We start from the raw sequence: 56,368 nt of genomic DNA, 5'->3' as shown, positions 1-56,368 counted from the left end.
CGTCACTTCTGTGACGTCCTGCCCACCACCCAGCCATAGGAACCTGCCTGGGCTCAAGCGGGGAGACAGCACCTCCAAATTTTGCTGGGAGGGAAATGATAGCACTCTACATAGGTCTCATCTTCAATCTCTCAAATGGCCCCATGGGTCCTTCCTCTGGGTTAGGACTCTCACCTCTTGGGGAACCAGAGGTCAGTGAGGCGAGGAACCTGCCCTGGGGCATACAGCCAGTAGGTGGGGACAGTTCATCGAGGGCAGTGCCACCTGCAGCCAGCCACCAAGACGCCCTGCATCACAGCGCCCGCCGTCTGGGCCCCCACACAGCTCCAGCGCCCTCCCGCTGCGCCCTCCGCCACTGCCCTTTGCTCCTGCCCCGGAGTTTTGCCTTTTCTCCCCAATTTCACGCTCTCTGGCTGAGTCCTGTGGACTTTCGTGTGGAACGCCCATCCTAGGAAAGTAGGACAGCGGCTTACGGACCAGGACAGTGGTGTTACCGCTGTTGACCGCTTCCCCAATGTTGAAGTATAACACCAGAGAAGCACGCCGAGGCGAGGTCAGAGTGGAAAGTAGAGGTTTATTAAAGGACAGCAGAAAAGACTTCTCCTGGAGGAAGAAGGGGACCAAGAGATGGAATCCGTGGAAGTGCGGTGGTCTCCCCACTTATAGTTCCTTCAGTGATGGAATGTAGGTGGGAAGGCCCGAGGGTGGGGCCCAGGTGGGCCAAAGAAGTCATCTGGGCAGGAAGGACTTCTGAGTCAGCATCTTCAAGTTTGCTGGGAGCTGTTCATTAACACTTCTTTGGGATGGGCTCTGGGCCTTGGGGACATTAACATTCCAGGAGTTGTCCTGCATTTCCTGGACTTCATTAACATTCCAAGAGTTGTTCTGCTTTTCCGGGAATTCATTCTCAACCTGGCCTCCATTTTGGATCTTACTCGATATTAGACCCGATTTATCTAACTACACGGACTACCTGACTTTAAATCTGGCTTCAGTGGGACCCTGGAGTAGGCGCCTTTACCCCATGGCCACCCCACACACCGGGTGCCCCAGTGTCGCCTTCTAGCCAGGTGCCTTGAGGTCCTTGAGGAAGGGCCTTGACGTGGGGGGTCATCTGCGGTGGAACATGACCAGAGCATTCACACATGCACACACAGTGTGACCAGCCCCGAGGACACGTGCAGGGGCAGAAGGCCACATGTCCGAGACCCCTCACATCCAAGACACCCAGCACCAGCAACCCCGGAGCTGGGAAGCAGACCGGCACCCCGGTGAGGGGTCCTCTGCGGTGAGAAGACCAGGATGTGGGGTCCCACACTGCACTGTTCAGGCCCGAGCAGGAAAGCGGGCCCCCACTTCAGTGTGGATGACACATGAGGACGTTAGCTCAGGGGAATCGGCCAGCACAACCGACCGAGCGCAGGCCTCCACTCAGGGAGGTACGTGGAGTGGTCACCACCAGCCAGCAAGGGGCACGGTAGACACCAGGGCTCCCTTGGGGAGCTGGTGGGTGGGATGGCGTTGGGTGTGGAGGGTGGCACAGTCCCAGAGCCCAAGATGGCTGCACAGCGGGGGACGTGCAGGTGCCCTGCTGCCTTGGTAAAAGCCGGTGGGGACCAGCGCGTCCCCGTGTTTCATCACAGTAGAGCAGTGTGAGCTTTCCACGGCCAGAGGCATGAGAAGGAGCGCTTTCCAGGGAAGTCGTGAGTCTGGGTGGAAACCTCTTGTCCCTGCTTCAGAACTAGGCAGTGGCAGCTGCCTAGAGTGGCCTGTTGGGGAAGTACCTCCCCCGACGCAGGGCGGTCGCCCCACTCCCCCGATCCAGCACTGACACCATGGCCCCCCGGTTCTTGCTCCCAGGACATGCGGGCGGCCATGGGCCCCTTCAGCCCCTCCTGTCTGCTGCCTGCCTGCCAGGATTACTGGACCTACTCGGGCTCCCTCACCACCCCGCCCATGGCAGAATCTGTCACCTGGATCATCCAGAAGCAGCCCGTCGAGGTGGCTGCAAGCCAGGTGAGTGGGCTGGGACGGGGTCGTGGCCTGTGTGGGGGTCTCCTCCTGGGGCAGCTCCACTAAACTCTGTGCAGGAGCACCCTGGAGCTCGCCCTCGGGCACCACTGATGTCCCTGCCCTGCCCTGACTGGGAGGAATCCCAGCTGTGTGGGCTGGTGGAGAAGGCGCCGGGCTCCGCCTGTCACGGGTCTCCTGACACGGAGCTGCTGGGGTTAGGGTTAGGGTTAGGGTTGGGGTTGGATTGGGGGGAGATAGCTGGACCCTCGCAGTCCCTGAGCCCAGTGTTTGCACAGGACCTGCTCACGTCCCCAATATACCCCAGGTCATCCCTCGGTTACTTCTAATACTTAACACGACGTAGGTGTCATGTAAATGGTTCTTTGTTCGGGGATAATGAACAGAGGAAATGTCTGCACATGTTCAGTACAGACAGAATTTTTTTGGGGGTAGTAGTTTTAACTTCTGCATTGGTTGAATCCGAGGATGCAGAACCCACAGATGTGGAGGAGTGGCAGTGTGCGCTAGTCACCTATGACTGTGTAACAAAGAGCTCCAAACTTAATCACTGATAGTGGGTATTTATTTTCTCTCAAAGTCTCTGTGGGCTTAGGAACTGGCTGGTCCTTGCTTGCAGTCCCTTGTGGGGTTACGGTGCCCTGCGAGCAGGAACTGCTCCCTCCTGACAGCTCGGTGGGGGCTGGAGGACTCATCCCCAGGTGCTGGCACAAGGCTGCTGGCTGTTGGATGGGGGCCTTACTTCCTGTCCTTGTGGCTGTCCCCGGGGCTTTCGAGTATTCATATGGTAGATGGTTTCCTCCAGAGAAAGTGGCCTTAAAGACCAAGCTGCCAATCGTGATGCCCTCTAAGACCTTCCCTTGGGAGCCGCCTGGCATCACGTCCAGTGTCCTCCACACAGGGCCATCCCTGATCTGGCATAGGAGGGGCCTGTGCAAGGTGTGAGGGACCCAGGGGCAGGACGGCTCCCTGCACTCTCCGTGGCTCTCTCTTCCAGGTCTCCGCCTTCCGGGAGCTCCTGTTCTCCCCGCTCGGTGAAGAGGAGGAGATCATGGTGGACAACTGTCGCCCACGCCAGCCCCTGATGGGCCGGAGGGTCCGCTCGTCCTTCAGGCCACTGAAGTGGGGATGAGGTCCTAGAACCATCATGTCCACATAGTAGGCAGCGCGGACCGTGCGAGGGCTCCCACTCTGCTGACTGTGCTTCTCGGATTAAAAGAGAGGAAGAGTGTTGTCCCCATGATGTGCTTCTAAGTTGCAAGGGAAAGAAATCACTAAGGACGCCTCAGAGCACAGGGAACAGATGCTGAATGTCCTTGTCTTGTGGGACCCAGGGCAGGCAAGTAGAAGGTGGTCCCCGGGGCCAGCAGCCACCCAGGCCAAGGCTGCCCACTCGCCTCTCTCAGCTATACTCGTCCCCCTGCGTAGGGGTGTCCTCCACTGTCCACTCTCAAGGCCACCCCAGAGTCCCCACACCACACAAGACCAGGACTAACACCCTTCTCCCCAGTTCCAAGTCCCTGGGGGTCTCAGAGTCCTTGGCCACTGGAACACAGAAGGAGGGACTGTGTGGCCTAGAACAGTGGTGAGCTCCATTTGGGAAGCCAGGGGTCTGAAGTCGGGGTGTCTCAGGGCTGCGTCCCTCCAGAGGCTTCCACCATTGCCTCTCTGGTTAAAGGACCCTTGCGATCATGTGTCCACCAGATCATCCAGGATGACCTCCCGTCTCAAGCCCCTCAGATTGATCCCCTCTGTGGGCCCCCTTTTGCACACAAGGTCTCATAGCCACAGATTCCAGGATTAGGGTGTGGACATCTCCAACTCCGAGACCCGCACTGGGGCGGGTGGGGGCTGGAAGGGGCAGGAGGAGGGGCACTCCGCATCTAGGCTGGGGGGCCCCTCCCTGCCTGCTCTTGGCCTCTGGCCCCTGCCTCAGCTCCTCTGCACTGCGGGAAGGCAGAGGCCCACTGCGCCCAGGCCTCAGAAGCCCCTGTGCTCCCCAGGCGCCGTCCTGCCGCAGCTGCCACCCTGGCTTCCTGCAGTCTCTAGGCCAGGCCCTGACCCTGTGCCTTGGGCTCCTGCAATGACTGTCCCACCTTCCTCTGCCTAGCCCCTCACCTTGCCCCATGGGGCTGGGTCCTGCTGCCTCCTGCCTCCACCTGGAGTCCCCCGGCCTCTGCACCAGCCTCCGCCGCCGTCCTGCTCCAGGCCTTACCCTGTGTCTCCCAGGACCTGCTGCCAGGTGTGCTCTGTACTTACTGCTTCTGCCTCAGGGAACTTAAGCTCCTTGGGACAAGGACAATTGAGCCATCTAGGACAGAGCCTGGCTCGCGGCCGGGGAGGGGTGCTCGGTGAATCTCTGTTAGTGAATGAAGGGCCAGCTCAGAGCTCCTGGCAGCTCCTTCCACTGAGGGGACTGGCCCACCAGGAAGCCGGCCGGCCACAGCTCCAGCCCTGGATCCAGACTGGCCGCTGCTCCACCTGGGCAAAGTGTGAGCCAACAGCTGCCCTCTGCCTCACAGCAGGAGTCTTTGTGTTTTTTCCTGATCATGTGCATAGATAAAATCCCCACCAACATAATATCTTTATTTTATAGCATTAAAATTCTTCCTTCAGGGGAGACGGGGTTCTGCAAACAACCTAATGGCCCTCTCTGAACATCAGCTCACTGTCAGATAAACAAGTAGATGCTGCTGTCTGTCCAGCCCAGTGATGACCCCTGTGGCTCTGGGGACACAGGATAAACCCTCACTGAGCTCCTCAAACAGCCTCAGGGATCAAAGTGGGCGCTGCACCTGCAGCTTCCCTTGGCAGAGGCTGGGCCTGTTCCGTCTCAGGCCTTCCTGTGGTGGCCGTGACCGGCAGCCTGGCCCCAGCCGAAAGCAGCAAGCAGCTTCCTGGAGCACATCTCTTCCTGCAGAGACCAACGCCTGCGCCCGGCGATGGCCGCCCCTGGATGTCCAACCAGGAGGCCACAGAACTCTCCTTGTTTCCCAGGGGCTGGGTGACACCTGGGTGGCCTGGAGCTGGTTCCGACCCTGGATCCTGTCTCTGGGACAGGTGGAGGTATTCTTCGGTGTACTTTGGACACCCAAGTATTTCTTGTCATTTGGGAAAGTGCAGCCATTGCTGATCCTCTGGCGACGGGGCTGCCCTCCGTGTGAATGTGAGTTCGTGGCTCCGTGGCCTCTCGTGGGCCCAGGTCGGCTCCTAGGGTTCTGGAGGTCAGAAGCCCCAAATCTTGCACTGAGTGGCGTCAGGACGTGGGTGCCTTCAGGAGGCCCCGGCCCTGCAGTTGCTCAGCCCCTGCAGACAGGACACCAGCCCTGGGATGGGACCAGAGGGCCTCTGGCACTAGTGAGTGTCAGGGTCACCAGCATCACCAGGAGGCCCGCCCCTCCCAGGCCCCAGGTGTTGGCTCAAGGCTGTGTTTAAAAAAGAAAGTGTTTTGCTTTTAGAAGATCATGTCTGTGTCCTGTTGGCCGAGAGGTCATGCTGGCCTGGGTGTCCAGACACAAGTGGGAAAGCAGAGGTCTGCTGCAGGTGCTCCTGCCCTGCTCCTGTGACCGGCTCCCCTCACTCAGGACCTTTCAGTGAGGAATGTCTGCCCGCTGCAGGCCGCGCAGGCACCAGAGGCTGGGCACACAGCTGGCTGCACTCCCGCACCAGGCTGACCTTTCCCCACACACTCGGTCCTCATCCACCGCAGGCCAGGGTCAATGGGGAGGCCGCCCTCATCCTGAAGCACACAGTGCTGTCATTTCCAAATCTCTCCAGGTGGCTGCGTGGCGTAGGAGGGACAAGAGCTGTCAGGAGTCCTGCCAGTGTCCCCTGAAGCCCTTCCTTTCCTAGTGGGGAAACCGAGTCTCACTTGCAAGGCTGAGAAGCCTGTGGGTCTCCCCTAGGCATGGGGCCGGGCAGCTCATTGCTCCTGCCCTTCAGTGTGTGCGGTTAGTAAAGGAAACGCGTGGAGTAGAGCCCAGAGGACAGCGTCCACCATGACTGCAGCCACAGGAAGGCCCATCAGAGAGGAGCGCCTGCGCCACCACGTGCCCCAGGAGGTGCCACCCTGCTGGCTCTGGAGGGGCGAGATGGAGGTCGGGTCTCGGGGTCCAGCTCTGGTGGCGACAGAATCTACAGCCAACTCTCCACAAGCTGTCCGTTCCCAGGGACCCGGGGACAGAGTGTGAAAGGCCCACCATGCAGAGGGAGGAAGGACCGGGCACCCGGGCTGGGGGTCCGTGGACTGTGCCATGCTGTCGTGCCCACCCCCTGGGGCTGGCAGTTTGCCTTCTTCATTTCAGCCGTGACAGGGACTTTCCCCCGAGAACACAGAGTCTCTGCCTCCTGAAAATGTGGTCTCGGGGGCTATTTTAAGAGCTGATGTCAGCCTAGAGAGGCGGACGCACCCGGGAAGGGACCAGGCTGCACACACAGCCCTGGAACGCAGAGGAAAGACGCAGGTCGGAGCCCTCAAAGCACCGGCACAAAAACAAACAGGGCAGCTCCAGGCCTGGCGGAGCGGAGGGGTGGCCCGGGCTGCGTTCTGAGGAGCCCCGGGGCCATTGTCCTGGGAACGGCTTCCTGCCTTTGCTTTCATGTTCTGTCTCCTTTGTAAGATCACAAAGTATGAGAACCGCGGCGGCTCCCGCCTGGGCCTCCCCTGCACGGGCTGCTGTGGGCTGGGGCCAGGCCTCGCCCAGCGGCCCCCCACCCCGGCCAGCCTCTAAGGACAGCGCCCACTGCCCACTACCCCCCCCCACCATTGCCGTCCCTGGGCCATCCAGGACCCCCGACCTCTTTGCCCAGGAACATTCCTAGGGGCCTAGGTGCCACCTCTCCCCTGCCGAGTCCCCGCATGTCCCCAGGAAGGCCCCTGAGCCCGAGGATGTGTGTGCACATGCTGACCAGGCTTCACTGACTCCCCCTCCTGCCCCCAAGTGGGCTATGGCATTTGCTGCCATGTCCCCAGCTCAGCACCCATGGCCCCCTCACAGGAAATGGTGCTTCCATCCACCCAGCACCAGAGCCAGACTCGGGGTCTCCCCCGTCAGGAGTGTGTGTCATTAACTTAGACAGACACACCCATGGCTTCCCACAGGTCAGGACTGACGCTCCCCGGCAGCAGCTCTCTGGATACTGTGGCCGCCCGCAATGGCAATGGCAGCAGCCTGGCAATGGCAGGTCCTTTATTCTGATCTTCTCTCTAACATCTGAACACTCAAGCCACACATCTGCCTCCACAGCTTTTTGTTACAGAAGGGCTAAGGAAGGGTCAAGACAGCCACAGGGTCCAGGAGGCTGAGCAACGGCAAAGGCAGAGAGCAGATGTGGACACAGAGTCGCTGCAGGTGGTCGGACAAGATTAGGAACCAGCAAAGAGCTTGTTCAGAGCCACGGTCCACATAGATGGCAGCTTCAGAGTGTCAGTGTGGAGGCAGGTTGAGATGTCGGTGTGAAGTGGGGCTTGGTGATCGTCACAATAGGTCAAGCCCAAAGACAGAGATTCAGAGGTTTGTCACTGAGATGACTATTCTGGGCAAGTCTCGTGATGAGTGACAGGTGATGCAGGCAGGGTGCCACCCTTTATGGGTGCCAGTGAGGGCGCTGCTTCATTCAGGTCTGGGTGTCTGAAAGCTCATGAGTCCAACACAAGTTGGATCACCCACCATCCATGGCTTCTGATTGATTTGGTAAGCTCACGGTGGTCATTCTCATTAACATGATGAATTTATTTTTCAATTATGGCTAATGGTTCTACCAGCGGGTGGTGGTGGTTCACATGTACAAACAAGGTGGGGTCATCCACCTCAGCACTCAAACCCAAACTGGAGTAGCCTAGGGAAAACACTGGCGTTACCAGGGCAGGTGCAGCCTCAGGATTCCTGTTCCACACACCATGGAGTCACCAGGGCAGTCGCAGCTTGACTGCTGATCCACACACCATGGAGTCACCAGGGCAGGCACAGCCTGAGGACTGCTGTCCTACACACCATGGAGTCACCAGGGCAGGCGCAGCCTGAGGACTGCTGTCCCGCACACCATGGAGTCACCAGGGCAGGCACAGCCTGAGGACTGCTGTTCTACATACCATGGTGTCACCAGGGCAGGCACAGCCTGAGGACTGCTGTTCAACACACCATGGAGGCACCAGGGCAGGCACAGCCTGAGGACTGCTGTCCTACACACCATGGAGTCACCAGGGCAGGCACAGCCTGAGGACTGCTGTCCTACACACCATGGAGTCACTAGGGCAGGCGCAGCCTGAGGACTGCTGATCCACACACCATGGAGTCACCAGGGCAGGCACAGCCTGAGGACTGCTGATCCACACACCATGGAGTCACCAGGGCAGGCACAGCCTGAGGACTGCTGTCCTACACACCATGGAGTCACCAGGGCAGGCGCAGCCTGAGGACTGCTGTCCCGCACACCATGGAGTCACCAGGGCAGGCACAGCCTGAGGACTGCTGTCCTACACACCATGGAGTCACCAGGGCAGGCGCAGCCTGAGGACTGCTGATCCGCACACCATGGAGTCACCAGGGCAGGCGCAGCCTGAGGACTGCTGTTCTACACACCATGGAGTCACCAGGGCAGGCGCAGCCTGAGGACTGCTGATCCACACACCATGGAGACACCAGGGCAGGCGCAGCCTGAGGACTGCTGATCCGCACACCATGGAGTCACCAGGGCAGGCGCAGCCTGAGGACTGCTGTCCTGCACACCATGGAGTCACCAGGGCAGGCACAGCCTGAGGACTGCTGTTCTACACCATGGAGTCACCAGGGCAGGCACAGCCTGAGGACTGCTGTTCTACACCATGGAGTCACCAGGGCAGGCACAACCTGAGGACTGCTGATCCGCACACCATGGAGTCACCAGGGCAGGCGCAGCCTGAGGACTGCTGTCCTACACACCATGGAGTCACTCAGGGCAGGCGCAGCCTGAGGACTGCTGTCCAACACACCATGGAGTCACCAGGGCAGGCGCAGCCTGAGGACTGCTGTCCTACACACCATGGAGTCACCAGGGCAGGCGCAGCCTGAGGACTGCTGTTCCACACACCATGGAGTCACCAGGGACAAGGCAAGTGCTCTCTTACCAACCTGAACTCAAGCAGGGGAGGTGGCCCTAGAATGCTCCCTCGGCAGGTCCAGGCTGCGGGATCCCCTGCAACTGTGCATACTGCTCCACCCTCAGGCACCTCAGAGGTTTGGGGGAACTTGCCAGCATCTGAAGGGGAGTGGGTGGCCTGAAGGACAGTCACAGTAGTTCCCAGGAGCAGCTGCACAGGAGAATCCGCCGCTGGTTTTTGGCCTGTGGGAAGGACACAGCGCAAGGCTGCAGCATCGCAGGTTGGGGACGGCCGCCTGGGTCTGAGGCCAGGCTTGGTCACCTACTTCTGCAGCTGTGAGCAGGGCGCATTACTGGAGACTAATCGTGATTGTCCCAGAAATTAAATGGAAAAAGGCTCCTTCAAGGCCTGGCCCCAGCTGGACGGTCAGTGTTCAGGATTCAGAAGTGGCAGGGGCCAACCTAGAGCACACAGGAAGACCTATCTGCTGTGTGTAATGAGAGCATGGCTTTCAAAAACGAAACTCCGTCCCCGTACTGAAAGTCTCACCCAGCAAGGGCAGGTAGAGCCCTCGCCCCACTGCAGAAACAGGCTCGCGTCACAGGACACACACCTGGTGGAGACCCCTCGGCAGTCGAAAAAGATGTCGAGGTCACTTCAGCAAATCCAAGGTGTTCGAGGCCACGGAGTACTCCCTGAAAAACTATCCAAATTTGTCCCTGCAGAGCTAGGGGCACAGCAGCCAAGCACCACAGTTCAGAGCCCTGCCTTCCCCAGGGCGGGAGTGTGGAGGGGACTGCAGATTGGAAAGGGGACAGACCGCCCCGCCCTCACTGGCTACATCCTCGTCCATGGCATGGACCTGTAAAATGGGACTTTGCAACAGCTCAGCAAGGTAAGGGGAAAATATGCTCATTGAAGAAAGTTTGGAAACAACCGAGAAACGCAGAGAAGAGTTGTGTGCAACAAGCCCCAGCCTGGGTGTCTGCATCCCCTCCTGGTGCACAGTTCCCCAAGTTGTTTCCTAGATAGCTGTTGCTACCATGGACACCACGGTTAGCGGGTTCCTCTAAGCACTCTGTGTGCTTTAGCTCACATGCAGTAAGTTCGGACTCCTGTGCTATAGAAGGTGAGACCACAGAAACAGAAAAGCCTTGCTTGAAGTGAGGAGCTAGGATGTACCTGGGTTCCTTCAGCAGCTCTGCCCAGAGGCCCCAGAGGCTCAAGATGGACAACCACCTGTCAAACCTGTGGCTTGTACTGTGGCATGAAATCCTCCGCCCCCCACCCTTTGCCACCCGGAGATCATTGACAATCACCATGTAGAGCTCAGGGGAGGGGGAGGAACGCTCACCTCTGTCTGTGGGTCCAGGTCCAGCCCACTTTCTGTGGCTGCAGGGCCCCCAGCCTGAGCCCCGTCCAGGTGAGAGGGGCTTCCTAAAACTGGGCTGTCACCTCAAAACACCTCTGTCTGACCCAATGAAGCAGATACATACACTGTCCTCCAGGGCTGTTAAGCTCCTGAAAGGCCATTCCTCCCTGACCCCAGAGGCCCAGGGGAATGTTTCCCCGAAAAGAGGTGATGCCCTGGGACAAGCCATACCTGCCATCTGAAGGACAGAAAAATTGCTATGAAAGAACAGCTTTTCCAGACCTCAAAAAATGCATGTGAGGAGCTGGGTTGTGGCTCAGCGGCAGAGCACTCGCCTCTCTCCTGTGAGACCCTGGGTTCGATCCTCAGCACCACATAAAAATAAATAAACAAAATAAAGATATTGTGCCCACGATTAACTAAAAAATTTAAAAAAAAAATCATGTGAGGTCCCATCTCAGCCAAAGCATCTCAATGGTCCCCAGCAGAATGACAGGATCATGGACACTGTCACTTCAGCATACACTGTCACAGCGGGAGTTTTCATGATCAGGCACTCTGTGTCGTGTGGCGTGACCAGAGCAGATCTCTGGACATGCTGTTTCAGCACTGGCTGTTATTTTTTAGAGCTGTAATAAGTAGCCGCAGACAGGACACAGCATCCCTCTGTACTCCTCAGAGACCCTCCCAGAGTGGAGTGACTGGTCAAGGGAAAGGGCAATTTCAAGGATTTTGATAGAAACCCTCAAATATCTATCTACAGACATGTCCAGCCGTTCTCTCTCCAGCCTGCACTAGGACAAATGACACAACACTTAATAAGTCAGTTCAAGAGCTGCACTTGGACCAGGGGCTGAATTGAGTCTGTTTAGAAAATACGCTGCCGGGGCTGGGGTTGTGGCTCAGCAGTAGAGCGCTCGCCTGGCATGTGCAAGGCCCTGGGTTCCATCCTCAGCACCACTAAAAAATAAAGAAATAAAATAAAGGTATTGTGTCCAACTACAACTAAAAAGTAAATCTTAAAAAAAAAAAACAAAACGCTGCCACTGCTCCGACCGTTAGATGGCACTCTTTACAAAGATTTAAGTTTTCAGTGTCTGGTAAGGAGTCAGGATTAATTCAGCTAGCAGGGGCAAAGTGTGAGTTGTCCACATACCAAAGCAAAACTCACAGGAAGGAGCCCAGGTGAAAACCCCTATGAAAAGTAACGGTGTGGGCGTGGGCAGTCCTTGTGGGGCCTTGAGGACACTCACACATGGTAGCCCTCTTCCCAAACAAGGTCTGCCACAGCTTTCCACAGCCCCACTCCCAGGCAACAACTGTTCCATCAACCGCCCCAGGGCCCTTCCACGCACCTGGGGCTCCCTTCACCTCCCTTGGTAATTCTCACGCTGGACTCATTTCTAGGACTCTCCCCAGAAAGCCCATTTGGGCATGCGTGGCTCCTTGTGACCGCTCTCTGGGTCTCTTGTAGTGTCCTTGGCTTATTCTGGGTGTGATTTTGCACTCCCCGTACCACTGCTGGCCACCTCTCTGTGGCCCAGAGCTCTGGAAGCACCTGCAGTTATGCGCCTGTACTAAGACTCTACCCTGAAGGTGACTGCAGCATGGATCTGGTGTGACAGTGCTCGGGACCTCTCCCGTGGCTTTGCCAAACAACTGCCAACTTGTGAAATCAAAATGCACACTGAGATGGTGATGTCTTACAATCTATGAATCATAGAAACAGAAACCTGACCATCTAAAGATAAAGAAACCACAGGTAAAGGGTGGAGGCAAATTGCTTAAAAGAATCCAATGGTTTGGGGGCCAAAGGATGGGGTTCTAGCCCACTCGCTGGCCAGAGAGATTACATAGCTGCAAAGCTTCAGTCTCCTCATTGATAAAATACCACCAAGAATTGGCACCTGCCTTATTAAATTAGAAGTTGTACACTGAAGTCTTAGCAAGGGCTCAGTAAGTTGGTCACATGGTTTTCTGCCTTCTGAAAGGACAGTGTGAGAAGCCAGAGTAGGGAGTGTTTTTTTTTTTTTTTTTTAATCTTTCCCTAGGCACCAACTCAGGCAACATACAGTGTCGCAAGTTCATGTGTGTGTGACCTTTTGGCTGCTCTGCTCTGGCTTCTTGTGCTGCAGAAAATTCAGGCAGTTTTATCACTCTGGAAGGATGACCAGCTCACTTGGGGGGTCTAGAAAGATATGTGTTGGCCTCCCCACGAATAACCCCTTGCTGGGGCTCTAAGGACAGCCAGCTTCCCAGCAGCAGTTAGCAGACCAAAGATGGCAGAGGTCTGACCTCCTTCCACCATGGCCACTCCTCAGGGTTCTGGGGAGCACACTGTGGCTCAGCAGACTGTCCTGCTATGACACCAGGCTTGTACGCTGGTGTTCACCCTGGTGGCTGCACTGTCCTCTGGAACAAAGGCCTCCCCCCATGCCCACTTCTCCTGCTGGCCTTTCCAGGACACCTTATGACAAGTAAAGGGGAATGACGGAGTGTGCCAAGAGCTTCTCTGCCTGGGCCTGACCCTTGACTGCGTTTTCCCTGTGCACTCAGCAGGTGCTTAGGACCCTGGATCCCAGCAGCCCCTCCTCTGACTTCTGACCACGTCACCTTGCAGCCTTCCTACCTCAGATGCCTCTGGCCTATCCCAGGAATGACAGCAGCCTGCCTGGGAAGCCCATTTAGGTTTGGGGGTGGGGGTCCTCACTCTTGCTCTTTCAGAGAAGACCTCATAATACTGATCGAGCATAAGCAGACCCTGGTTTCCCAAAGCCTGTGCCCCTGTTTCTGAGAGCGTGTGCCCCACATCACAGGTTTCTGACAAGATTCGACTTGGGATAAAATGGGATTCTCTCAGTGCAGAAATGGGCTCCTAAATGGCCGGTTTTTCCCCTGCTCTCCGGCAAGCACACCCACAGCCTTGTGACTCAGTTCCCCAGGACTGAGCTGAGCCACGTGCTGCCCCAGCTCCCAGAAGCCTGGGACCACAGACTTGGCGGGGCTGGGGAGTGTTCCATCACCTCGGGCCATGCAGAACTGGGCCCGGGTTCCCGTCAGGGGGTGGGCGAGCACACCACACCCCAACCCCACCCTTCCCGCACTTGGCCCCAGGCCACCTGCTCCCGCCTGGGCTAGGTGGGGAGGGCTGCAAGGGGGAGGGGAACGCCAAACAAAGGGCCCCTAGGCGGCCCGCACGCCCGGGGAGTAGGGATGGGGCGGCGCGCAAGCCCCGAACTTGGTCGCCCGGACTCCGCCAGCTCGGTCCGGTCTGCGACGCTCCACGTGCTCCAAGCTGCTTGCTGGGACGGTTCTCGGCAGGGCGGGGGGCGGGGCCTACTGGGGCGGACCAACCGCGGAGGGCGGTGGGCGGGGCTTGGAGGGAGGGTAGGGGCGGCGGTGGGCGGGGCCTTCCGGCGCAGGGATAAAAAGCTGCGGCCGGTAGTGCGGACGCAGACGCAGCAGGTCGGGGGCGCGCGGGCTTCTCGTTCGTCCGCGGCGCGCACCTCGTGTCCAGGCCCAGCCGGCCGGCGCAGCGAGCATGGCGGGCGCGGGCGCGAAGCGGCGCGCGGTGGCGGGCCCGGCTGTCGAGGAGGAGGAGCGGCAGGCGCGGGAGAGGATGCTGGCGGCGCGGCGCGCGGACGGCGGCGACCCGGCGGAGGAGGGCGTGACCCTACAGCGCAACATCACGCTGCTCAACGGCGTGGCCATAATCGTGGGCACAATCATCGGTTCGGGCATCTTCGTGACGCCCACGGGCGTGCTCAAGGAGGCGGGCTCGCCGGGGCTGGCGCTGGTGGTGTGGGCCGTGTGCGGCATCTTCTCCATCGTGGGCGCGCTCTGCTACGCCGAGCTGGGCACCACCATCTCCAAGTCTGGCGGCGACTACGCCTACATGCTGGAGGTGTACGGCTCCCTGCCCGCCTTCCTGAAGCTCTGGATCGAGCTGCTCATCATCCGGCCGTCCTCGCAGTACATCGTGGCGCTCGTCTTCGCCACCTACTTGCTCAAGCCGCTCTTCCCCACCTGCCCCGTGCCGGAGGAGGCCGCCAAGCTCGTGGCCTGCCTCTGCGTGCGTGAGTACGGGACCCCGGCGGGCGGGCACGAGCCGGGCCCCTGCGTCCCGGGGCCCCTGGATCGCTTCCTACAACGCTGCATCTCTGCTCCCCAGTCCCACCTCCTGGTATCCCTAACCTGGACCACCCCCCATCCCCGAAGTCGCTGGTCCGTGAACCCGCGTGCGTTTCATTCATTGGTTTACACTCTGGGGCGGCCCGGGAAGACCTCTGACAGCGAGGCCTGCGCGCTGACCCCCAGCGGGCATTCGGTCTCCCCACCTAATCCGTTAGGACTTGAGCAGTTCAAGCAGCGCCAGCCTTCCCGGGCCCCGCAGAGCGGTGCGCCCTGCCTCTTTCAGGGCACCACGTGGAGTGAGTGAACCACGGGTTTCCTTTTCAGCGTCAGTTGCTGACTGGTTGTCGAGAGGGAAATTGCAGTTAAAAGAAATCATTCATTTTTGTCCTCCAAACCAGCCTGTCAGGAATCAGTGCACAGGCTGACTCATAGAAAAGCGTAGTAATGAACTCGAGTTCTCATTAGGCTGAGCAGCAGCGTTGAGTTCCTCTGAACGTTGCCTGACACTAAATCTGTGTGTTGGGGTTGGGTGGGCTTAGAGGGTCCCAAGTTTGCCAAGAAACAGCCACTGAGCATTTTATTTATTTATTTTAAGAGAGAGAATTTTTTAATATTTATTATTTTAGTTTTCGGCGGACACAACATCTTTTTATTTGTATGTGGTGCTGAGGATCGAACCCGGGCCGCATGCATGCCAGGCGAGAGCGCTACTGCTTGAGCCACATCCCCACCCCGGGGCATTTTTATCATGTTGGTGGGCACTATACTAGTGGGCCAGAGAGGACTGCTGCTTTTCAAGACAGTATTCTTGTGGGATTTTCAGGATGAAAAAATCTTGTGTAGTAAATGCCGTATACACACACACACACATATATATGCAACTTGTGTATTTTGGCTTTGGGCCACTCTTGCTCATCCCATGGCCAGCCTTGAGCAGCCTGCATTTGCAGTTGACGCACTGCCCTGAACACCCAAGCACTTGGGCTTTCCTGCACCTCGATGGTGCATACATGGCTGGCAGGGTGATGCTGAGAGTTCTGGGTTGTATCCGTGAAGTTCTGGGGTCTGTGTGCGTCCTGGAAGTTGCCCTTGAAGGGCAGTGCTATGGGAGCTCGGGGCTGAGAGACAGTTGGAGACCATTTCCTCTCTAGTCACAAACTCAAGATGCAGAAGGCAAAAACCCAGTGGGCTGTGCGGGCTTCTAGGCTCTGAAGCCTTCCTGAGGTAAGAGAGGACCAGGCAGCGGTGTAGGGTTGTCTCCAGAATGTGGGGCTCAGCACCCAGAGCCTGGTGGGAAGGCCACAGTAGGGTGCACTGGATGGGAGCTGAGGGAGCTTGTGACTTCTGGGTGGGCCAGGAGACACTGGGGTGACTCACTGGACTGTGTGCTGTGCACGCACAGAGCAAGTCTCTAGCGTAGAATACTTTGTTTGCCTGTTTTGTCTGTAGGAGGATTTTAATTGCCCGGTTATGTCATTTCTAGGTAGTGTGTCTTGGTTAGGCCTGGTTGGTAATGTTGTTAAAGGGCCTCCTCTCTTGTCTGGGAAGATGGACCCTGGGACAAAGTCGAAGTGTTGACGGTGCTGGCAAGTTGTGGGAAAGGCTGCTTTGGCCTAGTGGGCAGTTAGAGTGGAGGTTTGCTAAAGTCTTCTTTCTAATAAAAGGTGAATATATGAATAGGTAACCATGTAAAAATTTGACCATACCAATGTGCAGCGAGTCAAACTGCTTGCTGGTCCAAATTCCTTCTCCAGCCGCCCACCACACCATGGCTAACAGTGCATATTTCTGGAGCTTTCGCTGCCATAAACATAGTCACTTACTCTTTCAATCTCAGTTGGATCATTGTGCACAACTCAGTTTGGAGTGACAGTGCAGGGTTTCCAGGTCAGTAGGCAGGGGTCAGCACCTGCTTTTCAGCTGCAGAGCAACCATAGGACTGCACCAAGTGTGCTCAGCATTTGGGGTTTCCTGGCTCTGAGCAGATGGCATGGATAGCCACAGTGCCTTCCCAGGAAGCTGCCACGCCAGGTGTTCCTGGAGGTCTTTTGTGATACAGGGCTTTGAAATAGATCCTAAATAGCTTTCACAGGTCCCTGTGGCCCCAGTAGGTGAAGCCTTAGGGTGAGCTGGTGGAAATGCCTTTGTCCTGCACCCTCTGGGGTGCAGAGGGGGCTGATGTCAGTTAGCAACGCCTCCACTCGTAGGCCCAGTCTCATGTGCCATCAGCCGTCGACACTTGACTTGCATGCCGGGTATGTGTGAGTTGCTCTGGTGTTTGACGGAAGGACGATTTTTAGTGACAAAGGGAGGGGTCTTCAGGACAGCCTTGTCTAGCACCTGCCTGACACCCCTGTGGAAGTGCGTCCTGGTGCTCCGTAAAGCAGGGTTGCAGGTTCCCCCTAGGAAGAGCAAGGGCACTCTGTGCCCCTCCTTCCTGGGGTCTCTCCACTGTGGTCACTTACCTTGGCATCTGGGTCTTCTCCTGTGCTTGCACCTCACTCTGCCTTGGCAAGGCTTCTGCTGACAACACAGGAGGCGCAGATGCTGGGGAGAAGCTTTCATTTTTGCTGTTTGATCTCTGGCTCTCCATCCTGTCCCTCAAAAGTTTCTTTCCACTTGTTAAAAGGAACAGTGTGGCCCGCATGCGCTGAGGGGTCCTGCAGATGGTGAAGTGTAGAAGCTCCTCTTGTGGCCTGGCCTGGGCCCCAGGTCATAGAACATTGAATTTGTCAGTCCTGAAGGGGGAGAGACGTCCCCTCTGCTGCTGTCTTGGTGGCATGTGGAATTGGAACAAGGGTTGGTTCTGTGGGTTCCTTACTGTGCAGTGACGACAGGCAGCGCCACTTGGAACTCAGGTGATGCTGGATTTTATCTTATCGGCTACAGTCACAGAGACAAGCTGAGATTCTCACTGGGCGGGGATTAGATCCGGCAGTTACCAGGCCTCCCAGTGGGGAGTCAGCTGTAGTTCCAGGCAGGCTCCGGGCCAGGGCAGCTGCCGCCTTCCCCCCAGGAAGCTCTTAAGGAGGCATCCAAAGGGGCTCACTGTTCCCTCTGCCACCACGGTCACCTACCTAGCCAGTGGGTGTGGGGGACCTGGTCTGGGACTGGCTCTCTAATGCTGAAGACAGTCTCCCACTCTTTCCTGGTTGGTGGGGATGGGACACTACCTGCTATGACAGCCACCCCCACTTATGCATTGCCAACCAACAGCCCCATGAATCTCTGGTCTCAGGCAGCTGAAAGGGGCAGGCTCACCTGGGATCCCAGAGCCAGGAGCCCAGAGTCTACCTAACTGCTACCCCTCACCTCATGAGCATGGGACTCTTAACCGGTGGGTGTCTAGGACTTGTGACCTGCAACGTTCTCCACCAGGTGTCAGGTCAGGAGCAACATGGGTCAGTTTTGAGAACTTTCCCCCAAGCCTCCTGTCTGTGAGGGTTCATGGCCCATCCTGCCATCAGTGAGGATGTGGGCCGTTAGGTTCTTAGTGTCTCCTGTTCTCTCCTGACCTGGAGTAGCCGCTGGGCTCACTCATGCCTTTTAGCAAAGAGAAAGGAGGAGAGGAGAGGACTGGAGCCTCTTCTCCTGGAGCTCTGGGCTCCGTGCTCAGTACAAGTGCTAGATGATCTGGCATTGGGCCATCTGGCTAGAGAAACGCCAGACCTGGCTGCTCAGCCCCTCCTAGAAAGTCCGGGTACATAAGATGGGTATTTGGAGGCTGTGGAACTAGCCACGGCCAGCTGACTTGATGCCACCAAGGCACGCGGGTGAGGACCAGAAAGGATGGAAGGAGTCAGTCTTAGAGTTGCCTGCTGGCCTCCTCCACTCTGAGGGTGTCCACCCCTGTAGACCGGGCTTCTCAATAAAGGCCTGTCCCTTGAGGCCCGCGGAACCCTCGCCAGCCATCGTAGCTGGGACCCCGCCTGAGCCAGGCAGAGGCTCTGGTGTTCCCGAGGTGCCAGTGGGCGCCAGCATCACAGCCAACAGCTCTGTGATTAGCACTGAAATCCGGCTTTCCCAGCAGACATGAAAGTGTGGCTGCCGCCTGAGCGGGTCACGCCTCATCACAGGACCTGGGGCCAAGGCCTGCTGGGGTGGCTCACAGAGCGCGTGACCCCACGGCAGGCGAGAGATGTGGCGAGCCTTCCTGACCCTTTCTTTCTGGTTCACAGACCCCTTGGGTAGTTCTGTAGAAGGTGCAGGCTCTCTGCCCAGTAAGGCCTTCCAGGCACCTTCCCGCCAGCCTGTGAGCACGGGGCTCCTCGGCCCACAGTGTTGCCCACACAGAGCTCTCCGCCCTCGCCACCCTGGTCTCTGCTCTCTGAAATCGCCCCACTTAAACCTGGAGAAGCTGAGGCCAGGGTAGGCTGGGTGCCCAGAGCTGTGGCCCCCGCCTCCACACTGACCATCCGCTGTCCTCAGGCCTGTGAGGTGCCCCCTTCCCCAGCCCCTTTCCATGAGGCCTGCCCCAGGCAGGGCGTTGCCCGGTGTGGGACCCACCCCCCTCTGGGCTGGGACTTGGGCTATGTGAAGAATTAGCTCCTGGGGCAGGATGTGAGCAACCCTATCCGCCTTGGGTCACCCTGACCTTGGGCTGGCTGACCTCTGTCACTGCTAAGACCATCTGGTGTGAGCTGCCCAAGTGTGGCCCTTGGGCTGTATCGCCAGCCGCCCAAGGCCAGTGTGGATCCGCCCTTGCTCATGCGCCCTTGCTCACGCGCCCTTGCTCATGCGCTCCTGGACGCGCCACCTGGACGCACCACCTGGCCAGGCTGCAGAGCTGGAAGGCTCCTGGACGTGCTCACTGGGTTCCCTCTTAGGAGCCTGTCAGCCTGAGTTGGCTGGGGGGACCCACGGCCACCAAGAAAGCCTGAGCAGGGCGTATCCTGCACAGCTCTGTGCTTCTCTGACACAGCCAGGGTGACCCCTATCCAGTGGCCTGGGCATAGGATTTAGGAGACTTGAGTGTAGTCATTCCTGAGGAGAAACTACTGTGTGACTTTTGGCAAATGGATAGCCTCTCTGAGTTCCATTACTTCAACCTTCAAGTGAGGGTGTTAAATGGGGTACTGCAGATGTCTTCCACGCAACCCTGCAGCTGGAGCAGGTCTGCCCTCCTTTTTCTTCGTGGTTAGCTTAACTGCTGGAGGAGCACGGTTGGGAGGGCAGGTGGGCTGTGGGCCAGGCGCTTGGCTGGTGGTGCTGAGCCCCTGTCTCAGCCGGTGGTGCTGAGCCCTCTGAAGGGGCACTGCGGTGACCAGTCAGATCTTAACAGGGCCTCACAAATGAGGCTCAAATGTTGCTTCACCATAAAGAGAGCAGGGAGTCTTCCTGTTATGGGTAGAGGCCAGGCTGAGACCTGTCAGGTAACAGGCCATAGCCACCCGGCCAGTCAGAACCAGGGACCCTCAGGAACCCTTGTCCCCCAGGACGCTTGCTTCTGAAGAACATGGTGAAAGAAGTCTCCTTTCAAGGGTCCCCTCCTTGTCTCGGGACACGTAGGATGCCTGCAGATGTTGAAGAGTTTATTTTTATTTTTTAATAAATTGGTTTATTCTAATTAGGTACGTACAGCAGCAGAATGCGCTTGATTCATTGCACACAATTGCAGCCCGACTCTTCTTTTCTGCGGTTGTACCACATGTGCAGTCACACACGTGCCTAGGGTAATGATGTCCATCGCATCCCACCATCTTTCCTGCCCCCATGCCCCGTCTCCTCTCCCCTCTTCCCAGTCACAGTTCTTCCGTCCCCACCCAGCTCCCCAATATGGCTCAGCACCCACTTTTCAGAGAGAACTTTTGGCCTTTGGTTTTTGGGGATTGGCTTACTTCACTTAGCATGATATTCCCCAGCTCCATCCATTTACTTGCAAATGCCAGGATTTCATTCTTTTTTTGTGCTGAGTAATATTCCATTGTGCATATGTACCATAGTTTCTTTATCCAAGGGCATCTAGGTTGGTTCCCCAGTTTAGCTATTGTGAATTGAGCTGCTATAGACATTGATGTGGCTGCGTTACTGTAGTAAGTCTGCTTCTTTCTGGCCTGTTTTAAAAAGAAAGTTCCTACCCCATTCTGGACAGCCGCTAACATCCCAATCCCATGCTGGTGGGACTGCAAGGTAGTGCAGGACACAGCTGGTCAGAAATGGGAAGGGCCAGGTGCGTGGGGTGGCGAGGAGCCTGCTTGGCACGCAGAAGGCCGGCTCCAAGGCAGGGAGCAACACAAAGCCCTGTGTTCACGAGCTAGTCACAGGGAGCTTGACAGTGTGCCCCAGTCCTTGTTCCACAGAAGGTTGGGTGGCCAGTGCAGGAGGTGGGCAGCCCAGGCGGGATCCCGGGAGCCTGTTGGCTGGCAGCAGGGAGGCTTCATGGGGTCCCCTCTGAGTGGCTCCCTGCTGGAACGGCTTTCCACCACCCTGAGGTTCTGTCTTTCCCAGTGGCCAGCGGTGGGAAAACAGCAGGAACAGAGCTGGTTCGTCCACGTGGGATAGGACGGGTGTCATGGGGACACAGGTGTATTCTCTGGAGTCCAGGAGAAACCACAGGCAGGCCCTCCAAGTGTGCAGGTGGGCTCCTGCCAGGTAGAGCCCCTGCCCTGGCCAGGCCCAGCCTCGTCGAAGCTGTGCTCCCAGTTCTCTCCACCGCCCTCGGGACGCTGGTCCCGTGAGCCGGGTGGTAACTGGTCATGAGGTGCCTACCCTCTGGGATGCGAGTGCCAGGCAGGAAGTGAGTCCCTGCTGGGGCCCTGGGGAATGTGTCAGGGGTGAGGATGCTCAGCCTATGGGGTCCCTGTGTATGCCAGATAGATCTGGGCCCATGCCCAGCGTCCTGTTTGGCAGGGGCTGGGCTGGGCTGGGCTGGGCTGGCAGGGAGCCCCTGCGCAGCCTGGGCCCAGGTCTTGGCCAGCTCTGGTTGCAGTGGTCAGCTGGTTCTGTTCTTGGCCTGGTGCCCTTGGACCAGGCTGGCCCTGCTTCCTGGAACCAGTGAATCCTGCTGGCTACTTCGCCTGTGCTGTCTCAGGGGCCTCCGGAGGCGTGGTGCTGTGGGCAGAGTCCTGGGCAGAACAGTCTCATTCTTCTGGCAAGTTCAGAACACAGACCACCTGCCTGAGACTGCACCGTCCCCACAGCCCCGAGTACTGACCCTTTTGATGGGTGGACCCTGACACCCACAGAGTCCCCGTGCCTTTAACTCCTGGGCCCTGGAAGACGTCACAGCAGCGCCGCTGTCTTTCTTTGTGGTGTCTGGAAGGGACAGAAGTCTGCGTCCCAGATGTCCCAGTGGGGCCTGCCACACGGCCTGGTGCAGTCAGACACCCCAGAAGTGTTCCTGCCTGCGTGGGGCAGTGTGTCCTGCTCTTTAAGAACACCCTGACGCCTATGCCCAGGTGGGCCTGGAGATGGGGGCTGTTTGGAGGGTGCAGCTGGGACCTGGAGCCGGGGAGAGAGGAGGTGGGCAGGAGCTCATCGGAGGGTGACTGCAGGGGCCTGGCCAGGGAGGGATCCCTCCAGCCTGCTGCTGCCTAGAGACCCTCTGTCACTTTTGAACCCGGGAGTCCCTGCAGCCATCTCATCACATGGGGGTTGGGAGAGGAGGACGGGCCAGAAGGGCTTGGCCTTGGGGTGAGCCCCAGAAGGGCTTGGCCTTGGGGTGAGCCCCAGAAGGGCTTGGCCTTGGGGTGAGCCTGGCTGGGTCGCCCGTGGTGGAGGGCACTGCCTTATCTCCCTGGCCCCAGCTGTTGCTGTGAGCCCACGCAGCTGCGCTTATCGGGGGCCACACAGGGTACCCCGAGGGCGCCAGCCTCCTGCCCGTGCCCCCCTCTTTGATGTGGCACAGCTGCTTTCTGTGTCACCTGCTGTAAGGTGGTGAGTTCATACGAACTGGCATCAGAGCAGCTGACCTTGGGGGAGCTGAGGTTCACGGCAGCCTCGGGGTAGTGTCCTGTGACTGTAGGACTTGGGAAGGTCCAGAAGATGCCATTTATTTACTTAAGGTTGCCTTTCGTCTTGGATCTTGAGAAAGGGCATGGGGAGCACAGCCTCACCTGCATCATGAAGTGATCTGCCCCGGGCACCCTGGCTGCCAGTGACCGGTTTTTTTAATGTCAGGAGAGGGGTCTGCATCACTGGGAGGAGGGGCTCTGCCCAGAGTGGTCGTGGTCTGGCACCTGCTGGCTCTGTCCACTTGGCCCTGGCTCAGAACAGCTGGAGCCAGGGAACAGCTGGCTTGGATCTCCAGGGCAGGGTTTTGGGGTGGCCACAAGGGCCTCTCAGGGATTGCTGTGTTGGTGTGGGGTCCAGCGTGGCCTCTGCAGGTTGCCCTCTTTCCTGGGCTCCGAGGGTGGGGGAGGTCCCCGGCTGCGACTCGGCACAATCAGCCACTGCTGGGCTCCTGGCCTCTGGAGGTGGCTCGGAGACTGCAGCCTGCTCTCCTTGGGAGGTGAGAGCTGGGGCTGGTTGCCACTCTCCTGCCCACGCGGATGGGTAAGTGATGCAATCCGCTGGCCTCTTGCCTCATCCGGAAGGCGGGGAGCCGGGAGGAGGGGCTGAGTCAGGAAATGTGAGACTCCTGCAGACACAGGACCCGCCCCCCGCCTAGCAGAGAGGTGCCAGGCTAGAAGCGTTGCTGTGTTGCTGGGAGCCCTGGAAAAAGGCCTGCCCCGCTCACCCCCTCCCCCAACGTGTACCCTCTTCGCTGTGTCAGGGAGGGGGCTCAGGGACAAACGTGTCCTTGTAGTAGCCAAAATGACCACCTTCAGCACGCGTCAGCCATGCCTTCTCAAGGCAGAGTGACCTGTCGGGCGTTGCAACAGCCCCAGTGCAGAGAAGTCAGGGAGCCAGCTAATGAGGTGCTTCCGAAGGAGACGGGGCCAGGAGGCCCCAGGGCCCGCCTGCCAGGGGGCTTGCGCTCTCCTTCCTCATGGAGTTGTTGGTTTGAAGCCTGTTTCTCAAACTTTGCAAATGTCTTTAGCAGAGAAGCCCCCAGTTGTCTGTCAGGCCCGTCTTAACCTGGCCTTCTGGCAGCTCTGCTGCGTAGGGGATCAGGAAAGGCCAGCTCAGCGCCTCTCAGACCTTCCTGCAGCCTGTGGAGTCCAGCAGGCCTTCCAAGGCCTTGTACTGCCCACCTTACAGCAGTCCCCAGGAAGGGCCTGCCTGGGTTCCCTGGTAGACACTGGGCTGGCTCCTCGTGGCCAGGAGAGCTGGCGTCTCGGGCGTGGGGACCCTTGGGAGCGCAGGAGGTCCACAGCCAGGGAGGAGGGAGGAGCCGTGGCCCTTTAGCTGACCTCATTTCAGCAGCTACGCGTAGGATGGCTGTGCCACCGGCTCTCACGGGTGGCTCCTGCACACTGAGATGCCCACCACCCACCCAGGCTCAGGGCTGCATGTCCAGTGGGGCTGCCAGGACCAGGTGCAGGCTTCAGCCCGTGACTCCTGCAGATGCTGTATGCCCGCCTGGCCCTCTAGGGCACTGGGTTTCAGGCTTTCCAGGTGCAGTTGCGCACGTCTGCAGGAGGTTCCGTGTGGACTTCTGTCTTGGTGTCCGCTAGCCGGGGAGCAGTGGAACTGGAGCATGCGTCTGTCCCCTGAGCCCACCTGAGTGCCCCGTGTGGGGAGGCCTCCTGCCTCAGGCTCCTGCTCCTCTCCTGCCACCCATGGTGGCTGCGACCACTTTGTCCTGTTTCCCTCTTGGCCTGTCAGGTGGCCCCCTGTTTCATGGGACCCCAAGGAGCTCACTTGGGGGCAGAGGTGATGCATCCCTCTTCCAGGGGCAGAGTTTCTTTGATTTGAGTCTGAAGCTGGCACTTCCCCGCAGGGGTGGGCTGGGTAGGACGCCGGTGGAGGGCACTTCTGCCCCTCAGGGCAGGTCAGCTCAGTAAAAGGAAGTCCTTTGCCCCAGCCTAGGGCACCTGGGATCCAGCTCTTTTGAGAGTTTGGTGTTTTCAACCTTTGACCTTCAACCAGGAAGTTGATCCAAACAAGTCCCAGAAAACCTGAAACTGGGGGGAGGGGGCTGGTGGGGACACTACTGTTTCTGTTGGAAATGCCCCAAGCCCAAGGCACCCTGACCTTGCCTGCCCTGTCTCCGCAGTGCTGCTCACGGCCGTGAACTGCTACAGCGTGAAAGCTGCCACCCGCGTGCAGGACGCCTTCGCGGCAGCCAAGCTCCTGGCCCTGGCCCTGATCATCCTGCTCGGCTTCATCCAGATCGGGAAGGGTGAGTGGCGCTGGCCTGAGGCGGTGCCGGCACCTGCTGCTTGGCCCCAGCCAGGTGGGCCCTGCCCTGGCACCATGCTCCCACATGGGGCGAGTCCTCTGGGAAGGTTGATGCCCTTCCAGGTGGTCAGGGAGCCCCTCCAGGTCCCCAGGAAGTGTGTGCGCAGACTGGCACCCGGCACCCTGGGAGCAGGGCGGGAGTTCAGTTCTCTGCTGTGGGTGCTCACCATCAGGGCACCTTCAGGCCACGTCTAGGGAGGGCCAGGACACTGTGTCCTGTGTGTGGCCTGCTGCCCTGTGACTGAGCTGGGTTCCTCGTCACAACGCAGGCTGTCATTGGCAGCCCTGGAAAGGGCCTCCAGGGAGCTCTTGTTGGTGTTCCTTGGTAGATGCAGCAGCCTTGTCCCTGGGCCCGCACACCTCGATCCCAGCTGCTCAGGAGGATCTTGAGTTCCCAGCCAGCCTCAGCAACTCAGTGAGGTCCTGTCTCTGAATAGAATCCAAAACAGGGCTGGGATGTGGCACAGTGGTCAGGGCCCATGAGTTCAGTCCTCAGTACTCCCCCTTCCCTCCCCCACCAAAAACCCCTGGAGGATTATTGAGAGCCCCTTGAGAGGGAGTGTCACCCAGGGGGATAGCACAAACCTTAGTGGGGACCCAGCTGGGGGCATATTCTGAGTGGTGTGGAGACCGGGCCTGCAGGTGATGAACACAGTCCTCCTGTGTTTAATGGAAATAAAAGATCAGATGTACAGACAGAGGCCTCTAACATTTGGGGCCAAGTCAGCAGCGCTGGGAGCGTCTGTGTTAAGGTACAGACCCAGGTTTGGTGGTGACCTTATGGCTCTAGGCAAGTCACTGGGTGTCAGAGTCTTTCCCTGGCCACCTTCTCGGCAGCCTGGGAGGAGTGAATGGGAGTCCTGTGCAGGTGTGCTCTGGAGGTGTTGATGGACAGGCCACCTTGCTGGGCCTCTTCCTGGGTGCTCTGACACAGACGCGCCTGCCACCTCCTGCACCTTTGCTGCGGGCCGGCCCCCTTCCTTTTCAGGCTGTGGAACCTGCATGGTCTTATCAAACAGTCCTCCTTCGGTTGGTCACAGGCCCTAGACACACACTGAGTGCTGAGGTTGGCCTCGGGCTCTTGGAGGCAGAGGGGTCCCGCTGGCCTTTTCCTGTCGCTGTTCCTGGCTCTGGGGGAAGGTCACGAACCCAGGAGTGCCTGGCCACCCCTCCTCCCCACTGGCCTCACAGGACTTCTGCAACTCATGTGCCAGCCCACGAGGACACGGCCCTGCCCCCCTGGGCTGGTGTTCCCATGACCTGTGAGCAGGAAAGCTCTGGACGGCCAGGTGGGGCGCCCAGAAACACCCTTTGGAATGTCCGTTCTCCCCAGGCGACTGGCTGCACGGCAGAATCGTCCTGACCAGTGCTGTTCTGTGGGTGTTAGGACCAGGGGTGCCCCTGGGCGGGGGCGGGGGCCGGGTGCTGCCAGGCCCCAGTTCCACATAGCCTCTGGGTCTAGTCCACTGCTTTCGGGATGCACGGGATGCACGCGTTTCGGATGCAGGCAGTCAGCATGGGGTCCGCGCATGGGGCAGGTTAGCCCAGGGCACCAGGTCGGGGAGGGGGTGGCCGACGAGTGTGTGGGGCATGGGCGCCACTTGCCTTCGGCCATCTTGTCAGATGGCCCTCACTCGTGACACAGCCCGATGGCCTTGGCCCAGGGTCAGGCTGTTCCCAGACACGAGTGGGCGGCTGGAACGTGGCTTTTGAGGCCAGAGTGGGAGTGGGAAGGAGGGCCTCTCCCCGCACTGCTGCTGGGGAGGCACAAGGCGGCCATTGTGGCTGCACCGGCCGCGACAGCCGGGGCGGGACCTGCTTATCTTTCGCTTATCCTTCAGCAGTTCGGCTGGGTGGACGGGGTGGGAGAGGCATTCCTGGAGCCTTTCTCCTCCTCCACGCGCCTCCCGGGAGCAGTCTTGGTCAGACCCCCTCGCTGCCAGGTGTCCTGGAGGTTGAGTGCTGCCCACCCAGGGCCCAGACTCCCACCCGGGTCACCTGCCAAGGGCTGGAACAAGGGTCTATGTGGCACTCCTGGTCTGTGAAGCGAGTGTTCTCACAGAGCTCTTAGGCTGGCAAGGTCCCTCAGGCTCAGAGAAGTGCAGTGGCAGTCCTGTGGCTCCCGAGCAGCCGCTGTGGCATGCAGGGTCACGAGCCCTGAGCCCTGTCCCCGGTCCTTGAGTACCGCTGGGGACGGTGCTGGGGCCTCGAGGCCTTACGGGAGAGTCCAGCTCCAGGTCTGTTCCTGAAGGACCCGAGAGATTGCCAGCAGCCAGCACCACCCTTCTACCTGACACCGAGGCTCCTGCTGGCTTCCCACCGGGGCCAGGGCACCTGGAGTCCAGCTGGGGTGGCCAGGGTGGGGACCTTACGCCCTGGATGCTGAGAGCAGCTTCTGGCAGGGCTGGTTCCAGCCAGGGGCCACCTGTGCTTGTAGAAGGTACCTGCCCACAGTCACTTCACCTGGTGGAGAGAGCGAGCCCCCTGGGGTCTCCAGATAAGGACACTTCCTGTGGGTCAGGGCCGGGCCCTTTGTCCTCTCTGCCTTCAGTCACTTCTCCCAAGCCCACTTCCAACCGCAGCTGAAGGAGTCTTAGGGCTCTATCGTCTGAGCTGGGGACACCACTCGGTCCTCCTAAGACCTGCGCTCGGGGCCACCCCTGCCAGCAGGGGTGGGATCCTCAAAGTGAATCCTAAATAGTCCAGGGGCTTCACCGAGAAGAAGCCAGCCACTGCTCAGCCTTAGGCTGCCAAAGCAAAACTTAGAGGGACCCCCCAGGCCAGCCCCCCCTTATAGGGGTCCAGGGAGCCGGTCTGACGTGGGGGCTCAGGTGGACTTGGGTCACTCCAGAACGGGGTTGGCCTGCCCCATGGCCTCCGGGCACCCTCTGGATTCATGCCAGACTCAGGGTCAGACCTCCACAGCGGGTGACCCAGGCCCTGGAGACAGGAGTGCCAGGCCATGTGGCATCCTCATGGGGCCTCTGTGGTCGAGGAAGCTACTGCCCAGGGAGGCCGCTCTCCTGCTGGTGCTCCTCGAGAGCTCTGAAGTGCGTCCTTGCATCGCAGGAATGACGGACGTGGAAGTTACCACTTGTGCCAGCAGGGTGGGATCAGAGGAAGATGGGCTTCCAGTGCCCTGGGCCAGTCAGCACAGGATGGAGGCTGGGGAGCCCGAGCAGGACGAGGGGCGGTCACTGCCATGGCCCTGGCAGGGGCCCTCTACTGCCCTTGGCTGTGGATTGGGAAGGGCCTTCCTACTCAGGGTTGCTGTGCAGAGCTGCTCTCCAGGCGAAGGGGCTGGTTCCTACGTGTGGTGCTGTGAGTCAAAGCCAGGGCCGCGGATGCCAGGCAAGGGGTGTGGCCTTGAGCCACAGTCCCCGCTCCTAGACTTCCAGAAGCCAGTGCCACTCACTGTGGTAGACACATGCCATCTGGTCCCAGCCGTAATCCCCAGAACCAGGTTTCTGCCGTGTCCACGTTCCCAGACTTAAGGCGAAGGCAGAGTGATATGGGCCTGCACTCAGGCCAGGGGACAGGCAGAGGGAGCCCTGGGGTGGCCGGCGCTGCGCCTTCTCCTGAGCCCGCTGAGCCAGCAGCCACACAGAGCAATGGAGGCCCTGAGTCTGAGGCCCCACCAGTGTCCACCTAGCACCAGCCAAGGGTCAGCCCATCTTCCAGATAGGGAAGTGCCCAGAACTAGGGTGGCATGTCCGAGACACAGTGGGGGCACCTTGGCCTGTTGGTGTGTAGGATCCCCCAGCCTGGGTGGCTGCGAAAGCCAATGTTTATCTTAAGGCAAAAGGGCTGCTTCCATGGACTGCAGATGCCCGTCTGCCTCGTCCTGGAGGTCTCAAGTCCAAAGAAAAAAAAATTGAAACCAGAGTCCTTGGGGAGGGTTAGGTTTAGGGTTCCGGCGGGGGGGGGGGGGGGGGGGGGGGGCTCCAGGCGTCCCTGAGCCGTGGCTGCTTCGGCCCAGATCTGCCTCCGTCTCTCCGTGCCAGACGTGGTGGGGACACCCGCTCAGACCATCTCTTCAGATAGGGCTCCCCCTGCCCTCAGGTGGCAAGCCTTGCGCTTCAGCGCCTTCCTCTGTCTGACCGCCGTGCTGGAGCCCAGAGGCAGAGTGAGGGACAGGATGGCAGCTGTCCCCAGTGGAAGCATGGCCTTCCTGCTGCCAGGGATCGAGGTCCCCTCCCTGCATCAAGTGTTCCTGGGCTGGGCTGGGCTGGGCTGGGCTGGGGTTCTGAGGCTCCCCCCGCCTCCGAGCACAGGGGTGAGCTCAGAGCTGGCCATCTCCAGATCACGGGTTTCCCGGGCCTGGGCCCTGGCAAGCTGTAGCCAGGGCTTTCCTCGACACTAAGGGCCAAGCAGATCTCGGGGGACACAGTGGCCATGGGGAAGCTCTGTCCTGAGTCAGGGCCACAGGGCTGGCCACGTCCCGGGTGGGAAGAGTCTGACTCTCAGTCCCATTCCCTTATGCACTTGGCCATCAGAGGACCCTCCCTTCCTGGCATCTGTCAGGGGCAGCTCCCTGTCCCCCCGGGTGGGTGGTTCCCATGGCTGCAATGTGTGACAGGGACTTGGACTCCTTCCCTGAAACCTCTCTCCTGGGTCTCTGCACACGCCCACCCTCGCCCCAGTTCTCAGGCCCCACCAGCTCCCAGGGTTTGCTGGGCTCGGCTTCCTCCAGCCCCTCAGGAAGGCGCGTTTTATGGGTGGGGATGGGGATGGGGACGCCCAGGGGAGGGACTTAAGGGGCTGCCTGGCGTGGAGTCGCTGCCCCTGGGTGGCCAGAGCAGGAGAGGAGGCAGTGAGGCCCCGGCACCTCAGCGTGGTGGGAGCTGCTTGGTGCTGGGCCCACTTTCTCCTTTCTGTCCGTTCTCTGACCTGGCAGCGCAGCCCTTTCCATCCATGGGAACTTGACCGCCGGCAGGCTGTGGGAGTCACCTCTGCCTGGCCTGGGCAGTGGGGGACAGGCCAGTGTGACCCAGCCTGGGGCTGCGCCATGCGTTTCCAGACATTGAGCAGCCACTCTTACTTGAACCCTTCTGTGTCACCCAGTTGTGGCAACCTGGAAAGTGTCCAGGCATCTCGGGTGGGACTGCCATTCTGGGGTCATCTTCTCAGGAGGGTGCATGTCTCCCATTTCTCCTTGGGGCCAGCACCAGCCTCCCACAGAACCGCTGCCACCCTGCGTGGGGGGCCTTGCCGCCTCTGGCTGCCCTGGAGAGGGCAGGAACCAGCCTCCCTGAGCAGAGCTGTGGCTGAGCGGCACAGTTGGGGCAGGTAGAGCCCTGGCTCTGTACGGTCACCCCCAAACCACATCAGGCCGTGCCAGCCCCAGCCCAGGGACAGCCCGGGGTCCAGACCAGCAGACCTAGCACCACCCCGTGGCACCTGTGGGGAGAAGGTAGCCTGTGATTGGTCAAGTGGCCAGCGGAGCTGTGGCCTCCCTCCTGGGCCAGTACCCAGTGTAGACGGAGGCTGGCCACACTCCTGGGCTCTGCTGCTTGCTGAGGTCCTTGAACACCTGTTGCACCCCACGCTCCCTTCTGTCCCTGGTCAGGCAGGGCAGCCAGCATCCAGGGCCTCAGTGTCATTGGGGGCCCACACCAACAGTCTTGGGCAGCGCTTCACCCCTCGGGGGCTTGACCCTGCCCTCCCACCGTCTCCCACCCGATGGCAGGTGGGAAGCTGGGGCTGAGCAGCTGGGCTCAAGGGTATGTGGTCTGGGGTACTGTCCCATTGCACCTGGACAGCCACACTGTCCCAGGAACAGAGCCACATGGCTGCTTGGGAGGAGCTGGTCCAGCTTCCCGCAGGAGCCAGTGAGATCTGGAGCCAGCGTGCGCTTGGCCGTCTCAGGCCACCAAGTCGAGCCGAGTCCCAGGAAGTCCTGTCCCGTAGTAGGAACTCTGTCCCTGGGGACCATCTTGAGTGATGATTGCACCCTGAGCTGGTGGCCAGAGTGGTGTGCCACATGGGCACTGGAGTCACCAAGGTCTTGGGCTGCAGGTATCTGGCTCTGACTAGGAGACCTCAGCATGTCCCCAGCCCCATGTCTTGTCCTTAGTGGGTAAGAGGCTGCTGTTGTCCAGTCTGGAGGGCAGTGGTGGTGACCCGTTGGTAAAACAGGGATCTGAAGTGTCCTGTGTGCTGGCTTGGTCCAGTGCTGCTCACCAGCCGGCAGGCATGTGTCCCTAGTCCCTGGGGCTTACTCAGGCTGGCAGATCCTCACCCCTGGCACGTGGCCCATGCCTTAGTTTCCCCACTTGTAGGACAGATGCCCTCCCTCCCAGCAGAGTGTGTGGGTCCAGGCGCTGGGAACGTGGCTGGGTCCTTAGATCTAAGGTACTCCAGAATATTCCACTGGAGAGCAGGTGGGTTAGGACCTAGAGGGGCTGTGGGCAGCTCAGCTGAGGCGCTGTTGAAAGTGCCTGTCCTGAATGCCTGGCCCCTGACCACAGTGTAACCAGGATAGCAGGAGGCTGTTGGGGGGGGGGGCGCCCTGGGTGAGGTTTTCTCAGGATGCCAGTCCTGGTGGCAGGTGGGTCCTCAGCCTCCCGGCCCAGTTACGGGAGACTCCCAGGCCCAGAGCCCTGTAAGAACATGGACCCAGAACAGGAGTGCTGTCCACCCTCCAAGGGGCCCCAGCAGTGTCAGCTGCAGGAGGTCCTGTGCTGCCTTTGAAGCACAGGCTTCAGGTGGGTGAATGACAAGTGGACCCTTCGTGGGTCCACCCAGTGTTCTCTCCTGTCAACCTACTGGGGTCCCTTGGCAAATGGGGTGGTCACCATCATTGAGCCAAGTGGTGACCTTGACCAGAATGGGCAGCAGTGGCCAAGTCTGCAGAGCTGCCTGTCCTCTCTTGGAGTGGCCCAGGCTCTGGCCAGGCCATGCCCCTCCATGTCAGGGAGGGGCTCAGCAGGCTGTTCAGGTGGTGGCAGGGAGAGGCCCCGCCCGGCCGTCGGCTTGTTCCCGTGCCCCGCTCCTCCCGGCAGGACCCTGCCTGGCATCCTTTGACCAGTGTTCCTTTGTGGTCTTTGCCAGGTGGCGTGTCTAATCTGAACCCAGAGTTCTCCTTCCAAGGCACCAACCTGGACGTGGGCAACATCGTGCTGGCCTTGTACAGTGGCCTCTTTGCCTACGGAGGATGGTAGGTTCCAGGACGTCTGGCCACTTCAGGGTCTCACAGCACTCAAGTGTGCAGCTGGGGACAGGAAGGACAGACACTGGAAGCCCTCTCAAGGGCACTCCAGGCCGCCCTAAAGGGCGTGAGAGGACTCCTGAGGCCACCGTAGCACGTGTCCCTCTCTGTGTCCTCGGAACAGGCACAAGGTAGAGAGAGGCTGGAAGCCTCCCCAACTGGGACCTGCCTGCAGCTCTGGGGCCAGCAGGTGGGAAGGTGCTAGAGGGAGGTGAGTGGTGGGCAGGGATGCGGGAGAGCAGGAGCAGGTGGGAGTGACCGCCAGGTGCGCCCAGGCCCAACTGGGCAGACGCAGAGCCATCCACCTGGAACCCAGGCACTGGCCTTCCCTGCTCACGGGGCTGGCTCTGATGGGTGAGCGAGGGGGCATGTAGGGGTTATGGGGCTCCCTGCTGGGTTTGTGTCTTTTTCCTAATGGTTGTGGGGTGACATAATGAAACCTGATTTCTAGGAATTACCTGAACTTTGTCACAGAGGAGATGATCAACCCCTACAGGTACGTGGAGGGGTGAGGGACAAGTCACAGGGACAAGCTGGTTCCATCTAAACCCTTTGGGCTCGGCTCGGCCTCTGGGGAGCTGTGCCAGGTGCTCACAATTAGGGTGACGGGGCGGGGCTGGCTTCTGGGCCCCCGTCCACCTGTGTGAACTGGAATAAGCCTTGCCCTGGGAGTGGACCACATGTGCCCCTGGGACACCTGTCCTGCATTTGATGCCCTCGGCAGCCCCAGGAACACAAAGGGTGGTCCTCTGTCCTCTGGACAACTCCAGCTTGTGTGTGAAGGTCCCCCTGCCCCCGGAGGTGGCTCTCAGCCCTGGCCTCCAGGGTCTCCTGGGTGGGGACTGGTCAGGGCTGTGGGCCTTCAGACAGGACCCCATCCTCAGGGGCAACGAGGCAGGCAGATGGAGCCCCTAGCCAGGCGGCCCAGCTCCCCAGGCCCAGGCATCTGGCCCCTCCCTGCCTGAGAAGCCAGCAGGGCTGTGCTCCAGCAACCAGTCCCTCCCTGTTGTAGGAACCTGCCCCTGGCCATCATCATCTCCCTCCCCATCGTCACCCTGGTGTACGTGCTGACGAACCTGGCCTACTTCACCACGCTGACCACTGAGCAGATGCTGACATCCGAGGCTGTGGCCGTGGTAAGACAGCCGCCCGCCTCCCCAGGGTCAAAGAGCCCGAGACCAGGCTGTCCCCGCATGTAAGCCTCTCACCTACCTGGAAGGGCCATACGGCTGTCCTCAGTCTCCATGGAAGGTGTCACAGGAGGGCTCCCCACTCTGGCCAGAGGTGTGGAGTCCTCCTCAACCTTGGCTGCGTTGAAACCACAGGGGGCTTTAAAACAGACGCCAGGCGGCCTCCACCATGATCAGCGTGTCTGGGTGCTCCTGGTCAGGTGGACAGACTGCCCCTGGGCTGTGTCCTTGGCCTCTGTGGCTCCTGCCCCTTGCCCTCCCATGCGGGGGAGCAGGGCGTCCTTGCTGTGGCTGAGTCTCACTTGATTTAGATCCCGCACTTGCAGAGACCCCGTGCCAGGCCCTGTGAGAGTCCCCAAGTGAGGCAGGCAGATCCTCGTCCCCAGGCCGGCACCTGCTCTTGGTCAGGCGACAGGCCAGCTGGGCGTGGCCAGGCAACCCAGGGAGGCCCACCAGAGGGCCTGCCCTCAGGAGCAGCCAGAGTGCCACCTTGTGAGCAGGACTGGGACAGCCAGGGAAGGGCCACTGTCCTGAGCTGTCCCCACAGTCCAGAACTGATCTCCAGGATGGCTGTGTGTGCACAAGCCAGGATTAGGCCAGGTGGGTCCTGGGTCGGCCCTGGTGAGGTCCCAGGGCTCACGTCCTTGTGTCCCTGCAGGACTTTGGGAACTACCACCTGGGAGTCATGTCCTGGATCATCCCCGTCTTTGTGGGCCTGTCCTGCTTCGGCTCTGTCAACGGGTCCCTGTTCACGTCCTCCAGGTGAGTGCCCGCCTGGGGTCGAGGGAGTCGCCCCGGCTGCCAGCCCCTCATCTTTACAGCCTGTGCTTTGAAGTCCTGTTTGTGGTGTGTAGAGGTTGGGATGGCAGGGAGACGGGAAGTGTGACCTTTGCCTTCTCCCTCCCTGGAGCTGGTGTGACTGCTGGGTCCTGCAGGCCCCTTCCTGGACTGCAGGAGTAACACCAGGAGGGCTGGAGGGAGGCCACCAGGGCTCCTGCCCCTGCCCCTGGGACCCAACTTGCTGGGTGCGGTCCACCCTTCTGCCGTCTGTAGGCACCTCCATCCGCGGGTGGGGTCGTGGGCCTGACTGCTCACTGCTTTCTGCACAGGCTGTTCTTTGTGGGGTCCAGGGAAGGCCACCTGCCCTCGATCCTGTCCATGATCCACCCACAGCTCCTGACACCCATGCCGTCCCTTGTGTTCACGGTAAGCCTGCCACACAGCCCTACACCCTCCGCCCTGCCACCCGTGTTGTCCAGGTGTACACAGTGGCGCTCTGGGCTCTGGAGCAGCCAGAGCGCCACCTTGTGAGCAGGACTGGGACAGCCAGGAAAGGGCCACTGTCCCTGAGCCGCGGACTGTGACTGGGATGCTGCAGGGGCTGGGAGCTCTAGTCAGCCAGGCCCCGGGCACCGAGAAGGCACTTTAAGTCTGCTCACGTGCTGGTGTAGACAGCCCCACTGCCGTGGCTGTCCGGGCACCTCTGGGGCTTGGGGCATGCACCCAGGACTCGTCAGTGGGTCCACCGTGCACTTTTATCTCCCCTTCTCTGAACCTGTTTGTTAGTTCTCTGCTTCTGTGTGACAGCCACCCAGTCCGGGGCCCAGAGCACAAAGCCTTTACCTTCCCACATTCCTGCAGCGGCAGCGCGGGCTGCCCACCTTGGTCTCTCAGAGCTTGATGTCTGCAATTGGCATGCTGCCCTCCAAGGGCATGGCAGGGGCTGTGGACAGGAGGCCAAAGGTTGTGGGCACACGGGCTTCTCCACAGGGAGCTTGGGGGCACCCTCGCGATGGGACGCTGGCTCCCGCTGCACAGATGATCCAGAGAGCAAGACGGCCGTGTGCTTTGTGGCCTAGCCCTGGCCGGGTCTGCTGTCCTTGCTGCCTGGGCCTGTTTGTTAAAGTGAGTCCATAAGTGCCATTCCTCGGGGAGCAGGGTTAGGCTCCACCTCTTAAAGAGAGAAGTATCACAGAAGTTCTGGACATGCTTAAAAGGGCCAGCTTGACCTTGGTTTTGAAACGGCCATCTGTGTAGTGTGGGTGCTCTGTACTTATTATGATCCCCCGTTGGTGGGTGCATAGTTTAGTTCCAGGTTGCTGCTTTGACGCAGGGTGTGCGAGAAGTGTTGGGTCCAGGCATCTGTGCCTGCTCTGTGGGCAGCACCTCCACTGTCCTGGAAGCCCATCGCTCTCCTGGCCTCTCTGCACCTCACACGACCCCAATGTGCTGGAGGCTGAGGCTGGTCACATCCTCCCTGTATCGGGCACGGCCCTGCCCAGGGCTCAGCCAGCCCCTTTCTCCTGGCAGTGCGTCATGACCCTGCTGTACGCCTTCTCCAAAGACATCTTCTCCGTCATCAACTTCTTCAGCTTCTTCAACTGGCTCTGCGTGGCCCTGGCCATCATCGGTATGGTCTGGCTCCGCTTCAAGAAGCCTCAGCTGGAGCGGCCCATCAAGGTGAGCGCCTGGCGGTGGGTCCAGCCAGCACCCCGGGCAGAGAGCAGGCAGGGCTGGAGTGTCCCGAGGAGCCTGAGGCAGGAGCAGGACCCGCAGGACCTCCCAGTCTCCACCTCCCCCCAGCACAAGGGCATTGCTACCCTCTGGAGGGTTCTGAGAACTGCAGTCAGCTTCGCGATCGTGAGCGATGGAGGGGCACGCAACTGGGAGTCCTGGGAGCAACAGGTGGCCACTGGCAGCAGCTCCTGTCACTTGGCCAGCTCCCTTTGGTACTAGGTCATTATAACTGGCCCCTGCCACAGGCCTTGCCCTGTCCCCACCCCACCCCAGCTGTCTTTAGAGACGGGAAGAGCCTGGCTCTCTGGAGGGAGCCCTGGTCTCCCCTTGCCCTGGGCCTGGGAGCTCAGGTAGCCAGTGTAGCACCTTTTAACTTGTGGTTAAGGTTCCACCACAGGAAGGCTGGCCCACAGGAAGGCTGTCGGAGGAGTGGCCAGCTAGACACCCCACCCTTCACAGGGACCAGCCCAACAGCTGGGGCAGGTGTCCACAGGAGGGCTTTCTGCAGGCCCCAGCACTAGCCACATTGGCCCTGGAGAGCAGGCACCAGGTCCTGCGGGCACGCTTTCCCAGGGGACTGGGCACTGTCGTGGAGTGGGTTCCCTTGAGCCTGGCCGCCTGTGGGTGCAGGACAGCAGAGCTCTCAGAACAGGCCTGTCGGCACCGCCCACAGACAGACGGGGAGAAGCCTGGCTCTGCTGCCCAGGCCTCTACGGCCCGCGCCTTCTCCGTGCCCCGGCTTCTGCCCCAGCCTGTCTGCAGGCCGCGGGTTTGGGGCAGGAGTGCCTGGTCTATCCACAAAGGGTCCTCTAGGCAGGCAGGACTCCGTGCTTGCTGGTGGGTGGCCAGGCCTTGCCAGAGGCTCCGCGTCTGTGATGTGGGAACCAGCAGGCCCCCCTCCGCCCCCGGAGCCTGGCTGCTTGTTTTCATTCCTCTGCTGACTTGGGGCGATTCCATGCCTGGTGCCTGTGCCAGGGCCGGGGTGAAGTGCTACGGACGTGGGCTCAGTTGGTGCCCCGGGGCCGACCCTGCGGAAGGTGCAAGTCAGCATCTGCCCTGTCAGCACAGGCACTGGCCAGGGCTGTGGGTGGGGCGGGCGCGGATCCCGGCGAGGCTCCAGGGTGGCCCGCCGCTGGCCACAGGACATGGGCTGGAGCTCTCCGTGGGCTGGTGGAGGTCACTGCGGGGTGTGGTGGTCGGGAGGAGCCCAGGCCCAGCTGCTGACGCCCTGCTGCGTGCTGTCCCCAGGTGAACCTGGCCATGCCGGTCTTCTTCATCCTGGCCTGCCTGTTCCTCATCGCCGTGTCCTTCTGGAAGACACCTGTGGAATGTGGCATTGGCTTCGCCATCATCCTCAGTGGGCTGCCTGTCTACTTCCTCGGGGTCTGGTGGCAGAACAAGCCCAAGTGGCTCCTCCAGGGCATCTGTGAGTGTCCAGGCCTTTGGCCACTGCAGGGTGTCAGTGGTGAGGACACCCACCTACTCCCAGCTCAAGAGCTGGGCAGCAGCTCATCTCAGAAAGCGGGGTTCCCGAGAACCAGGCTGCTGTTGCCAGAGAAGCGCCCACTGTCACTCACCGGCCTTGACACACTGCCTGACCTTCCTGGGCAGAGCAGGAGAAGGCGCCAGGCCCGGGTGGTCCACATCAGAGTGGGCCCTGTCCTCACCGTGTGGAAGGCCAGGCTTGAGAGAGTCCGCACAGGCGGGCCTTGCCAGCACCTTAGCGCTGGGTGATGTAAGATTCTAGGGTGGCCCCTGTGCAGGCGAGGAGACCCCACACCAAGGGCTGAGCCACCCATCATTTGAGCAGGACACTCCCTCCAGCCTGGGTCCCTGTGGAATCTCATGCAGGGTCACACCCAGAGCAGACTTAGGACAGAAACCTTGTTCTGAAACCACCAGTCTCCCTCCCCAGGCAGGCTCTGCGTAGAAAGTGCCAGGGCGGCCCTGGAGGTGGCTCTGGGGGGGCGCTGGCCGGGCTTGTGTGAGGCCCTGGGTTCAGTCCCCAGCACCAGGGGCCCCTCGCAGGCAGCCCGGTCTCAGGGCACAGTGGTGACATGGGCAGTGTGGGCCAGGCACACGCACAGTGGCGAGGCCACCAGGTTGCTCTGTAGTCACAGGGCTCTGGGGTGGGCAGCTGCACCTGCTCCCAGACTCCCCGCCCGCTGGCCCGGGCACTCTGGCATGACGGAGAGTTGCAGAATGTGCTGCTGGCCAGGAGGCCCCGGGGGAGGCGCCAGTGCTTACCACACAAAACTTGGAGTTCCTGTCCTCCTGCAGCGTGGCACGGTGTGGGGACAGGTCGGGTGGGAGCTGGGCTTGTGGGTCCTCGCCTCAGCCCGTGGCCTGGCTGCGCTCACTCTGTGTCCTCTCCCCGCAGTCTCCGTGACCGTCCTTTGCCAGAAGCTCATGCAGGTGGTCCCGCAGGAGACCTAGCTGGTGGCAGACGCTGCGGCAGGGAGCACGCGAAGGCCACCCGCAGACAACTCGCCCTCAGAAAAGCAGCTCCCGGTCTTCCTCGTCCCCTCACCGTCCCTGCCCGGGGCGGCACCCACAGCAGCTGTGAACACTCTGGTACGAATGGTGTCCTGGAAGATGGATGTCCCTGGTGGCTCCCGGGCACGGTGCCAGCAGTGAGCTGAGGCAGGCCTGGTGGCTCCCCCGTGGGGCCCACCGCCTTCTCCCTTCCCTATTCATGTGCATTCAACTTAAATTTGGGGTCAGGTCAGTGCCACCAACTGACTGCTGTTTAGAGAGGTCAGGAGGAGGTGGGAGACATCTCGACAGTGCTAGCTACCTTGTGCCTCCAAGGGACCCGACGCTGGGGCTGCACAGGAGCACTGAGGACCTGCACGGGCGTGACAGTGCCTGTCTGGCGGGCGCACCTCCAGCTGCTCCGGCCGCTCCAGCCCTCCTCCCTCCAGCGCGGGTGTAGGGCTGAGAGAGAAGAGCCCTGGCTGTGTCTTCGCCTTAAAGTCTCCATGGCTCCTGCCCTGCGAACCCTAGAGAACGAACGTTCAGCACCAAGAGCCAGCTCTGCCTGTCCCTGGGGTTGACCATGGGGCTGTGTGCATCTAGGGACAGCCAGGAAGGCAGGCAGGGCACGGCTGGGGACCCCAGCCTCTGCCTCCCACGCCTCCCACTGACCACACAGCAGCCCTTCAGCAGCCTTGGGCTGGCTTCCCCCGTGGCCAGGGTGTCGCCTTCCCCTCACGTGCCCCATCCCACTCTCAGAAGAGGAGCAAAGCCTTCCTGGGCTCTCCTCTCTCTGCCTCCGGTGGGCTTTGTCTTTGTTGTGCCCTGGGGCTCTTGAGGCCTGGCCAGCACATCTGGCCACACTGTTGTTGCTGAGCTGTCAGGAAGTCCCTGCAAGTCACCTGCAGAGAGCGGTTCCTCTCTTCAGGTCAGACTGAAGGTTCTCTGAGGCCTGTGAAGAGCTCAGCAGGCTCCTGTCTTGCACTAGGGGCTCAACCTCAGCTTCAGACCGCTGACCCCCCCAGGAGGAGGGCAGTGCCAGCCACTTGGCAGGGTGCAGCGTGTTCCTGGGGTGCGGTGTGGCTAGGTCGTGGGACCCCCACCTGCGAGGCAGGTCAGAGGGGTCCGTCTGGTTCTGGGGCCTGTGTCCACGGTGCTGACTCTGACTTGCCGCCTAGTGTCTAGGAGCATAGTAGGACCATGGCCCATCTAGGAAGTCTCTGCTGTCCAGCCAGGCATGGCCGACAGTCCCCAGGGCCTAGGATAGCAGACCCTGGCCTGACAGCCTCTGTTTGTCCCCTGTCTTTCCACCCCTCCTAACACTTACTAACGTGGAGGTACGGTTGGCACCGTGTTTATTTATTTCAGGTGGCCGGCTGGAGCCGTGGTGTATTGTCACCGCGTCTGTATCGGCCACCTTGGCCATCCACTGTGGCGTCCACAGAGCTAGTGACTCGTGGCTGGTACATCTTCTATTCTGTGTTAATGGCTAACCTGTTACACTGGGCTGGTGGGGTGGGGAGTTCTATTTGTGGGGTCTTTTTGTTTTTAAAGAAATGCGACAGATTCTAAAATTCGCTGGTGCTTCTGTGTTCTTCTTCGGGGCCACGTTGGGTATTGGGATGCTTCAGGTCCCCCCCAATCTCGCTCTCACAGTCATCAGGGTCTGGACAGGTGTGTGTGGCCCCGCACAGTGCGGGGGTGTCACGACCCTTACAAGAGTGGAACCCTGGGGTGGCCAGGCTGGAAGGCAGCCAGGGACAGGGCAGGAGAAGGGCAGGGACTCCAGCTGAGGGAGCCCTGAGGTGGGGGGACCCGCCCTGGGGGCCACAGTGCTGGTGTGGTGCACCCAGAAGGGGGAGAGAGGGGGCACACCACAGTGTCGACCCATGGGGCCAGGACCTGCTCTGGGGACCTGGGGACCTTGTCCCAGAATGGTGTGGGGAGGGTGTAGGGCTTGGGTCACGGGCCCAGTCTGCCATTAGGGTAACAGAGCTGGGTGCCTCCTCATGCAGCGGGACTTGAAAGTGCCTCCCACGCAGGGAGGACGGGCACAGAGAGGCCTTGGGCAGGTGCCCTCCCTCCACTTTGTGAAATGAAGAAGTGGGCCTGTCCACGCGGGTCCCGCCGCCCACCTCCAGGCAGTTCCTGGTCCACCTTGTGTGTGGCCCCCAGCCCTGACACAGTGAAACAGGCAGCTGGTGACACAGCAGCTCAGCACCCTGACACCAGCCCTGGCGCCACCTGGGGCAGGAGACTGGCCACGAGCCCCACTTCTCTGGGTAACAGCCCAGTGGGCGACTGGCTACCCCAGCTGCCTGTGGCCATCCTCGAGCAGCGGCCACCCCCCGTCCTGCTGGGCTGGCGCCTTGGGCACTCCTGAGGGGCTGCCAAACCCCCTGCTCTGCGGCACTTCCTGATGACGTCCACTGTGAGCCTAACACCCCGTGCACCTGGACAGTGGCCCAGGTTGAGCAATCCCCACCCATGTCCTCAGGAGCAGCTGGCTAGGAGAAAGCCCCTTTCCCAGGTGACCTAGGGGAGGGGCAGGGCCTCCCTGGGACAAGACCAGTCCTAGACCCTCAAGCGCCTTCTCTGCCGGGACCAGCTATCCCCCCAGGCACCATGTGGCAGAGTGGAGAGCCCCTGCTGCCCCACAGCCCTGCCCCTCCCCTCGTCCCGCTCCTCAGCCTGGCATCAGCCTGGTCAGCAGGTAGCCACTCACCCTGCCTGTGTTGTCCACTCGCAGGACAGGACATGGGCTCCGGCCAGCAGCCTGGCTGCTCCCTGGCACCGGTAACTGGCCCCCCCTACCCCTCAGGTGCCCCTGCGGCCCAGTGCCAACTGCTGGGGCCCAGAGCTGGGCGGCAGTGCTGGCTTCCTCTTCAAGAGCTTCACCAAGACTTGATGACCGGCCCTGGGAGACCCCCGCCCTCTCAGGACCCTGCAGGAGGGAGTAGGCTGACCTTGGAGGGGAACCTGAAGGCCAGCCTGGCTGGAGGAGCTGGGTGGGAGCTGGCCTGGTGGACTTGTCGCCCCCTCCTGGGGCAGGGCAGGCTGCTTGGGTAGGTGCGAGGCAGGGGTTTTGAGAAGGGAAACAGCAGGTTTTACGAAGGAGAGACTTCCTGCAGAACTACCGCAAGGAATGGAGATGTCTCACTGGGGCCCGCTGCTCCAGCCAAGTGTTAGCTCTCTGTGACCAAAATGCCCGGCAAGAACAATTAAAGGAGGGAAAGTTTACTTTGGCTCACAGAATCAGTCCATAGATGGCCGACTCCATTGCCCAAGGTACAGCGGCCAGGGCCCTCGTGGCGGAAGGGCCTGGTGGAGGAGAGGAGAGCAGCTCTCTGCAGGAAGCCCCCGGGAAGGGGCGGCAGGGCACGTGTGCCCTTGCAGGGCCTGCCCCCAGCGACCAGCTCCAGCCATGCCCACCTGCCAACAGTGACCACCCGCCCCTCCAGTCACCCTGGGTGAGCTCAGGAGCCCCAGGGACCAGATGCCTCTGGATGTGCCTGCAGGGACACAGGAGCTTTAGGGCACACCTCATGTCCACACCCTAAACTGTAAGGCCTGGGAGGTCTCCAGTTGCAGGTGAGGGGAGGGAGTGGGGCCAGGAATGCGGGTGTGGTGAAGGGCCCTCGGGAGGCGTCTCCTGTGGCCAGTGGGTCCCGCAGCTTCAGGCTCTGCGAGTTCCAGGCTCTGGGGAAGGAGAAGAACTGAACCAGTTTGCTGTAAACCCAGCAGGAGGCTGAGGCAGGAGGAGCGCAACTACCAGGTGCTGAGACACTCAGTGAGGCCCGGTCTCTAAGTAAAATACAAAATAGGGCTGGGGTGTGGCTCAGTGGTCCAGTGTCCCTGAGCCCAATTTCCAGTACCACACACACACACAAAGCATTGTGAGCATTGTGTCATTGGTCACTGATGAGACAAAGGAGTGGAAGCTGGGGGTCTGAGTAGACCCCTGCCCATGCACTCCACCGTCCTTCCCCCACCCCCCACCCCCAGCTCCAGCTGGCTCCCTGATACCAGGAGAATTTGGAAGATGGAGGATGTGAGTCCTTGGTGCCAGGCAGGGGCAGCTCTCCTCCCCAAAGAGTGGGGTCAGGGCTTGGGGCTGGACTTGCGGTGTACCCCATGAGGCTTCTACCAGGCATCCCCTGAAATGAGAGCAGGGTGTCCTCGGCCCCCACCACCCTGCCCATCCCTCGGCAAGTGTCAGCAAGCCCTGTTCTCTGAGGACTCAGCCCACGGGATCCAGGTGGACAGGAAGCCCAGCCGCTGCTAGGACCAGCGTGACAGGAGAGGCACCAAGAAGCGTGAGAGGCCTGACTAGGTGGGAACAGCACGGGAAGGGCACCACCCTGCCAGCTCCCCGACTGGCACCGATGTGAAGGGTCTGGACGCTGTCCACAAAGCCACCTGGAGAAGCTGGGCCTGTCCCCCCAGGCAGGGCTGCTGATGGAGGTGGGTGGAGAGAGCCGGCCTGCTGCACCAGGGCCTCCCAGTCCCCTGAAGAGTCTGTCAGCCCTCCACCTGCTTCCAAAACATCTGCAGGGGTGGTGACAGTGGAGAGCACCCTCCAGCTCCTGTAGGCGGCTGCAGGGAAGAGTCCCGCAAGCCCTGCCCCTTCCAGGCTGAGGCGCCGCAGCAGAGCGCTCCAAGGGGCTCCCTCAGGTCTACGGCTGGCTGGGTGGGCAGGAGAGGCCACCCTCTAGCACCTCGGCCAGAACCTGTGGGGCCCACTGGTCGCTCCTGAGAAAGTGAACTGACCCTGCGGTCGTAGAAGGGGAGAGGGTGATACTGCCCCACTCTACGGAGAAACTGGGGCCCCTAGACATCCCTTAGCCTACCCGAGAAAACAGGGACTGAGGTGGGATTGGACCCATGTGTGTTGGACACAGAACGCAGTGTGGAGCCCCACACCCTGGCACCGGAAGACCTCGGCCCCAGGAGAGGCGCCTGGCCCTGCACCCTGCGGGCCTGCCCCACCTCCAGCCCACCCTCTTCCTGGGCATGGCCTCAGCGCCCATCTTGCAGCCCACGTGCATCTGGTCCTGTCTCCAGGGAACAGGCAAATCCTCCCCCCAGAAGTATCTTGGGCTCCGTCCAAGGCTTCATCCTCCTGCCAAGCCCAAATCCCCGACTCTCGTGCGCCCGAGGCCCGCCCTGCTCACTTCCTGAGGTCCAGTTCCAACAAGACCCAGTTCTTTCCCTTGAAGCCAAGAGTGACTAAATTCTGCAAGTAGGGGCTCAACTGCATGATTACAGTCAGCTGCTTCAAACACGTGCCCCCAGTGAACAGGGCCTTCACAAACTCGTCTCTACCTGTTCATTAGGGAGCAAATCCTCTGGGTCAAATAGGGTAATGGAAGGTTCCAGAAGTCCCCTCTCCCTTGCTGACGTTCACAAGGGTGGGAGGTGAGCAGGCACGTGGCCCAGGTCTCACCCCAGGAAGGCTTTTACCCTTCCAGTGAAAGCCCACAGACTTTCCCGAGGTGTCCAGCCCAGAGCCGCCCTCGAAGCTCTCTACAAGAAGCCCAGCAGCCCGAGGCCATCTGTCCTCAGTAGGAGGCTCCAGTTAGTCCCACCAGCTTGTCAGAATCCCCTAATCCCAGCAGCTCCTGACAGGTTGGGGAGGGGCTGGGGAAGCTCAAGGCGAGATCACTTTGGCTGGGTGGCTGGCACACAGGCTGCCGTCCCCCGGGTCTCCAAGGAGGCTTCGCCAGGCAGGTCCTCGGCACAGTGCACATGGGCAGGTGTCTTTGCTTGCTGGTGACATTTCCTAACATTTCAGGGGCTTGCCCTTCTGGACAAGGGTCCAAGAAAGCCCTGGGCTTACTGTCCCACAGTTGTGACACTTTATCCAAGACTGTAGCCCTCACGGGACGGCCTGAGCTGGCTCTCAAAGGAGCCCGGCCAGAGCGGAGCCACGGAGCCAGCCTCTTCCATAAAAGCTGCTCCCATGTCATTCCTAAACTTGGCTCAGTCCCGGGAGCTGGTCTCTGGAGGATGAGCTGTCAGGGGAGAGCCAACTTGGAGGAGAGCGTCACGAGAAGGCTCGCGGGGGACATGCCCTGCTCCCTGCAGGCCCTGGCCCCACGCAGATATCCGCTGAGCTCCGTGGGAGGGCCTCCGTCATCTGCTGGCCTTGCTCATCTGCGCCTTCTGTAAGAACAGCTGGGAGCTGGGCTGGGGACACACACCAACACTGACAGTGATGAGAGGCTGAGGCAGGAGGAGCCGGAGGATCACAAGTCCAAGGCCAGACTGAGGGACTTGGTGAGACTGTCTCAACATTTAAAAAATAACTGAAAAGGGCTGGGGTGTGGCTCAGTGGTAAGGCTCCCTTGAGCTCAACCCCCAGCACAAAAACAAAAAATATTTTAGAGGCTGGAGATTCTCAAACTTCTTTCAACCGAAGCTGAAGAACAGGCAGAGCGCTGTCCGGTTGGACCCTGGGGTCCGGAGGTGGTTTTCTGTGTGGAGTCCCAGCGGGGAGGGCTGAGCGGGCAGCTCCACCTCCCAAGTCCCCCCTCTCCTGTGAAGTGGGGTGGCCAGAGGACCCCCACACACAGGGCGGGTGGGGTTAGGGAAGTGGCCTCCTCATCCCCTCCCGTGGCCCTCTCCCGGGACGCCTGCTCTGTCTGGGATCCACCAGCCTCTGGAGCCCAGGGACTTCTGGGAGGCCGCCTGCCCCGGCCTGTGGTGGCAGACTGTCCTTGCTGTTCCCGTTTGACTTAGGCCCCCGCTCCGGGGCGAGTCCCTGGGGACCCAGAGACCACACTGCTTTGGACCTGAGGCTGGTGTCCAGGGTGCCCCACAGCTGTGAGCTGAGCTGTGTTCCTGCTGTGACGGTGACAGCTCCCATCCCCTCCAAGAACCTCTCAGGGAGATAGGCCTGGAGTGGACACTGGGTTCAGCCCAGACCCTGGTCAGGATGGGCCGCACTTCACAGGGTCTCCACAGGCTCAGACTGAGCTCCCCCGACTTGTCTTCCACCTGGGAGGCCATTCACACGAAGCCTTTTGGGCTGCCAGCATCCAGTGGCAGGTGGACACGCAGCCATGAACCCCTGTGCCCAAGCCACAGCAATCTGGGGAGGTGCCAGCCACAGAGCTTCTGGGGATCAGCAGAGGCTGCTGGTGACCACGTGCCCTCGCAGACTCGGCCCCGCCTGCTTCCCTGGGCAAGGCCCCTAACCTCCAGCTCAGCAGCAGGGGGAAATGCAGTGTCAAGTCCAGTCCTCATGGGGTCACATTGTCCTCCTGGCTCCTCAGTCCCTGTCCACTTCTGTCTCCTTTCTTTGGGTTCCTCTAGAGGAAAATCCATGCCTGGTCCAACGTGGGGCAGCTCGGGGTCATGACTAGAATCCCACCCAGCCCTGTGCTCAATCCCGAGCTCTGCTGACCCTGACACCTGTTCTGGGTGGACCCGTGGTGTCTAATCCTCTAACAGGAGGGGCCTGTTGATCCCACCATCTGGCTGATTTAGCTCAGGTCTTTACATATTTTTCAGAACCTTGCTGGTGGCAAAAATCCTGGCCAGTCGAGTCCCCTGGAAGTCACCTGGGGTCTCAGTTCCACCTCGTCCCCTTTGCTTCAAGGGATGCTCAGTGCTGAGGCGGAGGCCTGGGGTCTCAGGTGAGCCGAGCCACTAACTCCACACCCCCTAGAAAGGGCACAGTGGGTTTCTGGAGCCAGTGCCCCCTGTGGCCTCCCAGTGTGTGAAAGGCACGGCACAGGTGCCCAAGCCAAGGTGGGGACGTTCCTGGGCACGGGGCTACAGAAACCCTCACTGGGAACTGCCCACAAGTCACAGTGGCAGATGAATGAGCTGAGTAGTCCCATGGGGACAGAGCACTCCGTGCCGAGAACGTGCTCAGCTGCCGTGGGCAGTGTGAAAGTGCTCAGTGTGAAGAGGCCTTGCTGACCTCCCCTTGCAGAGAGGCCTCACAAAGGGCAGTCCTGGGCTGTCCTGGGATGGGCTGGATCAATTCCCTCCTGGAGGCCTGGAGTGGACACTGGGGTTCATCCAGACCCTGGTCAGGATGGGGTCAGCCTAGGATCAAGGCGTCCACAGGGCCACTCTGCCCCTAGCAGCCAGAGCACGGATGCTCTTCGGCCCCGAGTTCCTGCAGCCCCAGGCCCCCCTGGCTAGTGGCCCCTCCCGTTTCTGCCAGTCCAGGGCGACCTCATCCTAACCCATCTGCCAAGACCCTATTTCCAAATAAGGTCACGTCGAGGTCCCGGCAGACCTGCCCTGGGGGAGGCTCTTTCACCTGGCACATGATGGCCAGGCGAGTTCCTGCAGGGCTCCTGCAGAGTGGGCATGCGCTGATTCTCCATCTCAGTGGTGGCCCTGACCTGGGGGCTCCTGCTGACCCAGCAACGGGCCATCCATGTCAGCTGCAGGGAGTAGAGACGGCTACCCCTGCCTTGCTCTTGAGGCTCAGGGAGATGACCCCCAGGGAGCCACACCCACAGGGCCATGGCCAAGCTCCCACTTCACAGAGCGATAGCCAGTGGTGGCCAGTGCTGGCCAGGCCCAGCTCATGCACACCTGTGGGCATCTGTGGGATTTCCACAGAATATTCTAGAAGGCCCAAACAGTAGGAACAGATGGAAAAGAGCTCCAGACCAGAAGCTGTGCCCACCACAGTTCCAGTTCCCCACGGCCTCTTGGGTTTCATCCTTGCCACCAGCAGGCCCCTCCCCGCCTCTGACCCCTGCACCTGCTTCCCTTCCTCTGTGGCACTGATGAGAAGAACAGGGCCTCCAGATGGGGAGGAGGGGGTGGTGCAGGGACAAGGGGGCAGCTGGGCGTGCTCAGTGACAAAGCCCTGGGTCCCCTCTCCAGCACCACAAGAAGAGAAAGGAAATCTAAGGAGGTGCTCCTCTCCGGTCAGTGGCGCAGGATGGACACCCGAGAGTGACACCTCCCTGACTTTTTGGAACCACTTTAGATTTACGGGAAACTGGAGAGTGAATAGGATGCTCCCATGTGACCCACCCTTGTTTGTAAGGGACAGTGGTCACATTGTGAGCCCCATGGATTCATGATAGGAGTTAAACTCACTTTGTACAGGCCTCTCTGGCTCCTCGCACCCAGTCCCCGTCCCAGAACCCCACACAGGACACCACATCACCTTCAGTCTGGCCTCCTCAGCCCATTAGGTTTTGCATCCTGGGGCACCCTGCACCCTTGCCTACACCTCGGCCAGCTGTCTGGCAATGCCGCCAGCAAGAGTCTGCAGGCCGGCCGGCCCCTGCCCTCCTGCTGCAGAGTCAGCATCCTGTGGCCTCATCACCTGGCTGTGGGCCAGCAAGGGGACGCAGAGAGAAGGGGCCCATGCCAGTTGTTCTGAGCCAAGTCCTTTGTTCCAGGAGCTCCCTGCATGGATACTGTCACCAGTGGACACAGCCCTCGCCACCGTCCTTGTGCAAGTGGCTTATCTGAACACAAGTGCCCTCCAGGTCCTGTGACGAGGCCTGCCACAGACGTGTGTGAGTGCAGGCTCCCGTCATGGACTCCCCACTCCTTTTTATCAGGGCTTCTCTGCGCACATGGGTGTGTCTTGTGCTGGGGCTGTCCCACTGAACCATGCTCCTGCCCCGCTCGGGGTGGACGGCGGGGTTCCTTGGTGCTGGAGACCTCCACTGCACCAAGAGTCTGGGGAGAGAACAGACTTGGAGTGCAGGCAGGGAGCAGGAAGCCAGGGTCCGCGGCAGGAGCCAGGGTCCGCGGCAGGAGCCAGGCAGCTGCCTCTCTAGTGTCTCAAAATGGTGGCAGAGCAGTCGCCCGGCCGTGACCCTGGGGGTGCTCCCCAGCGGGAGACAGAGGGGCCTGGCTAAGGGTGCTTCCTGCTCTCCAGACAGTGCCTGGCCCCAGGTCAGCATGATCCCATGCGACCTCTGTGATGGCTCTGCCCGGCTAGGCCAGCGCCTTGGAGGGAACCACTGCTCCCTGATGGACCTCCCCAGACTTTGCTGAAGGGGACCCAAGCAGTGGGCCGCGGCTAGAGAGGCTCAGGACCCTGCAGCCAGCCTGGCTTCTGCGAGCAGCCTCCTGGGTCCCATCTGTGGGGAGTTTGCATGGCCTTGGGCTCGTGGTGTGGAATCCCAGGGGCCAGGACCCGGTGGGGAGCAGGTCTGGGGGAGGTGGAAAGGCGCGGCAGCAGCTCTGCAGACACCCCGTGCACACGCGGCTCTCGGCCTCCCTGAGGCAAGGGGGCCCCTCACGCTGCCTCCTCGGTGTTCTGTTCTGGGCCAGATCAGGACAGATGACAGCTGGGAGCCTGGACGCACTGAGAAGATGGGGTGCTCCAGGTGCAAAACCACGCCCCTGGACAGGGCCTTGGATGCGTCCAGACCCGGGGCCTCCCCTCTCACGGGTGGATGAGGTTGGCCTGGTGGAAAATGCCGACAAACGAATCCATCACCAAGCCCCTGACTCCTTGGCGGGAGCCTGGGGTGGGTGGCACATGGCCACCAGGCAGTGAGGTCAGACAAGCTTTCAGGGTCTGCTCCTGTCACCTCAGACCATCTTAAGATGCTTCTTTGCTGCCACTGAAGAAAACATGGTTCCAGTGTCCTGTGCCAATGTCCTGTGGCTGCTGAACCACTGGCCCCACCCAGGTTGACTTAGCAACCTTCACTCACCAGCTTGCAGCCTGGAGGCCAGGAGTCCACGCCAAGGCCCTGTCCTGCCTCTCCTAGCTACCAGTGGCTCCAGGTGTCAGTGCCTGCGTCACTCTGCCTCTGTCCTCCTAGGGCCCTCTCGTGGGACCCTATCTGTCTCCTCCTCTCTTACTAGGATGGTCTGACTGGACTCTGAGATGACCTCATCTTGATCCTCTCCTTTGTCACTTCTGCAAGGTCCCCATCTCCAAGCACAGTCACCTTCTGATGTCCGAGTGGACATGGTACTCTGGGGGCATCCATGCCTGGCCCCCTGCAGTCTCGACATGTTCCCTCCTCCCAGGGGACATTCCCGGTCTTGGTCCATGGAGCGATCTCTACCATCTGGGGAAATATCCTGCAGTGGGGTGGACAGCCTCCTCCACAGTGGTACCTGTGTGGGGGCAGCAGGGGGCCACTGGCCCTATCTAGACCAGAGGGCTGTAGACTTTGCAGCCACACGGCCCTCTCTGTACGCCCCAGCAAGGACAGTGCCCGGGGGTCTGTGCCCGGGGCTCAGCAGTCCTGGTTTCTCGGTCCGTCTCTGGAGCAGCTGGCCCCCTGGAGAGGGAGCGCAGGCCACGGAGGGGGTGCTGAAATGGGGTGACCCTGACTTCTTGGCACACCCAACCTCTAGAGCCTCCCAGTCCTCCAGTGAAGGTGACCTTGAGGGCGGCTGTGAGGTGAAGTGGCAGACAGCGGGCACGCACCCCCAGCTGACGGCTACACTCTACAAGTGCCCTCGGGCTCCTCCTGCAACCCAAATGATGTTCCAGTACTTCTGCTTCTGGGTTAGCGTCCACTAAGTGCCAGAGCAGACCCAGGAGGGAACTGTGGTCTGGGCCGCCTCGAGCCGGGACTTGCCACCCCAGACACCTCACAGGGTGGGTGGGAAGGCCGGGCCCCACTCCGCCCCCACGAGCATTCCTCTGAGCTCCCCAGGCCCTGCTTCCTGCCCACTCACACCCCACGGAGCACGGCTGCTCCCGGCCACCCACCACCCCTGCCCCACCCTCGCCCTGCGCACCTGTCCAGCAGGGGCCTGTAAGTCAGGCCCAGCCTGGGCTCTGCTCGGCCCCCACCCCTGCCCCGCCTGGCCTCTCCCCTCCCCGGCACACGTCCCACGCTCAGGAAGAGCTTTCCAGGACCATGTCCCACTGTACCCGGACCCCACCGTGGCACCTGGCCACAGGGCAGTGTCACCTGGCCAGGCACCCCGTGTCCCTGGAGCAAGCTCCTCCAGGAGGGGCTTCCCCCTCATCTCCTCACACTGAGCGCTCTAGTGGGCCGAGTGCACGGTGAAGGTTGAGGGCATAATCCAGCAGCCTCGAGGCCCTGGTGTTGGAGGACAGCGTGGGTGACCAGGACCAGGGTAACTGCCCGTGGCTGTGCCTTGTCCAGGCCCTGCAGCTGGCTCCAGTGCCCCATGTGTGGGATTCCAGAGGGCATCAGGGAGGAAGTCTAGAAAGGGGAGAGGGGCTCAGTCTGCGTCCTGCCGCCCCTGCCTCCCAGAGGTGAGCTCCAGTCCTGATCTGGCGCCTTGGAGGGGACCGTGTTTGGAAACAGGGTCTGTGCTGGTGTAATTAGTGATAACAGGTCACGCTGGTGTGCCAGGAGCTCCGGTCCGTGGTGTCCTGTAGGAGGGAGGCTTGGCCACAGACCCCAGAGCCGGCCTCGAGCAGATGGAGGCAGAGCCGGGCAGCCACGAGGAGCTGGGGGCAGGGCAGAGCCCCGGCCTAGAGGTGTGGCCTGCCCTCTGTCCTCTGGCTCCGGCACCAACACAACGGTCCCCTCAGTCCTGAGAAGCCACCACCCTGGCCACAGCAGCTCTGGAGTGAGGCTAGTGCCCTGTGCCTTCCCATTCCTGATCCCTGTCCCCCCTGTGACGACACCCTGCGGGGACACACGTCCGGGATGTGCTGCTGCCGGTTGCTGACCACAAGGTCACAGTGGGTGGCAGGTGCTGCCCAGAGCACCTGCCTGACAGAGTGCTATGCGCCTGGCATCGCTGGGCACAGTTGAGGAGCCCAGTAGCACTGGGACCAAACCTACTGGGCTGGCAGAAACCGAGAGTGTGGACACTGGCCCAAGTGGGACCCGCTGGCTTGGGGTCCTGGTGTCATGGCTCTTGTGCCCTGTGGTATATGAAAGGAAGACGGCCATTTATCTATGGAGCCCACGCTAGAGAGCCACGGCTTGCTGAGGCCATGTGGGCAGCGGGAGTGGGAGAGACGGCAGGAGGGGCTGCGGGCCATGCCACCAGGGAGTGACCAGCAGCAGGCACCTTGGAGCCAGCCAAGCCCGTGCCCTGGGCTTGCGCAGCCAGGAGTCCCTGGTGGGGCTGCGTGGTTCCTGGAGTCACTGCTTCTCACCTGTCCTCAGCCCAGGGAGGCTCATTGTGTGTGGCGACCACACGCTGCCCCTCCCCACGCCCTGTGCCTCTGACCGTCTGGAGGCCAGAAGACGCAGGGCCTAGCAGGGCCGCAGCCTCAGAGGCTCCTCCTGACTGCCCAGGCCCTGGCGGCTGCTGGCCATTCTTGGTGTCCCCTGCAGTACCTACCCTTGTTGCCACACAGCCTGCTTGCTTCCCTGTGTCTCTGTGCCCTTCTCCTCAGGACATCAGTCATCGAATGCAGGGCTCACCCTACTCCGGCATGACCGCTCCTGACTTCTTACCCCTGCAGCAACCCGCTTTCCAAACATGGTCGCACCGGAGGTCCCGGGGCACGTGCACTGGGGAGCATGGGGCTGAGCCTTGGCCTGGGCACAGCCCAGCATCTATGGCCAGCAGAGCCTGAGCAGGTGTCCCCAGGCCTTAGTCCCAAATGCTCCAGGAAACACGGGTTAGTCTCCGACTTGGCAATGCTCTGTGGGAGTCCACCCACAGCGTGGTTGGCCTCGCTCTCACTGGGCCTCCACTCTGCCTCCTCTCCTGCGGACGATTCCAGCAGGGCCAGGACTCTGCCCCAGGAGGAGTGAGCGCGGGGTCGCGTGATCTCACGGGTCCCCAGGGAATGGACGACTTCACACGTGTCCCTGTTTGGACTGGAGGGTCTCTGACTCGGCCCGTGGTTTCTCACCTGTGCCTATGGAGTCTGGCCAATGAGCCTCCCTGGGCTGAGGACAGGTGAGAAGCAGCTGCTATGCCGGCCAGGAGCTGGTCCAGGCCCCGGGCCTGCCGACAGGGCTGAGCGAGTGGGGAGCCGAGGTCTCCAGCGCCCTGTGCTGGGGCTTCCTTCCTCCTGGCGTCCACTCCCTGGTCCTCCGTGGCCCTCCGTGGCCAGGGTGCTGTGGCAAGGCTCAGCCCAGGCAGCAAGCCACCTCAGCCCCTCCCTGTCCTTGTTGTTCTTAGGTAATTTCTAAAGGAGTTTTTAGAAACTGAGAGGTTCGCAGAACACAGAATTAGCCATTTTAATCTAAACAACTCAGTGGTGTCTACTACATTCACAGGGTTGTGCGACCATCGCCTCTGTCCAGTTCTGGAACATTCTCGTCACCCCAAAAGGAGACACACCCCCTCAGGCAGCACCCCCGTGCCCCCAGCCCTGGTGATGGCAATCTGCGTTCCGCTGAATCGGCCCCTTCTGCACGGCTCCCCACGTGGAGGCTCAGGGTGGGCGTCGGTGACTGGTTGGGTCTCAGAGCCATGCCTTGGGTTCACCTGGGCTGGGTGGACCACCTTCAGCGGCTGGCCTCCCCCAGCATGTGAAGACGCACGTGTCCTCCGCCTGTTCACACCTGCTGCACATCTGCCCAGCTCCCACCCTTCCTGTGCGTGGGCAGCGGTCAGCAACCATGCCCAGGTTCTGTCCACACCTCTTTTCTATTCTGTGGGTCATGAGCCTGGGGACAGAACTGCCGGACCTCTTGGCTGTCCCTGGACCTGACCTGAAGTCCTGGGCGGATCCCTCAGCCCAGTTCACCGCAGTCACCTCGTCCAGTTCACACCCTGGCGAGGCTGGTTCAGCCAGGGGCAGAGCAGGACGGCTGGGAGGCTGAGGGAGGGAGGCAGGGAGGTGGGGAGGGTCAGGGTGCCCTGGACTCTGTTCCTAGCACCGTGGGCCATGGGGAGTCAAGAGACATGGCCTGGGCGGGAGGATCCGGCACCTGAGGGGCCACACCATGTGGGCACACCTTAGCCTGCCACCACTGCCACACACGAGAACACGGGGGAGTGTGGCCGCTCACCCAGGGCCCACAGCTGGGGTGGCACAGGCTTTCCCATGGGACCCAAGACGTGGAATAAGGTTGCTGGCACTCCCTCCAGGGCACTGTCCAGAAGACTCCTGGCTTTTCTGGGGGTCAGAGTGAGGATGCGGGTCATCGTTGCCAGTTGTCAAACTGTATCCTTTTCCTCAAATCCTGCTACAGGGGTCTTAGATGGAACAGGTGGCCACAGGGGGTGGCTGAGGAGTACCAGAGTCAGGGACTGTCCACAGCCCGTAGTCAGCAGCATGGCCAGGATGGCCAGTGCCTCCCACTACCCCACTACCACCTCTGGCCACTCAGAATCCACGCTGGCCCAGCTCTGCGGCTAGCTCTGAGCAGCCCCAGTGTCCTCATGTGCTTGACCCTCGGGGGCACCCTTTCTGTGGGAGTGTGCTGGGGAGGGAAATGTCAGCTCCCCTGGACCAGGAAGATCCGTCTTCTCTTGTGGCCTTGTGCCTTAAACACAGAGATCCTCTTACAGCTCAGGGGGCAGGTTCCCAAACCCCGACTCATGGCCGTGTCACCGTGTGAGCAGGGCTGGCTCTCCAGGTCTCCGGGGAGAGGGGCCCACTCTCCACCTTGGAAGCCAGCAGCAGTGGCCCTTGCCCTCTCCACCTCTGCCTCTCCAATGGCACACAGGGCAATCCAGGGCCATCTCCCCTTTCAAGAGCCTTGACATTTGCACCAGTCGAGTCCCTGTGGCCCTGTAAGGTCACAGGCCCAGGTTCCTCCTGGGGACCAGCACGTGGGGACTTCGGGTGTCGTTCTGCCCTACCTCCTGCTCCCCATCACTCTCCAGTGGCCTGACTCTTTCTGACAGGGTCCCTGGCATCACTGCCTGCTCACCACCCTGCAGCAGCCCCGTGGCACTCAGAATGACCCAGAACGTTCCCCATGCCCACCCCCTGAGTGACGGGCCCCCCTCATGTCACAACATCTCCAACACCCATGGCTGCTCACGGCCGCCCCTGGTGGGGGCCTGTCACCTAGAGGAGATCGTCTTCTGTCCAGTTAGCTCCTCAGGCCCTGGTCATCAGCCTGCCCCTCCTGCCCTCTTCCCCAGCAGCCTGCGGGTCCATGCAAGCAGAGGTGCCCGCAGCGCGGTGGCAGCAGCAGACCTTGGAGACGGCCACTGGTGGCAGGCCCTAGAGAGTTAAAGTCAGCCCTGCCGCTTCTTGGCGAGACTCACTGTCCGGTGGCCGACCAGTCAGCTATTCAGAAACACAAAGCGTTTGGCACAGTCGGGGAGAACAAAGGGGTTGTGTGCTGGTCCAGGCCGAGTCCTCGGGTGAGAGTCCTCAGAGTGCTCATTATGGGCTTCCGCAGACGGAGCCTTCCTGACCTGACCGGGAGACAGGGCCCTCACGGGGCGCTGGCGGGGCCTTCTCCACCCGGGGTTTGGAGTCTCACTTATCTAACCCTAACCCTTTCCCAGTCCCAGTTTGGCCTCGGCCATTGGCAGCAGAGAACAGCATTCCTGGCCCAGCGACAGAGTGGGGCTGGCCTTGTGAGCACACTGGATGAATGACACCTGAGCCTTGGCAGCAGGACACAGGCTGCTCCTTTTGGGGAGCAGGACCTCGGGGAGCCTGTGATGTACGGACAGCAGAGACACGGGGAGTGCCGAGGCCAGCCAGGCCCCAGCACGCTTGTCGTCTCTGATCTGGTGGGCAGGAAGTTCAGAGGGCTCTGGCGTGGCTGCTAATTACAGCAAAACACGGTTAATTACCTCTGGGGAATGTGATGGGGCATTATTTTACCCAGGGCTAGAAGGTGTGTCACAACCAGGTAGATGGAGAGCCAGGGAAGCGCGAGGCTCCCGTTTAGTAGGATGAACAGACTGTGGGAGTCTATTTTCATTTGCTCCTGTCAGGAGCGTCTCCCCAGGGACCGTGGAGACCCAGAAGAGTGGCCTGCAGAGGCAGCATGGGTCTGGCTGGCTTAGGGAGAGCATCTGAGGGGTGCTGTGGGGCCAGCAGGGAACTCAGAAGACTTGGGGAGGAGGCATAGTCAGGAGCCCCCGCCCCCCACTCCCAGCAGAGACGAAGATGTTTTGGGCAAGGCACCTGTGTCCCGGTTAGCTTGCTCTCTACTGCCTCCTGCGCGCCCCCGACCCCATGACCCTGCAGGTCGGCTGGCACCTCCTGCACATGGAACAGTTCCCTCCACTCTGGCACCGACACCAGGACTTTGCCAGCTCATGACACGTCCTGTTCCCCAGTTCTGGCCTTGCTTGTTAAAACCCTCAGAATCCTCTGTGAACTCCCAGGAATAAAACAGCCGGAGGGACCCAAGAGCAGCCAGGACTCATTCCAATGGATCAGCGACTCCCGCCTGACAGAACAAGCCTGGGGAGCTGCTCCCTCCTCCTGACTTCCACACTGTCCTTTGTTCCTTGTGCCATTTTTTCAATACTTGGCCAAAGGTAGTGCCCATGTGCCCTGTATGCATTGTGGGCTGGAAATACAGCTGCCACTGCAGAGCCACGGCTGTCACAGCAGTGCTGCCCTCAAACAAAAATCACTGATAACTCCTGACACTGTGCTTTGATCTAAAGACTCACAGTCGTTTTCTTTGTTTTTTTGTTTTTTTGGTACTGGGGATTGAACCCATGAGTGCTCAACCACTGAGCCACATTCCCAGACCTTTTTTTGTATTTTATTTAGGGAAAAGGTCTCACTGAGTTGCTGAGCTGGCTTTGAACTTGAGATACTCCTGCCTCAGCCTCCTGAGCCACTGGGATGACAGGCGTGCGCCCCTGTGCCCATCTCACCAATCATTTCTTAATAAAAATGACAAAGCCTTGCCCTCAACATGGAGTCTTCCTGCTACTGGACAAATCCCCCTGGAGGACCCAGGTGACCCCCGGGAGGCTGTGGGGAAGGCAGACATGACAGCCAGTTTGTCTCAGGAGTGCAGGAGGTGGCTGGATCAGGACCCCCCCAAAGCAAGTGTCCCATAGACCCTGAGTAGTGACACAGGGGGACTACTCCTGGCCATGCCCTGCTTTCCTCTTGGCTCTGGAGTAGAACTTGGGAATGGGCCAAGGAACTGTGATTGCAGGAGCACCACTGGCTCCCTGTGAAGTCACATGTCCACCTCCCCACTGTCCTCCTTCCTAGACACCTGAGAAGCTCAGCCCGCCATGACTCTTTTCCTTTGAAGGTCCATGAAACCAGCTTTCCTATCTGT

General features: G+C 60.5%; 2 protein-coding genes across 2 annotated transcripts in view; both read left to right on the top strand.

Annotated features, from left to right (window-relative positions):
• Window positions 1-3,272, top strand: part of Ca5a (carbonic anhydrase 5A) — a 17,632-nt gene extending 14,360 nt beyond the window's left edge. The window contains exons 6-7 of the mRNA XM_046435125.2: window positions 1,861-2,016; window positions 3,029-3,272. Of these exons, the coding sequence (XP_046291081.1) occupies window positions 1,861-2,016; window positions 3,029-3,163 (291 nt within the window). The 3' untranslated portion in view covers window positions 3,164-3,272. The remainder of the gene's footprint in view (window positions 1-1,860; window positions 2,017-3,028) is intronic.
• Window positions 3,273-14,007: 10,735 nt separating this feature from the next.
• Window positions 14,008-39,868, top strand: Slc7a5 (solute carrier family 7 member 5). Its single transcript, XM_046435076.2, has 10 exons — window positions 14,008-14,557; window positions 24,715-24,840; window positions 31,953-32,058; window positions 32,561-32,605; window positions 33,122-33,245; window positions 33,958-34,061; window positions 34,409-34,505; window positions 35,610-35,759; window positions 37,065-37,242; window positions 38,197-39,868. The coding sequence occupies exons 1-10, from the start codon at window positions 14,023-14,025 to the stop codon at window positions 38,250-38,252; spliced, it is 1,521 nt and encodes a 506-aa protein (XP_046291032.1). The 5' UTR covers window positions 14,008-14,022; the 3' UTR covers window positions 38,253-39,868.
• Window positions 39,869-56,368: the final 16,500 nt, after the last annotated feature.

Source organism: Marmota monax, unplaced genomic scaffold (genome assembly GCF_021218885.2).
Source record: "Marmota monax isolate L192 unplaced genomic scaffold, Marmota_monax_Labrador192_F-V1.1 WCK01_AAM20220418_F8-fsc00024, whole genome shotgun sequence".
In the NCBI taxonomy this organism is placed as follows: Eukaryota; Metazoa; Chordata; class Mammalia; order Rodentia; family Sciuridae; genus Marmota; species Marmota monax.
Note: the sequence above shows the minus strand (reverse complement) of the source record. Positions and strands in the feature narration are given on the sequence as shown.

Bases quoted from the DNA above. Each gene is read 5' to 3' on its own strand.
- Slc7a5 (XM_046435076.2), top strand. From the start codon at position 14,023: ATGGCGGGCGCGGGCGCGAAGCGGCGCGCGGTGGCGGGCCCGGCTGTC. The intron at 32,606-33,121 runs GTACGTGGAGGG...TCCCTGTTGTAG, and splicing joins GAGATGATCAACCCCTACAG to GAACCTGCCCCTGGCCATCA. The intron at 34,062-34,408 runs GTGAGTGCCCGC...CTTTCTGCACAG, and splicing joins TCCCTGTTCACGTCCTCCAG to GCTGTTCTTTGTGGGGTCCA.